This window comes from Aegilops tauschii, chromosome 7 (genome assembly GCF_002575655.3).
Source record: "Aegilops tauschii subsp. strangulata cultivar AL8/78 chromosome 7, Aet v6.0, whole genome shotgun sequence".
NCBI classification, from domain to species: domain Eukaryota; kingdom Viridiplantae; phylum Streptophyta; class Magnoliopsida; order Poales; family Poaceae; genus Aegilops; species Aegilops tauschii.
The window spans coordinates 506,661,263-506,733,351 of NC_053041.3; the positions used below are offsets into that span (position 1 = coordinate 506,661,263).

At 47.9% G+C, this 72,089-nt stretch overlaps 2 protein-coding genes and 2 non-coding genes across 4 annotated transcripts; 2 read left to right on the forward strand and 2 right to left on the reverse strand.

The window, feature by feature from the left end:
- Positions 1–12,599: 12,599 nt before the first annotated feature.
- On the reverse strand, positions 12,600–12,759 carry LOC120970216 (U1 spliceosomal RNA). Its single transcript, XR_005764947.2, has one exon. It is a non-coding gene; the product is annotated as a U1 spliceosomal RNA (small nuclear RNA).
- A 4,137-nt stretch (positions 12,760–16,896) lies between these two features.
- On the forward strand, positions 16,897–18,004 carry LOC141027310 (uncharacterized). The gene is made up of 2 exons (XM_073504305.1): positions 16,897–17,336; positions 17,491–18,004. The coding sequence occupies exons 1-2, from the start codon at positions 16,897–16,899 to the stop codon at positions 18,002–18,004; spliced, it is 954 nt and encodes a 317-aa protein (XP_073360406.1).
- Positions 18,005–19,680: 1,676 nt separating this feature from the next.
- On the forward strand, positions 19,681–20,472 carry LOC120969010 (uncharacterized). Its single transcript, XM_040396060.1, has 2 exons — positions 19,681–20,199; positions 20,350–20,472. The coding sequence occupies exons 1-2, from the start codon at positions 19,681–19,683 to the stop codon at positions 20,470–20,472; spliced, it is 642 nt and encodes a 213-aa protein (XP_040251994.1).
- A 14,638-nt stretch (positions 20,473–35,110) lies between these two features.
- Positions 35,111–35,270, reverse strand: LOC120970215 (U1 spliceosomal RNA). The gene has a single exon (XR_005764946.2). It is a non-coding gene; the product is annotated as a U1 spliceosomal RNA (small nuclear RNA).
- Between the last annotated feature and the right edge of the window lie 36,819 nt (positions 35,271–72,089).

Below are 72,089 nucleotides of genomic sequence, written 5' to 3' on the forward strand. Positions count from 1 at the left end.
TTCGGGTTAGTTCCGATAACGTCGCGTTTGTGAGGATTTGGTTGACTTCGTCCGTTTGTCTTCTTCATGGACTCGTTCTTCTTCCTTGCGGGATCTCAGGCAAGATGACCATACCCTCGAAATCACTTCTATCTTTGCTTGCTAGTTGTTCCCTCTATTGCTATGTCGCGCTACCTACCACTTGCTATATCATGCCTCCCATATTGCCATGTCAAGCCTCTAACCCATCTTTCCTAGCAAACCGTTGTTTGGCTATGTTACCGCTTTTGCTCAGCCCCTCTTATAGCGTTGCTAGTTGCAGGTGAAGATGAAGTTTGTTCCATGTTGGAACATGGATATGTTGGGATATCACAATATTTCTTATTTAATTAATGCATCTATATACTTGGCAAAGGGTGGAAGGCTCGGCCTTATGCCTGGTGTTTTGTTCCACTCTTGCCGCCCTAGTTTCCGTCATACCGGTGTTATGTTCCTTGATTTTGCGTTCCTTACGCGGTTGGGTGATTTATGGGACCCCCTTGACAGTTCGCCTTGAATAAAACTCCTCCAGCAAGGCCCAACTTTGGTTTTAACATTTGCCACCTAAGCCTTTTTCCCTTGGGTTCTGCAGACTCAAGGGTCATCTTTATTTTAGACCCCCGGGCCAGTGCTCCTTCGAGTGTTGGTCCGAACTGAGCTGCCTGCGGGGCCACCTTGGGGAAACTTGAGGGCTGGTTTTACTCGTAGCTAGTCTCGTCCGGTGTTGCCCTGAGAACGAGATATGTGCAGCTCCTATCAGGATTTGTCGGCACATCGGGCGGCTTTGCTGGTCTTGTTTTACCATTGTCGAAATGTCTTGTAAACCGGGATTTCGAGACTGATCGGGTCTTCCCGGGAGAAGGTTTATCCTTCGTTGACCGTGAGAGCTTATAATGGGCTAAGTTGGGACACCCCTGCAGGGTATTATCTTTCGAAAGCCTTGCCCGCGGTTATGTGGCAGATGGGAATTTGTTAATATCCGGTTGTAGAGAACTTGACACTTGACTTAATTAAAATGCATCAACCGCGTGTGTAGCCGTGATGGTCTCTTTTCGGCGGAGTCCGGGAAGTGAACACGGCTTTTGGGTTATGTTTGACGTAAGTAGGAGTTCAGGATCACTTCTTGATCATTGCTAGTTGACGACCGTTCCGTTGCTCCTCTTCTCGCTCTTATTTGCGTATGTTAGCCACCATATATGCTTAGTGCTTGCTGCAGCTCCACCTCTTTACCCCATCCTTCCCATAAGCTTAAATAGTCTTGATCTCGCGGGTGTGAGATTGCTGAGTCCTCGTGAGTCACAGATACTTCCAAAACAGTTGCAGGTGCCGATGATACCAGTGCAAGTGACGCAACCGAGCTCAAGTGGGAGTTCGACGAGGACCTTGGTCGTTACTATGTTTCGTTTCCTGATGATCAGTAGTGGAGCCCAGTTGGGACGATCGGGGATCTAGCATTTGGGGTTATCTTCTTTTCGTTTGGATTTGACCGTAGTCGGTCTATGTGTGTATCTTGAATGATGTATGAATTTATTTATGTATTGTGTGAAGTGGCGATTGTAAGCCAACTCTTTATCCATTCTTGTTCATTACATGGGATTGTGTGAAGATGACCCTTCTTGCGACAAAACCACAATGCGGTTATGCCTCTAAGTCGTGCCTCGACACGTGGGAGATATAGCCGCATCGTGGGTGTTATAAGTTGGTAATCAGAGCCATCCCCGACTTAGGAGCCCCCTGCTTGATCGAATCGCTGGCGTTGTTGAGTCTAGAACAAAAATGTTTTGAGTCTTAGGATTATATATATCGGAGAGTAGGATTCTTTTTACTCCTCAGTCCCTTCGCCGCTCTGGTGAGGCCTCCTGACGTAGAAGTTTTGACTTTTCTCTCCTCAAATTTCACTAAAAAAAATTTAGGATCACGCGGGTATCTTGGAATCGTTTCGATGGTTTTGTGACGAGAACATTGTTCTTGGTGCCTCCTGACATTTAGGGGTTGTGTCGGTGTCCCGGGGAGTTGAGCTCTGAGGTGTTGTCGTCACAATTTTATCGTTGCAGTTCTGGAATACCTGAGTTTCGCCGACATCGAAAATCTCTTTTATGCAGTTGTTGGTGAGATCACCTCGACGCCACCCAGTACTGGGGCGGGAGTTCGGGAGTATTGCCATAACTCGTATAACGGATGCTTTTCGAAGGTTGAGGTACACGATTTCCGAAGGTTTCTTGGTTATGTGTTGACGGATGGATACAGCTGGATCTAGGGATTGTTAATTTGGGTGATATATTTTGTGTCCCCTGTATCCCCAACACCAGATTGCATAAGCAGAAAGTTTCGGGAGTTTATAAGTGGGAATTCAAGTATCTCGTAGGATATCTTTCCAACACACACACGATACGATATGGGATCTATCATATGTTTGTTTCTGGCTTATTCTGCAAGCCAATCCTTTGTTTTGTTTTAAGTTGTGGTATTCGAGTTGCTTCGAAGTCAAGTGTTGATTCCATACCTTATTCTAAGCGGTGTTCTCATATTTCTATGTGCTTGCTAATCCTTCTTGATCATCGAGATTGACATGCAAATTCTTTTCCAACCGACGTGCTCTTTTTCAAGTGGATCCGATCATTTCAACATTCGCGAGATCAATTCTTAGTTCTTTGCAACGGTGTTTGCTTCATCCGTCCCAAGTTGTCTTTGTTTTCCCGCCCTCCCACCCTTTTTCTTCAAGGACTCAGATTTCTTAACCAAGTATCCATTTTATTCATGTGAAGTCTCTTCATTCTTTTCTTTCAATGTTCTTATCCGGTGATTTCCCATGAAGATACTAACGGAGCTTCAAGTTTATTATTCTTCGTTCTTTTTTCTTCTCCGATGGACTCAAGTCAAGCTTTCAGTGCTGATCGTATTCTTTTCCTCGTTTCAAATGATTTCTCATGCTGGTGTACCTCTTAATCATCCACTTCTCGCCATCCATTTGTTCTAGAGTGCCGAAGATATCTCAGAAGATTTGTGTCTCCATTATCAATCCGTTCAAGCTATTTCGAGGTTGTTATCACATTCAAGCCATGTAATTCAACTGGTGCATTCTCTCTTCTAAATCGTTCAACGGTGTTTCTTTTGAGTGGGCCCTAACCCACAGGTCTTTTTCCAGGATCTTACCTGACTCTTCTAATTTATCCGGAGTGATTCTCAAATTCTTTCGAAGTTTGACGTAAGAATGAATTATCATCAGTCAAATGTCTTTCTCCAAGATCTTTCAAATTCTTTTCGTCATTGGTTCAACTTTTCTAATTTTCATTACGGAGTGCCTCAACAATTCATGGTGGTGTTTCTCGTCGTCATTCTCGGATTTTGAAGACCGAAGAAGAGTTTCCCTTAAATCTTGGTCCGTTCTCTTGAAGATTCATGATTCTAACTTGTTGCCATCTTCTCAAATTGTTTCCAATCACGCAATTCTTTTCTTACCCATCCGGAGCATTTCAGAGTTGTTTTCATTTCTTGATCATCCAAAGGCCATCATTTCAAAAGATTTCTTCGTTCTAAGTTTTCAACTTCGTTCTCCAATTATTCTAAATTGATGTCTCTTCGTTCATCTCCATATTCTCCCGGTGCATCGTTCAAGTATCCTCTAGTCAGCTCGTGATCTATTCGTTCTCATGTATCTAAATTCCCTCGAGTATTTTCGCGCGTTCTTTAATTCTCGCGGTGTTTCGTCCTCTTTTCTTCAATTGTTTTCAATTCTCGCGGTGGTTCATTCAAGATTTCTCTTCCTTCGTTATCATATCAATTTATTCGTTGTTTCAATCCTACCGGTGGTTCGATGAAGACCTTCCCAAGGTTGCGCAATATCTATCTTAATCCTTTCTACGAGAATAAGTAGTATGCCAAAATCCGTTGCTTGTCATCAATTTAAATTGGTGAAGGATATGCATAACGTAATTCTTATTATGATTTCATCCAAGTGATCTAGTTTCTTCTTTCCAGAGTTGTTCATCATGTCACATTTCTAGGTTCGAGAGACTTCATCTTTTTCTTTTCCGGAGTTCCAAACTTTCTGCATTATATCGTCCTGAAGCTCCATCTAAATCATTGCAAGGCTTCACCTTGTGTTGTCAACTTCTCTTTCTTTCTATCATCCTTTTGTTTACCGGAGTTCTTCATGGAGGCTCTACATGGTGCTTCCTCAAGGATTCCTTTCATTCTACAATTGTTCGTCAAGATTTCTATCAGAGTTATGATCCTCCAAGCTATACTCTAAAATAAACATGGTGTTCAACACATGTCTTGTTTTGAGGAGTTTAAGCATTCTTCATCTTGCATTCCGAAGTGCAATTCTCTCTATCTTATCTTCTGAGATGGTGTTATGCCATTTTTGACAATTTTCCTTCGTGTTTCAAGGTTCACAAGTTGTTAAGAATGAAATATTAAACCCATCATTCCTTCATTGGAGTTATCTTGGGTTATATATTTCACCTAAAGCCTTCCATTGGGAATGTTGCTCTTTGTGATGATTACCTATGATCCAAGTTTCTTAGCACCTCGGTGGAAGAAGCTTTCTATCTTTTCTAGCTCTCAATCAAATTTTTTTCCGGTGAATGGCAGGTTGTCACCTCATAATTTTGAGATGTCTTCCATAAGCCCACATCAAGCTTACCCTTTCGTTGTTGATAATCCAACAACTCCGTTCTAGCATTTGTTGTAAGCGTGCTCTCTCAAGATCTTGTTTCCCTCCGTTCATTCCATTCCACTCTTTCATTTCTTCCGGAGGCATTGTGATCTTGCTCTCTTCGACCCATCATCTTGTTTTGTCAAGATCATGTTCTTTTATTGCTTATCCGTTTAGCAGGAGTGTTGTGTCCTCTGCTCAAGTTCTTTTCATCTTATCAAGTCTTGTATCTCTTTTGAACTGGAGTGCTGCCCGAATTCTTTTAGTCTTTGTCCATCTAATTTTAACAGGAGTGGCTTCAAACTCTATCTGGGTCCCTAAGCTCTTGGTTCTCATCATATCCTTTGTACCTCTTGCGTAACGGAGTGTTTTCAATTTCGTTCAACTCCGTTGTGTTCTTTCTTTCAACTTTTCAACCACTCAAGGTTCGTGGTTTCACTCGTTCGTCAAAGAAGCAACTTAGTTTTACCTCTTCTCTTCCTCTTCCGCTTTTCTCCGGTGCCATGCTAGATCTCGGGACGAGATCCTCTTGTAGTGGTGGAGTGTTGTGACGCCCCAAGACCGACGCTCCAGACGCCTGCCATGTTTTGCGTGATCGTCGTGTGTTTTATTTGTTTGTTGCATTCATCATCGCATCATCCGCATTGCGTCGGCACTCGTTGCCGTCATTATTTTTAAAAACTTGCACCCGTTGATAGTTGCCGCTTCTTCCTCGTCTCTGTTGACCTTTCTCAAGACCGACCATTCTTTTGATGCCCGACTGTTTGACCCTCTCTACACAATACTCAAACCCCTCGCATGCGTGTCCGAAACTTCTCCGAACCCGACCCGGGCAGTCATGACCGTTGGATTCGGATCATCCCCAAACATCCATAAAACATCTCCGTTTCTTATTTAGACTTTCCTAGCCTATCTATTCTCGACCGTCGAATTTTGATCGGATGATCCAACTCCCCTCCTTTTCCATATATATAGTCTACATCTAGTCCACCCACATGACTATTTGGACAAACCCTAGACCAACTCCCTAAAATTCCTCCTCTGCCGCCGCCACACTCAAATCCCACCTCGGGATCCTCCCAGATCCATCTCCCTCCAACCAGCGCCCGAGGCCGTGCCTCCTCTTCCCTCCTCTGCTCGATCCCGAATGGACCGTGAGCACCGAGCGCCTCCCCGTCGCCTTGCCCGTCCACGCCACCGGCGACAACATCAGCAGCCCCCGCGTCCCCGAGCACCTCTCCTCTCGTTCCCGCAACGCCCCAGCTCCCTGCCTCCCGTGCTCGTCCCCGAGCAAGCAGCTCAGCGCCCCGCCGGACGGCACTGAACCAACAGATGAGCGCCGTCGCTCTCTCCCTTGTTCCTCCTCCCTCCCGTGGCTTCCTCTACCTCTCATCCATCCTCTCTCTTCTCTGTACAGGTGCTCCCCGCGCCATGGAAGCCACCGCAGGCCTCCACGTCGAGCTCCGCCGCCCCTGGATCTCCTCTTCCCGGGGAGCTACTCGAGCCCTGCCCAGACCAGCCAAGCCGCCGGTGAGCTCCTCTGCCGCGCGCACCCCCTTCTCCTCTCCTTCTATTTCTTTTCCTCCCTCTGTATCTTCTCTGAATTTTTCCCCGTCATGGCCTTGCAGTTCCCGCCGCGGCCCTGCTCCGTTCGTCGTTGTCTCCGTCAGATCCGACGAGTCCCTGCACCTCGGCCTCGTCCCTGCCTCCAGGTCACCGCTCCGCCGCCGGAGACCAAGCTGCCGCCACGCCTGGCCCCTGCCTCGACCTTCTGCCAGCGTCGTGCTTCCTCTGCTTCGCCCGAACAGGAGCGCCCACCTCCAGCGCCCTCCTGGCCGCGTCCCGCGGCCGGCCCAACGCAGCCCCCTGCCGGCCTTACCTCTCCACCGACCGGGCCAAGGCCCATGGTGAGGCACCCCCAGCGCCTCTTGTTTTTTTTACTGTTGGGTCTGCTCTAGTTTCAGTTTCGGCCCGTGTAGGTTTTTTTCAGATCTGTGAATTTAGCTATTACCCCCAGGATTTACTATTTTGCAGAAAAACCCTCATGTTCATGCATTTAATATCTCACAAACCATGCATCGGATTAAAACAACTTATTTATGCAAAATGCTTAGAATTCTGTCTAGTTTCATAATATGCAACTTTCACCCATGTTTAAAATGTTTAACATGCTGTTTGTTAAAATTTGTTCAAATGTCATGCAAAAATGATTTATTTCATAACTAAATAACCGTAGCTCCGAATTTAATAAACTTAATATGTAAATGGGGTGGAAAAATGCATAGATTAACATGGTGCACTTTATTTTGCTGTTTAACAACATTAAAATTGTGTTTATGGAAGAACAGTACCTAATCTAAAATATGGACATGAGGATTTTCCGAAATTGTTGTTTGTTGTTCCGGCCTCATTTAAACTTGCCTAAATAGTTAGTTTATTTATGTTTCACCTCTTGCCATGTTAATCAACATTTAATATTGTTGGGTACATAAATGAGAGAGAACTAAATAATTGATGTGGTGTTTTGTCAATATGCAACTCGTTGCATATTGAGCTCCACTTAATTTGTAGTATTGTTTGTGCACTTTGCCATGCCATGCCTCTTTAAACCGGACATGCATCATACTTGATTGTGCATCATGCCATCCTTCTGTGATGGTTGTTTACCATGTTGTTTGCTTCTTTCTGGTGTTGCTTCTTCGGGTTAGTTCCGATAACGTCGCGTTTGTGAGGATTTGGTTGACTTCGTCCGTTTGTCTTCTTCATGGACTCGTTCTTCTTCCTTGCGGGATCTCAGGCAAGATGACCATACCCTCGAAATCACTTCTATCTTTGCTTGCTAGTTGTTCCCTCTATTGCTATGTCGCGCTACCTACCACTTGCTATATCATGCCTCCCATATTGCCATGTCAAGCCTCTAACCCATCTTTCCTAGCAAACCGTTGTTTGGCTATGTTACCGCTTTTGCTCAGCCCCTCTTATAGCGTTGCTAGTTGCAGGTGAAGATGAAGTTTGTTCCATGTTGGAACATGGATATGTTGGGATATCACAATATTTCTTATTTAATTAATGCATCTATATACTTGGCAAAGGGTGGAAGGCTTGGCCTTATGCCTGGTGTTTTGTTCCATTCTTGCCGCCCTAGTTTCCGTCATACCGGTGTTATGTTCCTTGATTTTGCGTTCCTTACGCGGTTGGGTGATTTATGGGACCCCCTTGACAGTTCGCCTTGAATAAAACTCCTTCAGCAAGGCCCAACTTTGGTTTTAACATTTGCCACCTAAGCCTTTTTCCCTTGGGTTCTGCAGACTCAAGGGTCATCTTTATTTTAGACCCCCGGGCCAGTGCTCCTTCGAGTGTTGGTCCGAACTGAGCTGCCTGCGGGGCCACCTTGGGGAAACTTGAGGGCTGGTTTTACTCGTAGCTAGTCTCATCCGGTGTTGCCCTGAGAACGAGATATGTGCAGCTCCTATCAGGATTTGTCGGCACATCGGGCGGCTTTGCTGGTCTTGTTTTACCATTGTCGAAATGTCTTGTAAACCGGGATTTCGAGACTGATCGGGTCTTCCCGGGAGAAGGTTTATCCTTCGTTGACCGTGAGAGTTTATAATGGGCTAAGTTGGGACACCCCTGCAGGGTATTATCTTTCGAAAGCCGTGCCCGCGGTTATGTGGCAGATGGGAATTTGTTAATATCCGGTTGTAGAGAACTTGACACTTGACTTAATTAAAATGCATCAACCGCGTGTGTAGCCGTGATGGTCTCTTTTTGGCGGAGTCCGGGATGTGAACACGGATTTTGGGTTATGTTTGACGTAAGTAGGAGTTCAGGATCACTTCTTTATCATTGCTAGTTGACGACCGTTCCGTTGCTCCTCTTCTCGCTCTTATTTGCGTATGTTAGCCACCATATATGCTTAGTGCTTGCTGCAGCTCCACCTCTTTACCCCATCCTTCCCATAAGCTTAAATAGTCTTGATCTCGCGGGTGTGAGATTGCTGAGTCCTCGTGACTCACAGATACTTCCAAAACAGTTGCAGGTGCCGATGATACCAGTGCAGGTGACGCAACCGAGCTCAAGTGGGAGTTCGACGAGGACCTTGGTCGTTACTATGTTTCGTTTCCTGATGATCAGTAGTGGAGCCCAGTTGGGACGATCGGGGATCTAGCATTTGGGTTATTTTCTTTTCGTTTGGATTTGACCGTAGTCGGTCTATGTGTGTATCTTGAATGATGTATGAATTTATTTATGTATTGTGTGAAGTGGCGATTGTAAGCCAACTATTTATCCATTCTTGTTCATTATATGGGATTGTGTGAAGATGACCCTTCTTGCGACAAAACCACAATGTGGTTATGCCTCTAAGTCGTGCCTCGACACGTGGGAGATATAGCCGCATCGTGGGTGTTATAGAGCATCTCTAGCAGACCCCGCAAAAGCGGTCAAACCTGTAAAAATCCGCGTTTGCAGTTTCGTGGTGTAAAAAAATGTCCTGAATAGACCCCGCAAAAGCGGTCAAACCCGTAAAAAATTTGCAGGCCCCTAAAAATCCATCCCCACGACCCTTAATTTTGGAGATTTGGAGGCAAAATATAAGGGGAACTACAAACCGGTCAACGCTACGCAACAAGGAAATTCCGCCGTGCGCACACATGCTCCAGTTACCTTCCGCCACGGAACTCGCCGGAATCTCGCCGGAAACTCGCGTTTACCGCTGCCGCGGCGTCGGCTTGCGGAGTAGATCGCAGGAGCAATGGCCGAAGACTCGAGCAGCTACCCGGCCACGAACGAGCTAGCTAGCAAGCTCCTGATCCATTCGGCCACGAACGAGCAAGCTAGCTTGCTAGCTCACAAGGTCCTCGATCCATCCGGCCACGAACGTTGAGGGAGTAGCTAGCAAGCTCCTGGATCCAGCCGGCCATGGAATAGCTAGCTAGCTCCCGGATCCATCCGGCAACGGAGGAGCTGCCTCCTGGATTGATTCGGCGACTACCATGGACGACGGGAGCTGACTATGAACACAGGCGAGAGGAAGAAGAATACACGGGAAAGAATATACGCGAATATTCTTTTTTACGGGTCCGTTATGCGGGGTCTGCATCTGCGGCCGTCCGCGCCGACCCGCAAAACCGTTTTTTCGCGAACTGCAAATGCGTTTTGCGGGCTGACGGAATGCGGGGTCTGCTAGAGATGCTCTAACTTAGGGGTGGGCTCCCTATGGCTGACCCGGTAGCCGAGTAGTATTCATTCCCCATCAAAGTAATGTTTGTCATCAGTTCTACTAATTTGCCTAAAAAAATCAGATCTACTAATTATGTATCGCTAAGCATGATCAGATTAAGAAGTTTTTTTTGCGGAAAAGAAGTTTATTGTCGTGTAAGTGTAAAAATAATGTTGTGGAGAACTTTCGACGTCTGTTTGATTCGCATGATTTCTAAAACATATACAGTAAATAAGAAAAATGTATATTAGAATGTTGTGCACCGTTCGCTACTATGGCTTTTTTTTACAAGATTTTGTAAACATATAAATAGAAATGAAGAAAAGAAACATGATTCCAGTGCACAGTCCAATCCTACAAGATTGAATTTCTCCTAAAGTGTATTTGATTGAGAAAAAAAATCCAAGAGGTTTGAGTCAATAGAATTTATTCCACTGAGATGGCCGTTTTGGCTTTGGATAAACCGTAAATTCAAAAAATTTACTAGTAAGTAAGTTTTGATTTTATTTTTTTATTTTATTTTTGTAGATGTTCATGTTAGTGTAACAAATGTGCTTGAAAATTTTGATGCGAAACGAGATAGCAATGCTTCACCGGTGAAAAAACAAAATTAAGTGTAACATTTGGAGTTCAACTTGTTTTTTTTTCACGCATGTCAAAATGCTTAAGCTTTCCAGCTAAAATTTGCAGATAGCATTTGGGTGTGACAATGAAAACATCTAATTTTTTTTCGAAAGACATTTGACAGTTGCAAAAAACATTTTTGACGCCAGCATATGCTCCAAAGAGCCTAATCGGATTTTCTGCATTGAGATGTACTAATGTAGTGCAAACGCGTCCTTGAGAAATATTCCCCAAGGATCCAATCCCACAACTTAAACACTCTACACAGGGAGAATTCCCATGGATTCAAATCTTCCAAAGTTCTATCAAAATTTCTTCACGTTTAATTGGTCAACTTTTTCATTTTGTGTAACTGTTGCCAAGTTTGCCAAAAAAGAAATTACAGATGCTTACAATTGGTCCGGACACCAAGCCACATTCTTTTGTATGTAGCCCTCTTTGTTTGCCACTGCCCCCAAGTACTCCAAAAAGGGTCCGGAAACGATTTTGACTAGTGTTCGTTCACAGTTGGCACCCTCATCAGAGTGAGAGATCAGAAAACAAGTGATGTCAAGCTCTTTAATCTAATCTGACAATCTAATGATAAACCATGTCGATCCAGGCTCCCTTCCTAGTCAGGCGTGATACTAGTAATAACAAACACCTGATTTCGAGGTGACTTGGGTGGTGTTTGGTTCTCTAGTCCTAAGACTTTTTCTAGTCCCAACTAAAAAGTCCCTAGTCCCTAAAAAGTCCCTCCCTGTTTGTTTCCAGAGACTAAAAAGTCCCTAGTCCCTTCCTAGAGGTTATTAAATGACCATGTTGCCCCTAGTATATAGAAAAATAACAATCAAACAACACCATAGGGTGGCGGGCCAATGGGTGCATGGAGGGGCATTATTGAAAAAGTCCCAAAAAGACTCTCCTTGAGAGTCTTCTTCATTTAGTCCCAAATGCCTAGTTTAGTCCCTAAAAAGTCTCTCTCGTTTGGTAAAAAAGTCTCTAAGAGAGATTTTTTCTAGTCCCTACGTAAAAAAGTTCCTGGAAACAAACACCGCCTTGGCTCTCGTGGGAGGCATCAATCGATCAAACACATGAGGTAGCATATGGCCATAGCTTGCTGCCGCTTTTCGATTCTTTACTCGTTGGCAAACCTGTGACGCCTCACCATCATCATTCATGCCCCTTCCGAAATCAAAGCAGCGCGTCCTCCTCTCGGCACACAAGACCAAAGAAAAAGAATTTATGTGACGCCGTCTACTACTAACTGGGATCAATCAACGGCGGGACTCTGTGACGGCACGTCACGCCAGATCTAGAACCTCGCACAGTTGTACCTGCAAGAGTGTATACCACACATAAACAAACGTCATCAGACACTAGATCGCGCCGAGGTCCAATTGTTATTCAAACGAATTTTTCAGGTCAATTGTTCGGCATTTCGTGTCGCCGGGAGGTGGGTGTTGATGGCTGTTCATCAGATTGAGCCAACTTTCCTATTTGCCTCCGCAGGTCAAATGAATGGGGTATCCGAATCTGAATACCAAAGGGGCCAGAAAATGGTTTTGACTATTGTTTTGGTATTGGACATGTTCTGTTTCTTTCCCACTAATGCTCTAATCAGTTGGTTTTACAAATTTTCAACGCCAATTTTTTATTACACCATTCCAATCACCGACAAGAAAGTTTCATCCCCTGTTTCTTCATCATGTTTTTGGCCCTTTCCATTTTAAAAGAGATCCATCCTCTGGCACTTCCGGCGATAAAAATAACTGTTGCCGGCTGATAAGTGTGTTAATCTCTGACCCTTCAGGAATCAAAGAAGCGCCCTGTCAAAATATAAGGGATCAACAACAGCGGTTAGTGACAACACGTCGCGACTCATGCAGGATACAGACAACAAATCGCTTTCTGATTCTGCATCAAGGTGACAAAACCGAAAGTTGCACATTTTCATCCTTGTACTGACTTAACCAAAAGCCTAAGCACCAAACACACATACTCACAAGTGAATAAAAGATGATGATAATTAAACCAAAAAAATCATTTTCACAACTAAAAGAATGAAATGGCTAAAGTTTATTGTCATTGCTTAGGTAGGGGCCGCGCGAACGCGTACCCCCTCTACCATAAATTACGACGTCCATTCTCCCGCTTGGGGAGATGTTAGACCAACACACTCACCAAGTGCAGTGTGAGCCATTGATCTAGGCCACAAGCCTTCTTGATCGCCCGTTAACCCCGTCCAGGTAAGTATTTTTCAACAAAGCACCTAGTCATCGTAATATAGCCAGCTCTCGTGCTCTAATCTTCTTGTGTCATCGATGTGGTACTAAACAAAACCTCAGCGCAGCCTGCAGCAACGGCATGGGCCTGTTTTTTTCGAATTTGTAACTTAGAAGTGGGCTCCTGATGGCTGGCCCGGTAGCTGAATAGTATCCCCACAAATATGTTTATATGTGGCTCTTCTTTTGCCACAAAAAAAACTTTATGTGGCTCTTTTTGTTCGCCTCGGTACTCACCGAGAAGAAAAAAAAAAACAAGTGATGTAGAGTTCTTTAATTTATCTGTTGATAAGCCATGTCGATCCAAGCTTCATCTGATAAACAAACACTTGATGCTGAGGTGACCCGGGCTCTCAACTCTCATGCGAGGCATCAATCAGACACATGACACGAGGAAGGATATGACCGACAATAGCTTGCTGCCGCTTGCCGATTCCTTACTCGTCGGCAACATGCGACTCATCGCCATCGTCATGGATGCCCCTTCCGGAATGAAAGGACAAGAGACTGAAAGCGACATGTTAATAATATCGTTTCCAGATAAGCTGATCGAACTGGAGTATGGCTCTGGCGCTCTCCCCCCGCGCCCCGTCGGCGCCGCGCCGGCTGCGGCTTGCTCGCCTGCGCCGCCGCCACCGCCTCCGCCGCCCTGCGCTGCTCCGGACTGCTCTGCCCCCCCCTCCCCCCCCTCCCGGCGCCCCGCGGACGCTGGCCGCTGGGCCGCTCGCCCCATGCTCCGCCGCCCCCGTCGGGGAGTCCATACCGCTGCGCTGGGCGGACTTGGCGGAGGATGAGGACTCCACCGCTGGCCGTCCCACTGTCCGGCGCACACCTCCGACTCGTCGGACTGTGTTGCACCCGACGCTGGTCGACGGGGAGCCCCCTCCCCACCCAATGCCCGCCGGCCGGTAGCGCCCCCCTCCTCCCGACGCCTGACCAAAGGGCCGACCTTGGGTCGCGTACCGCTCGCCGCCGCCGCGCTCCGGCGTGGGGCGTCGCGGGGCGGTCCGACCTGGGTCGTGCCCGGTCCTCTTGGCGCTCGGCGGCAGCTCCCTCTGCCTCGCGACCTGCCTCCTCCCCGGCGGCGGCATCTCGGCCGGTGGTCACTCGCTCCTCACCGTTTCGGCCGTTCATCGCAGCTTTTGGCACCTCCTTGCTTCGTTTTTCGCTAAGCCACCCCCGTCGTCGGCCCATGGACACTGGAGCCCTTGCACCGGCGCCGGTCACGGCCGCGGCGGCGGTCGCAGCACGAGGGGAAACCCTAGTCACTGTTGCCCCATCTCGCGGGTTGGGACGCCTGGTCGTGGGCCGCACTAGTGTTGGGCCGGGATTTGGGCCATGGGCCTGGGCTGGCAGCTCCGCTTCTGGGCCCAGCCTTAGCTGCCGTCCTGGTGGGCCGGCCTGCCCGGCCATCAGGCCTATCTGGCTGCCTTCGGGCTTTCCTCGCCCCCCATCCCATTCCTCCTCTCGTGCCCTAACCCTCGCTCTCCCGACCCCCGCCGCCAACCCCTCGCTCCCTCCCCCGTCGCCGCCGGCCCCCATGACCCGCGAGTGGCACGACGCGGGGACGCGCCCCAAGCGGCGCGCCGACGACCGCCGCCCTGAATCCTCCCGTGCGGAGGAGAGGCGCGACTCCTTCCGCCCGTCCCCCGATGCGATGCGCCATGAATCCGAGCTCCGCCGGCAGCTGTCCTCCCGCGGCGACCGCCGGTCTCCCGCCTACGACGACCACCGGTCCCCCTCTCGCCGATCTCCCCCTCGTGCGGACCGCCGTGGCCGCTCCCGCTCGCCTCCCCCAGCCGCGGACTGATGCGATGCGCGACGCCGGTCGCCTTCCCCTCCGCGCCGTCGGGATGCCAGCCGCTCCCCGGCCCGGGGCGGCCACGCTCGTTCACCTGGCCGCTCCCATGGGCAGCAGGCCCCTCCTCCCGCTGTCGCCGCGGTCCGTCGCTACCAGCCACCTCGGGGCGAGCCGAGTCTCCCCCCGGTCGGCAATGGGGCGGGACGGGGCCGGCCCGGGGGCAAGTGCAAGAAGAAGCGCGGGCTTTAGCGCGCAACCGGTTCTGCCCCCGCTAACGGCGCCCCCGGGATCTCGCCGCCTCGACTACGACCGCTCTCCTTCCCGATGACCGCTCTTCTGACCTCGTCAAGTGCTTCAACTGCGGCCTCTCCGGCCACTCCCAGGTGGCATGTACTCGCCCTCGGTGTTGCTACCACTGCTCGGACCCAGACCACCCCGCCTTCCTTTGCCCTGACCGCCCGGTGGCGGAGGAGCTGATGATGTACGGGCACGGGATTAAGGGCCTCGGCTACTTCCACATCGAGGTGCCCGACATCCCCGCCCCCTCACCGTCGCTCCTGGCCATTGTTACTGTGAAGGAATGGGTGGCCTCGCCGGAGATGATTGAGGCCGAGCACAACCACCTCTACCTCAGCACCTGGGATTGGCAGGTCACCTTACTCTCTGGAGGTCAGTTCTCGGTCGTCTTCCCGGACGCGGTCAGCCACGGGTACGGCACCCGCAGCGGAGACATCACCCTAGCCCTCAACAAGTTAGTGGTTGACATCTCTGTGCCGGTGCGGGACCCCTTGGCGGTCGCGGTCTTGGACACGGCCTGGATCATCATTGGTGGCCTCCCGGACATCGCCCGCTCCGAGCGGGTCATCCGGAACATGTCTCGCATCCTCGGCAAGGTGGTGGTGGTCGATGAGCTCTCCCTCCGCAAGGAGGAGGAGGTCCGGGTTAAGGTCAAATCTCTCGACTCCTCCAAGCTCCGTGCCACCATCCGAGTGTTCTTTAACGACCAGGGCTTTGACCTCCGCATCTCCTCCGAGCCTCCCAACCACATTGGCCGCCCTCGCATCGACGACAGCTTCCTAGGGGGCGGCCCAGCTAGGGGTGGCGCCGGTGGCCACCGCAGCGACCGCGACCCTCGTCACGGCCACTCCTCTGGCTCGGACGACGACGACTTCGAGGACAGCCCCCACCACGACCAGCCGCCTGTGCCGGCCGCCAGGTGTGGGGGTGGGGCGGGTCGTACCCACGCGGCAGCTCCCCCGACCCCCGATGACGGCCTCGACACTTCTGATGTCAGCCTCCAGGTCTTTCCGGCTTCTTCGCCCCGCTCCCCCGACGACATCTCCCTCGGCATCTTCGCCCCCTCTCCAGCCAGGGCCGACCCGGCGCTGCCCGACCCGACCCCCACCGCGCCCGATCTCCAGTTGGCGCCGCTGGGGGCCTCGGCCCCGGACCTGGCTTCGCTCCTTCCGGTGCCTCCGGAAGTTGCTCCTTGCTCTCCGCTCGGCCGGTCAGTCCGCCCGTGAGGGAGGACGCGCCTGCGGACCCACCTCCCTCCCCTGGCGTTCCCTGCGTGACGACCCATGCTCCTCTCCTGGCGCCTTCGAGCTCTACTTCCGCGGGCCTGGCGGTAGTGGTGACCACTCCGGTGGCCGCCCCCCGCTCCCCCTCGGACTGCGGCCTACTCCAGGAGGGGCCGTTCGACCTCGTCCCCGGTGTCCTCTTCGCGCTGCAGTGCTCGGATTGAGGCGGCCAGGGCGACGGGTGGCCCGGCCCTCCCCATCCCTGAGCTGGCCGCCCTCCGGGCCGCTGCCCGGAACCTCGAGTCAGGTACCATGATCATCCCGGCCACCTCTGCTACGTGCTCCTTTTCTGCTTTGGAGTCGGCTCCGCTTGGCCACCTCGCTAAGGTGGCAGCGGACTCGGCCATAGTGTTCCGCGGGGAGGTTGCCCCCCCGCTAGTCCAGATAGAAGCCATCCGTGCACGGGAGATCCTTGATGGTCGGCTCGCCGAGGCCCGTGCACGCCCCCCCCCCCCCCCCGCCGCTGGAGCGACGCTCGGGACCACCCCGAGCGCCTCTTCCCGCGCGCCAGCCGCCCCGGCTGAGATCCGGGGCCGTACTCGCTCCCGTACCGCCGCCCTCCGCGCCCAGAGCGCGTCACGTGTCTTCGGGTCAAGCAGCCCCCCGATGGATGCGTGATGCGAGCCCTATTCTGGAACATCCGCGATTTCGGCCAAGATGGTCGGCGCCGCCAACTCATTGAGTACATGCATACTGAGCGAATCGACATTGTAGCCATTCAGGAAACGATGCGTACTGAATTCTCCCTGTCGGAGCTTGAGCATCTGAGCTCCGACCTGTTCGGCTGGCACTGGCTCCCTTCTAGTGGGAGTACAGGTCACTCAGGTGGCATCCTCCTAGGTGTGAAGGATGCCACCCTTGAGGTTGGGGGCATGGACCGGGGCGAGTTCTTTGTTAGCATGGAGATCTTCGAAAGGTCCCTAAATTTTAAATGGGTGATCATTGCGGTTTATGGTCCGGCCGACCACCGCAGGTCGGGGACCTTCCTCGCTGAGCTCCGGAGGAAGGTTGCGTCGGCTCAATTTCTGGTAGTAGTGGGCGGCGATTTCAACCTCATCCGGACGGAAGAAGACAAGAGCAATAATCTAGTGAACTTTCCTCGGATGCAGCTTTTCAATGATTGCATCGTTGATATGGGGCTGCGGGAACTTGATCGTGTCGGGGCCAGGTTCACATGGACTAACCGCCAGGTTGATCCGACTCGCTCGGTCCTCGATCGAGTTTTCGCCTCCCCTGAGTGGGACATTCGGTGTCCCCTAGCATCGCTGCGGGCGATCACGCGGATTAATTCCGACCACGTACCCCTTCTCCTCTGTTTGGAGAATGAGTGTCCCCCCGCTGCCGCCACGCTTCCGTTTCGAGACCTTCTGGTTGCGTCAACCAGGCTTCACTGCCGCGGTGGTCGCCAGGTGGCGTGAGGCGAGGGACGCCCCCCATAGGGCACTGTCGGCCGTCGATTCTTGGCATTTCTGCGCCAAGCGGTCGCGGCAATTCATGAAAGGATGGGGTGCTAACGTGGGTCGGGACATTCGTGAGCAGAAGAAGGCTCTCCTTGAGAGCATCCAGGCCCTCGACCTGCGGGCTGACGCCGCTGGTCTTTCGGCAGACGAATGGATGCTCAGGTACGACTTGGAAGATCAGCTCACGGTCATCTACACTGACGAGGAGGCCTACTGGCGCTTGCGAGGTACGCAGAATTGGGTCCTCAAGGGGGACGCTAATACTGCCTACTTCCAGGCTATTGCTAATGGCCGTAGGCGCCACAATTCCATCCCCCTCCTGTGGGATGGTCCGACCCTCCTTCAGCGGCCGGAGGACATCCAGGGCGCATGTTGATGGCCTCTACAGAGACCTATTCTCTGCCTCCCCTCGGGGAGGTCTTGCCCTTGCGCAAGACATTTGGCTTGCCCACTGCTGCGTCTCACCTGCGGATAACGCGGCCCTCACGGCCCCGATCTCGGAGGAGGAGGTTTGGGCGGCTATTAAGGGCATGAACCCCTCCTCGGCCCCAGGCCCGGATGGCCTCCCAGTGAAGTTCTTCCAGACCTTCTGGGAGGTGATCAAACCCGAGGTGATATCCCTATTCGACGAGTTCATGGCTGGGACCATTGACCTCGGCCGGCTGAATTATGGGGTAATCACTCTCATCCCTAAGGTGACGGGTGCCTCGGACATCTGGCAATTTCGGCCGATTACAGTGATTAACGTCATCTTCCGCATCCTAGCCAGGGGGTACGCCATTAGGGTGGCCCCTATAGTTGACCGGATCACTCACCCTGACCAGTCGGCCTTCATTCAGTGCCGCTATATCCTTGATGGAGTCCTAGTGTTCCACGAAGCTCTCCATGAGGTGCACCCCAAGCACCTCAAGGCAGTCTTCCTGAAACTGGACTTCCACAAGGCGTATGACACGGTCAGCTGGACCTTCCTTTGGGAATGTTTGCTTCGGAAAGGCTTCGACGATCGGTGGGTGACCAGAGTAATGCAGATGGTATCCTCAGGCCGCACAGCAGTGAACATTAATGGGGAGATCGGCCCGTTCTTCCCCACGTTCTGTGGGGTCCGCCAGGGTGACCCCTTCTCCCCATTCCTGTTCAACATAGTTGTTGATGCGCTGGCGGCCATTCTCGATAAGGCCAAGGCGGCGGGACACATTAAGGGGATTGTCCCGCACCTTGTTGGAGGCAACGGGGTCTCCCTCCTCCAATATGCAGACGACACCATTATCATGGTGGAGGGTTCTGAGAGTGATATCTCGAACCTCAAGTTCCTCTTATTGTGCTTCCAGCAGATGTCCGGCCTTAGGATCAACTTTGACAAGAGTGAGGTTATGGTCTTGGGCTACGCCCAAGATGAGCGGCAGAGCATAGCGGACCGGCTTAACTGCCAGCTTGGGTGCTTCCCCACGACCTATCTAGGGATACCCATTAGTGAGTCCGGGCTTACGGTGGCCGAGCTGCGCCCCACGGTGGGGAAGCTCCAACACCAGATCGAGCCCTGGCAGGGTCGGTGGCTCTCGAAAGCGGCCCGTTCGATGCTCATTAACTCGTCCCTCTCCAGCCTCCTATTATTCATCATGAGCTTCTACAGCCTTCCGGAGACTCTTCATCATGAGATTGCCACCGTTCAGGGACGCTTTTTCTGGGCCGACGTGGGAGATAAGCAGAAATACCACATGGTCAGGTGGTCTGAGATCTGCAAACCTCGCGACCAGGGCGGCCTCGGGATCATGTCCTCCAAACGCATGAATATTGCCCTTCTGACTCGGTGGCTCTGGAGGATTAGCAACGGAGATGGTGGCCTGTGGCTGCACATTATTCAGCAGAAATACCTCCGAGGCCAGCCTCTCGCCTTCTGTCAGCGATCTGGGGGCTCCCAGTTCTGGCAATCCATCATTCAGCTCCTCCTTGTCCTCCGGATCGGGACCTATCGAGATTGGCTCCGGCACCGCCATGCTGTTCTCGTTCAATCGCTGGACTGGTGACACACCCCTGGCAGCCCGTTTTCCGGACATGTTCTCCATCGCAGTTGCCCCTCAGATCTCCGTGGCGACCGCCCTTATTGACTTAGGGCACCTTGCGTTCCGGAGGCCTTTTGGTCCTGCTGAGAATGCGGACTCGCAGGAGTTGCTTGACTGTATTGCTCTCCATGAGCCGGATCTCATGTCTGACGATGACCGCGCCAGGTGGCGCCTCGAGCCGTCTGGTCAATTCTCCACCAAATCTCTCTATCTGGCCATCGCCCCCTCGCTCGGCCATGAGGCCCTTTCCTCCATTTGGGAGATTCGCCTCCCCCTGAAAATTAGGATCTTCCTATGGCAGTGGATTCGCGGCCGCCTTCCTTCCGACGTTGAGTTTTTGAAGCGCAATGGCCCTGGTGATGGGCGTTGCCCGCTCTGTGGGCCTGAAGAAGATTTGAACCATATCTTCTTCACCTACGTGTCTGCGCAGTTCCTTTGGAGCTGTTTCCGCGAGATTGTGGGTGGAAGCTGGGTTCATACCAACTTCCCCGCTCTCTTTGTCGAACTCCAGGCAATCCCCCCCGCGTTACGCCACATTAGGTGGCTGACCATTGGGGTCCTTGCCTGGACGCTGTGGACTGTTAGGAATAAACTTGTGATTCGGCGTATCCCTCTTTGTCGCGCTACTGACGCTTTGTTCAAATGGTCTGGTTACTTGCAGCTTTGGCGGCCGCTTAGCCGCCCCAGGGAGAGAGACGCCATCACCTCCATCATCACACAGCTTCGCGCGATGGCTCTCCGGATGGCTCCACCGCTCCCACCTCCACCACCTGAGCCAGATTAGATCTTCTTCTGCATCATCGCCGCCGCCGTTTGTTGTCTGTGCGCCCCTTGTTGATTTGTTAGGCTTGTTGTGCTGTGCCCACAGCTGTACCCGTGTTGTGTGTTGTTTTTCGTACGTTTGTGTTGGACCTTCGTGCGGTGGCGTTGGGTGTGTGTGTGTTTCGAATGGTACCTTGTGGACTTTGTGCTCGGTGGTTGCTTTATTTATAAAGCAGGGCGAAAGCCTTTTCAGTAAAGCGACATGTTAGTAGCAGAGTTGTGAGCGATTTTCTAACTGAATTTCTAGCGAACGGCTCAAAATAGTTGCAGGAAACCTCTGATTCAAGTGGGACGTGGCGCTAGATATTTGGCAATCTCAGGTGTCACTCCAACCTAACGAGGAAAGTCATTTCTTTTGGTGGGGGTATGTGTAACTGTGAAGATTGTGAGGGGTTTTCTTTTTTGAAATAAAAGGTAGATCATTCTACCTTATGCATTTCAAAACAGGCCACAACCTGATGACCAAAAAGGTCAATTACATGAAACTTATGTTACGCACCATGGTGCAGAGGCCATAAGTTGCCTAGGAAAAGAAAAGAAAAACAGGGGGTTGAGAAGGGATTACATGGCATCTGTTAAGTATCTATGCTAGGAACTAAGTTGATGCACCCAGAAAGCTATAGACTCCTTGTCCCTTGTGTGCATAGCCCTATTCATCCAAAGGGATAAAAGTTGGACAACATATTGTCTGATGTAGGAAGGTGACCAACGGTTGCGATGAAAAACCCTGTCATTTCTTGCGTGCCATAGTGTGACAGCACAGGCAGCAAAAAGAACATGCACTTTCCGGGCAGAAGGCCAGCAGAGATGTAGTTATTGCACGAACTCCATGATGTCCAGGGAGCGGGAGGCATGACTGGCCATATTCAACTTGCTCCAAACTGCATTAGCCGGTGCACAGTGCAGAATTATATGACTGATAGATTCAGTGGTCGGGCAGATATCGCACCCAGGATGAGAGGCAACAGAAAACCATCCCTTCTTTGTCATATTGTCCCGCGTGTTGAGTCGTCTCCAAAAAGCAAGCCATAGAAAAATCTGATCTTTGAGAGGGATGATAGGATCCCAGATCCAATGCGCGAACGGATAAGACATGCCTCTGAAATTCAGCAACCCATAGATATACGCTGTACTGACCTCTCTGTTGCAGATGGTAGTTCGACGGAGGTCTGGGTGCGCCTGAAGGAAAGATTGATGTTAAATCACATGGCGATGTGAACTAGATTATTGACTCTAGTGCAAGTGGGAGACTGAAGGAAATATGCCCTAGAGGCAATATATTTATTTCCTTATTTCATGATAAATGTTTATTATTCATGCTAGAATTGTATTAACCGGAAACTCCATACATGTGTGAATACATAGACAAAACATAGTGTCACTAGTATGCCTCTACTTGATCAGCTCGTTGATTAAAGATGGTTGAGTTTCCTGGCCATAGACATGAGTTGTCATTTGATTAACGGGGTCACATCATTAGGAGAATGATGTGATTGACTTGACCCATTCCGTTAGCTTAGCACTTGATCGTTTAGTATGTTGCTATTGCTTTCTTCATGACTTATACATGTTCCTATGACTATGAGATTATGCAACTCCCGTTTACCGGAGAAACACTTTGTGTGCTACCAAACGTCACAACATAACTGGGTGATTATAAAGGTGCTCTACAGGTGTCTCCGAAGGTACTTGTTGAGTTGGCATATTTCGAGATTAGGATTTGTCACTCCGATTATCGGAGAGGTATCTGTGGGCCCACTCGGTAATACACATCACTATAAGCATTGCAAGCATTGTAACTAATGAGTTAGTTCGAAATGATGTATTACGGAATGAGTAAAGAGATTGAGATTGACTAGGTATTGAGATACCGACGATCAAATCTCGGGCAAGTAACATATCGATGACAAAGGGAACAACGTATGTTGTTATGCGGTTTGACCGATAAAGATCTTCGTAGAATATGTGGGAGCCAATATGAGCATCCAGGTTCCGCTATTGGTTATTGACCGGAGACGTGTCTCGGTCATGTCTACATAGTTCTCGAACCCGTAGGGTCCGCACGCTTAAAGTTCGGTGACGATCGGTATTATGAGTTTATGTGTTTTGATGTACCGAAGGTAGTTCGGAGTCCCGGATGAGATCGGGGACATGACGAGGAGTCTCTAAATGGCCGAGACGTAAAGATCGATATATTGGACGACTATATTCGGACTTCGGAAAGGTTCCGAGTGATTCAGGTATTTTCTGGAGTACCGGAGAGTTACGGGAATTCGCCGGGGAGTATATGGGCCTTATTGGGCTTTAGGGGAAAGAGAGAGGGGAGGCTGCGCCACCCCCAAGGCTTAGTCCGAATTGGACTAGGGGGAGGGGCGGCGCCCCCTCCTTCCTTCTCTTCTCGTTGCCCTTTCCTTCTCTCCTACTCCTACTACTTGGAAGGGCTCCTAGTTCTACTAGGAAAAGGGGAATCCTACTCCCGATGGGAGTAGGACTCCCCTAGGGCGCGCCATAGAGAGGGTCGGCCCTCCCCCTCCTCCACTCCTTTATATACGGGGAGGGGGCACCCCTTGGCGACACAACAATTGATCTCTTGATCTTTTAGCCGCGTGCGGTGCCCTCCTCCACCATATTTCACCTCGATAATATCGTAGCGGTGCTTAGGCGAAGCCCTGCGTCGGTAGCATCATCATCACCGTCACCACGCCATCGTGCTGACGGAACTCTCCCTGAAAGCTCGGCTGGATCGGAGTTCGAGGGAAGTCATCGAGCTGAACGTGTGCTGAACTCGGAGGTGCCGTACGTTCGGTACTTGGATCGGTCGGATCGTGAAGACGTACGACTACATCAACCGCATTGTGCTAACGCTTCCGCTTTCGGTCTACGAGGGTACGTGGACACACTCTCCCCTCTCGTTGCTATGCATCACCATGATCCTGTGTGTGCGTAGGAATTTTTTTAAATTACTACGTTCCCCAACAGCGCCATAGTGGGCAGCACATTGAGCAGAAGAGAGTTGAGACGATGCAGCTCCTGAACCGCAGTTGTTGAGAGGTTAGGGTGCAACTGAACTGTTGGGTATCGTTGCAGAAATTAAAATTTTTATACGCATCACCAAGAACAATCTATGGAGTCTTCTAGCAACGAGAGGGAGAAGAGTGCATCTACATACCCTTGTAGATCGCGAGCGGAAGCGTTCAAGTGAACGGGGTTGATGGAGTCGTACTCGTCGTGATCCAAATCACCGATGACCGAGCGCCGAACGGACGGCACCTCCGCGTTCAACACACGTACAGTTGGGGAAGACGTCTCCTCCTTCTTGATCCAGCAAGGGGGAGGGAGAGGTTGATGGAGATCCAGCAGCACGACGACGTGGTGGTGGAAGCAGCGGGGATCTCGGCAGGGCTTTGCCAAGCTCAGCGAGAGGGAGAGGTGTCACGGGAGGGAGAGGGAGGCGCCAGGGGCTTGGGTGCGGCTGCCCTCCCTCCCCCTCTTTATATAGGGGTCCAGGGGGGCGCCGGCCCCCAGAGATCCCATCTCAAGGGGGGCGGCGGCCAAGGGGGGGGGGACTTGCCCCCCAAGTCAAGTGGGGCCCCCCCAACCCTAGGGTTTCCAACCCTAGGCGCAGGAGAGGCCCAAGGGGGGCGCACCAGCCCACCAGGGGCTGGTTCCCTTCCCCACTTCAGCCCATGGGGCCCTCCGGGATAGGTGGCCCCACCCGATGGACCCCCGGGACCCTTCCGGTGGTCCCGGTACAATACCGGTGACCCCCGAAACTTTCCCGGTGGCCGAAACTGGACTTCCTATATACAATTCTTCACCTCCGGACCATTCCGGAACTCCTCGTGACGTCCGAGATCTCATTCGGGACTCCGAACAACTTTCGGGTTACCACATACTAATATCTCTACAACCCTAGCATCACCGAACCTTAAGTGTGTAGACCCTACGGGTTCGGGAGACATGCAGACATGACCGAGACGACTCTGCGGTCAATAACCAACAGCGGGATCTGGATACCCATGTTGGCTCCCACATGTTCCACGATGATCTCATCGGATGAACCACGATGTTGAGGATTCAATTAATCCCGTATACAATTCCCTTTGTCAATCGGTACGTTACTTGCCCGAGATTCGATCGCCGGTATCCCAATACCTTGTTCAATCTCGTTACCGGCAAGTCACTTTACTCGTACCGTAATGCATGATCCCGTGACCAAAAACTTGGTCACATTGAGCTCATTATGATGATGCATTACCGAGTGGGCCCAGAGATACCTCTCCGTCATACGGAGTGACAAATCCCAGTCTCGATTCGTGCCAACCCAACAGACACTTTCGGAGATACCCGTAGTGCACCTTTATAGCCACCCAGTTACGTTGTGACGTTTGGCACACCCAAAGCACTCCTATGGTATCCGGGAGTTGCACAATCTCATGGTCTAAGGAAATGATACTTGACATTTGGAAAAGCTCTAGCAAACGAACTACACGATCTTGTGCTATGCTTAGGATTGGGTCTTGTCCATCACATCATTCTCCTAATGATGTGATCCCGTTATCAATGACATCCAATGTCCATAGTCAGGAAACCATGACTATCTGTTGATCAACGAGCTAGTCAACTAGAGGCTCACTAGGGACATGTTGTGGTCTATGTATTCACACATGTATTACGATTTCCGGATAACACAATTATAGCATGAACAATAGACAATTATCATGAACAGGGAAATATAATAATAACCATTTTATTATTGCCTCTAGGGCATATTTCCAACAGTCTCCCACTTGCACTAGAGTCAATAATCTAGTTACATTGTGATGAATCGAACACCCATAGAGTTCTGGTGTTGATCATGTTTTGCTCTAGGGAGAGGTTTAGTCAACGGATCTGCTACATTCAGGTCTGTATGTACTTTACAAATATCTATGTCTCCATTTTGAACACTTTCATGAATGGAGTTGAAGCGACGCTTGATATGCCTGGGCTTCCTGTGAAACCTGGGCCCCTTGGCAAGGGCAATAGCTCCAGTGTTGTCACAGAAGAGAGTCGTCGGGCCCCGCGCATTGGGAATAACTCCTAGGTCGGTAATGAACTCCTTCACCCAGATTGCTTCTTGTGCTGCCTCTGAGGCCGCCATGTATTCCGCTTCACATGTAGATCCCGCCACAACGCTTTGCTTGCAACTGCACCAGCTTACTGCCCCACCATTCAAAATATACACGTATCCGGTTTCTGACTTAGAGTCATCCAGATCTGTGTCGAAGCTTGCATCGACGTAACCCTTTACGACGAGCTCTTCGTCACCTCCATATACGAGAAACATATCCTTAGTCCTCTTCAGGTACTTCAGGCTATTCTTGACCACTGTCCAGTGTTCCATGCCGGGATTACTTTGGTACCTTCATACCAAACTTACAGCAAGGTTTACATCAGGTCTGGTACACAGCATGGCATACATAATAGACCCTATGGCCGAGGCATAGGGGACGACACTCATCTTTTCTCTATCTTCTGCCGTGGTCGGGCATTGAGCCGTGCTCAATTGCACACCTTGCAATACAGGCAAGAACCCCTTCTTGGACTGGTCCATATTGAACTTCTTCAATATCTTGTCAAGGTACGTACTTTGTGAAAGACCAATGAGGCGTCTTGATCTATCTCTATAGATCTTGATGCCTAATATATAAGCAGCTTCTCCAAGGTCCTTCATTGAAAAACACTTGTTCAAGTAGGCCTTTATGCTTCCCAAGAATTCTATATCATTTCCCATCAACAGTATGTCATCCACATATAATATGAGAAATGCTACAGAGCTCCCACTCACTTTCTTGTAAAGACAGGCTTCTCCATAAGTCTGTGTAAACCCAAACGCTTTGATCATCTCATCAAATCGAATGTTCCAACTCCGAGATGCTTGCACCAGCCCATAGATGGAGCGCTGGAGCTTGCATACCTTGTTAGCATTCTTAGGATCGACAAAACCTTCCGGCTGCATCATATACAATTCTTCCTTAAGAAAGCCGTTAAGGAATGCCGTTTTGACGTCCATTTGCCATATCTCATAATCATAGAATGCGGCAATTGCCAACATGATTCGGACGGACTTCAGCTTCGCTACGGGTGAGAAAGTCTCATCGTAGTCAACCCCTTGAACTTGTCGATAACCCTTAGCGACAAGTCGAGCCTTATAGATGGTCACATTACCATCCGCGTCTGTCTTCTTCTTAAAGATCCATTTATTTTCTATGGCTCGCCGATCATCGGGCAAGTCAGTCAAAGTCCATAATTCATTTTCATGCATGGATCCTATCTCAGATTTCATGACTTCTAGCCATTTGTCGGAATCTGGGCCCGCCATTGCTTCTTCATAGTTCGAAGGTTCACCGTTGTCTAACAACATGATTTCCAGGACAGGGTTGCCATACCACTCTGGTGTGCAACGTGTCCTCGTGGACCTACGAAGTTCAGTAGTAACTTGATCCGAAGTACCTTGATCATCATCATTAGCTTCCTCTCTAGTCAGTGCAGGCACCATAGGAACATCTTCCTGAGCTGCGCTACTTTCCGGTTCAAGAGGTAGTACTTCATCAAGTTCCACTTTCCTCCCACTTACTTCTTTCGAGAGAAACTCTTTCTCCAGAAAGGACCCGTTCTTGGCAACAAAGATCTTGCCTTCGGATCTGAGGTAGAAGGTATACCCAATGGTTTCCTTAGGGTATCCTATGAAGACGCATTTTTTCGACTTGGGTTCGAGCTTTTCAGGTTGAAGTTTCTTGACATAAGCATCGCATCCCCAAACTTTTAGAAACGACAGCTTAGGTTTCTTCCCAAACCATAATTCATACGGTGTCATCTCAACGGATTTCGACGGAGCCCTATTTAAAGTGAATGCGGCAGTCTCTAAAGCATAGCCCCAAAATGAGAGCGGTAGATCGGTAAGAGACATCATAGATCGCACCATATCCAATAGAGTGCGATTACGACGTTCGGACACACCATTTCGCTGAGGTGTTCCAGGCGGCGTGAGTTGTGAAACTATTCCACATTTCCTTAAGTGTGCGCCAAATTCGTGACTCAAATATTCCCCTCCACGATCTGATCGTAAGAATTTTATTTTCCTGTCACGTTGATTCTCAACCTCACTCTGAAATTCCTTGAACTTTTCAAAGGTCTCAGACTTGTGTTTCATTAGGTAGACATACCCATATCTACTCAAGTCATCAGTGAGAGCGAGAACATAACGATAGCCACCACGAGCCTCAACACTCATTGGACCGCACACATCAGTATGTATGATTTCCAATAAGTTGGTTGCTCGCTCCATTGTTCCGGAGAATGGAGTCTTGGTCATCTTACCCATGAGGCATGGTTCGCACGTGTCAAATGATTCGTAATCAAGAGACTCTAAAAGTCCATCAGCATGGAGCTTCTTCATGCGCTTGACACCAATGTGACCAAGACGGCAGTGCCACAAGTATGTGGGACTATCATTATCAACCTTACATCTTTTGGTACTCACACTATGAATATGTGTAACACTACGTTCGAGATTCATTAAGAATAAACCATTAACCAGCAGGGCATGACCATAAAACATATCTCTCATATAAATAGAACAACCATTATTCTCGGATTTAAATGAGTAGCCATCTCGAATTAAATGAGATCCTGATACCATGTTCATGCTCAAAGCTGGCACTAAATAACAATTATTGAAGTTTAAAACTAATCCCGTAGGTAAATGTAGAGGTAGCGTGCCGACGGCGATCACATCGACCTTGGAACCATTCCCGACGCGCATCGTCACCTCGTCCTTTGCCAGTCTCCGTTTATTCCGCAGCTCCTGCTTTGAGTTACAAATATGAGCAACCGTACCGGTATCAAATACCCAGGAGCTACTACGAGTGTTGGTAAGGTACACATCAATAACATGTATATCACATATACCTTTGGTGTTGCCGGCCTTCTTGTCCGCTAAGTACTTGGGGCAGTTCCGCTTCCAGTGACCACTTCCCTTGCAATAAAAGCACTCAGTCTCAAGCTTGGGTCCATTCTTTGGCTTCTTCCCGGCAACTGGCTTACCGGGCGCGGCAACTCCCTTGCCGTCCTTCTTGAAGTTCTTCTTACCCTTGCCTTTCTTGAACTTAGTGGTTTTATTCACCATCAACACTTGATGTTCCTTTTTTATCTCCACCTCCGCTGATTTCAGCATTGAATATACCTCAGGAATGGTCTTTTCCATCCCCTGCATATTGAAGTTCATCACAAAGCTCTTGTAGCTCGGTGGAAGCGACTGAAGGATTCTGTCAATGACCGCGTCATCCGGGAGATTAACTCCCAGCTGAGACAAGCGGTTGTGTAACCCATACATTTTGAGTATGTGCTCACTGACAGAACTATTTTCCTCCATCTTACAACTGAAGAACTTGTCGGAGACTTCATATCTCTCGACCCGGGCATGAGCTTGGAAAACCATTTTCAGCTCTTCGAACATCTCATATGCTCCGTGTTGCTCAAAACGCTTTTGGAGCCCCGGTTCTAAGCTGTAAAGCATGCCGCACTGAACAAGGGAGTAATCATCAGCACGCTGCTGCCAAGCGTTCATAACGTCTTGGTTCTCTGGGATGGGTGCGTCACCTAGCGGTGCTTCTAGGACATAATCTTTCTTGGCAGCTATGAGGATGATCCTCAGGTTCCGGACCCAGTCCGTATAGTTGCTGCCATCATCTTTCAGCTTGGTTTTCTCTAGGAACGCGTTGAAGTTGAGGGCAACATTAGCGTGGGCCATTTGATCTACAAGACATATTGTAAAGATTTTAGACTAAGTTCATGATAATTAAGTTCATCTAATCAAATTATTCAATGAACTCCCACTCAGATAGACATCCCTCTAGTCATCTAAGTGAAACATGATCCGAGTCAACTAGGCCGTGTCCGATCATCACGTGAGACGGACTAGTCAACATCGGTGAACATCTTCATGTTGATCGTATCTTCTATACGACTCATGCTCGACCTTTCGGTCTTCCGTGTTCCGAGGCCATGTCTGTACATGCTAGGCTCGTCAAGTCAACCTAAGTGTATTGCGTGTGTAAATCTGGCTTACACCCGTTGTATTCGAACGTTAGAATCTATCACACCCGATCATCACGTGGTGCTTCGAAACAACGAACCTTCGCAACGGTGCACAGTTAGGGGGAACACTTTCTTGAAATTATTGCGAGGGATCATCTTATTTAAGCTACCGTCGTTCTAAGCAAATAAGATGTAAAACATGATAAACATCACATGCAATCAAATAGTGACATGATATGGCCAATATCATTTTGCTCCTTTTGATCTCCATCTTCGGGGCGCCATGATCATCTTCGTCACCGGCATGACACCATGATCTCCATCATCATGATCTCCATCATCGTGTCTTCATGAAGTTGTCACGCCAACGATTACTTCTACTTCTATGGCTAATGTGTTTAGCAATAAAGTAAAGTAATTTACATGGCGTTATTTAATGACACGCAGGTCATACAAAAAATAAAGACAACTCCTATGGCTCCTGCCGGTTGTCATACTCATCGACATGCACGTCATGATTCCTATTACAAGAACATGATCAATCTCATACATCACATATATTTCATTCATCACATCCTTTTGGCCATATCACATCACAAGGCATATGCTGCAAAAACAAGTTAGACGTCCTCTAATTGTTGTTGCATGTTTTTACGTGGCTGCTATAGGTTTCTTAGCAAGAACGTTTCTTACCTACGCCAAAACCACAACGTGATATGCCAATTTCTATTTACCCTTCATAAGGACCCTTTTCATCGAATCCGTTCCGACTAAAGTGGGAGAGACAGACACCCGCTAGCCACCTTATGCAACTAGTGCATGTCAGTCGGTGGAACCTGTCTCACGTAAGCGTACGTGTAAGGTCGGTCCGGGCCGCTTCATCCCACGATGCCGCCGAAACAAGATACGACTAGTAGTGGAAAGAAAATTGACAACATCTACGCCCACAACAAGTTTGTGTTCTACTCGTGCATAGAAACTACGCATAGACCTGGGTCATGATGCCACTGTTGGGTATCGTTGCAGAAATTAAAATTTTTCTACGCATCACCAAGAACAATCTATGGAGTCTTCTAGCAACGAGAGGGAGAAGAATGCATCTACATACCCTTGTAGATCGCGAGCGGAAGCGTTCAAGTGAACGGGGTTGATGGAGTCGTACTCGTCGTGATCCAAATCACCGATGACCGAGCGCCGAACGGACGGCACCTCCGCGTTCAACACACGTACGGTTGGGGAAGACGTCTCCTCCTTCTTGATCTAGCAAGGGGGAGGGAGAGGTTGATGGAGATCCAGCAGCACGATGGCGTGGTGGTCGAAGCAGCGGGGATCTCGGCAGGGCTTTGCCAAGCTCAACGAGAGGGAGAGGTGTCACGGGAGGGAGAGGGAGGCGCCAGGGGCTTGGGTGCGGCTGCCCTCCCTCCCCCCCTCTTTATATAGGGGTCCAGGGGGGCGCCGGCCCCCAGAGATCCCATCTCAAGGGGGGGGGGGCGGCGGCCAAGGGGGGGACTTGCCCCCCAAGTCAAGTGGGGCGCCCCCCCACCCCTAGGGTTTCCGACCCTAGGCGCAAGGGAGGCCCAAGGGGGGCGCACCAGCCCACCAGGGGCTGGTTCCCTTCCCCACTTTAGCCCATGGGGCCCTCCGGGATAGGTGGCCCCACCCGGTGGACCCCCGGGACCCTTCCGGTGGTCCCGGTACAATACCGGTGACCCCCGAAACTTTCCCGGTGGCCGAAAGTGGACTTCCTATATACAATTCTTCACCTCCGGACCATTCCGGAACTCCTCGTGACGTTCGGGATCTCATCCGGGACTCCGAACAACTTTCGGGTTACCGCATACTAATATCTCTACAACCCTAGCGTCACCGAACCTTAAGTGTGTAGACCCTACGGGTTCGGGAGACATGCAGACATGACCGAGACGACTCTCCGGTCAATAACCAACAGCGGGATGTGGATACCCATGTTGGCTCCCACATGTTCCACGATGATCTCATCGGATGAACCACGATGTCGAGGATTCAATCAATCCCGTATACAATTCCCTTTGTCAATCGATACGTTACTTGCCCGGGATTCGATCGTCGGTATCCCAATACCTTGTTCAATCTCGTTTCCGGCAAGTCACTTTACTCGTACCGTAATGCATGATCCCGTGACCAAACACTTGGTCACTTTGAGCTCATTATGATGATGCATTACCGAGTGGGCCCAGAGATACCTCTCCGTCATACGGAGTGACAAATCCCAGTCTCGATTCGTGCCAACCCAACAGACACTTTCGGAGATACCCGTAGTGCACATTTATAGCCACCCAGTTACGTTGTGACGTTTGGCACACCCAAAGCACTCCTATGGTATCCGGGAGTTGCACAATCTCATGGTCTAAGGAAATGATACTTGACATTTGGAAAAGCTCTAGCAAACGAACTACACGATCTTGTGCTATGCTTAGGATTGGGTCTTGTCCATCACATCATTCTCCTAATGATGTGATCCCGTTATCAATGACATCCAATGTCCATAGTCAGGAAACCATGACTATCTGTTGATCAACGAGCTAGTCAACTAGAGGCTCACTAGGGACATGTTGTGGTCTATGTATTCACACATGTATTACGATTTCCGGATAACACAATTATAGCATGAACAATAGACAATTATCATGAACATGGAAATATAATAATAACCATTTTATTATTGCCTCTAGGGCATATTTCCAACATGAACATCCCAGCGGCCATTAGCAAACTGAGAGGCGACAGTACAACTGTTGTCCCTTGCAAAGGAGTATAGAACTGGCAAGACGAAACGAGACGGCCAACCCCTAGCCACTTGTCATGCCAGAACGAGATCATCTGGCCTTCACCAAGGGAGCAAAAAGTCAAGGTTGTGACCAAGGAGATGCAGTCCTTGAAGCCCTTCCAAATAGCGGTGTCTCTGTTGGCTGAGCTATGTGGAATGCGAGTAGAGCAGTATTGATGGGCGAACCACTGATAGCAGGGGACATCGGAGCTCTGTAAAACCCTGGCAGTGAATTTGCATAACAACGCATGATTGTGTGTTGTGAGGTTCCGAACTCCCAGCCCACCAGCGTCTCTAGGCATGGAAACATAATCCCATGCAACCAAACATTGACCACCCCTGACAGAGTTCTTGCCTTGCCAGAAGAAGGCACGGAGCAAACTTTCGAGTTTTGCAATAGACTCCTTGGGCCATGGAAAGCAAGTCATGTAGTAACTTGGGATGCTGGCCAGTACTGAATTGATCAAAGTGAGGCGACCCCCCAGGACAGAAAAGCAGCGAGCCAACCAGATAGTCATCTGTCAACTCTGTGAATGACTGGCAGAAGCAGACCGTGCTTGATTTTGTGAAGAGAAAGTGGAAGCCCAAAATATGAGCATGGAAAGGACGAAACTGGGCATCCAAACAAAGCAGCAATTTCCTTCGTAGTGTCCATGTCAATGCAAATAGGGATGAGTGTACTCTTGTGGTAATTAATATGTAGTCCGGAGAAGGCAGAGAAGGCCACTAGAATCTGCTTGATAATTGTAGCTTGCTGGGTATTTCCTTGGAAGAGAATTAAGGTGTCATCCGCATACTGCAGAACTGAAAACATGCGATCCGCGCCCAGAGGGGTTGTTGTCAGGATAATTGTTATGTAAACAAATTTTCAAGAGATACTAATGGTTGTTCATCAGATTGAGCCACTTTCCTATTTGCATCCGCAGAGTAAATAAATGTATGGGATATCTGAATCTGCAAGGGGCCAGAAAATGGTTTTGACTAGAGTTTGGCATTGGACATGTTCCGTTTTCTTTTCCCGGCAATGCTCTGGCCAGTTGGTTTTACCAAATTCCAACGCCTATTTTCGATTAATCAATTCCAATCATGACAAGTTTCATCCCCTATTTCTTCAGAATGTATTTTCTCGCAACAAAAAAAATGTATTTGGCCCATCCCCTTCAAAACAAATGTTGTCTGGACCTAAGCTCTCCACAGATAAGTAGTACAAAGCTTTAGCTTTGCCGGCTATCCCGCTTTACTTAATGACAATGTGCGTGTCAATCTCTGCCCCTTCAAGAATCAAAGAATCAAATATAAAACAGAAAAGGGTGAAAGAAATATGTGCTAGTAGATCAGCAACCCCGGTCAGTGGCAACACGTCACTACTCATGCTGGATACAAAACCATTAATCTGAAGAGAAAGTATCATGCCTGGTCGCTTTCGCTTTCTGACTCTGCATTAAGGTGACGAAAACTGAAAGTTGCACATTTCCATCCTAGTGCCGAGTACTGACTTAGCCAAATGCTTGTGCACCACCGTAAAACATAGGAGTACTACAAATGAATGAAATGGCCAAGGAAATTTAACACAATAAAATCAAAAGCTCATAAATGAATATTTATTATTATTGTTATTGTTTTTGTCCAGATCGACCATGAACTTTTGTCCAAAAGCGGCATGAAAGCCATTGTTTCTCCTTTGTCGCCTTTGTTTCTCCATAGTCGCAGCCAACCTTCGATGCACGTGGCGTCAGATATTTGGCGACAACATGTGTCATGGAGATCTTCTTTAGCGCTTACCACTTCAATTCTTATGGTTACTCTTTTTTACCGACAGTAAAGTGAATTCTCTGAAACCGTACAATAATGGAATAATGAGATATTGCCAGAATACTTATTTTTGTGAGTACTAATGTTATCAAAATGAACTTTCAGGTTTAAATATTCACCATTTCTTCCTCCCCGTGTCGCCAAGAGTTGCTAATGACTATTAATCAGATTGAGCCATTGCCCCCTACGGCTCCCGGTATCTGAATCTGGCTACCAAAGGGGCCAGAGACCGGCTTTGACTAGTGTTGGGCACTGGACATGTTCTATTTTCCTTCCCAATGATGCTCTAATTAATTGGTTTTTAGAAATTTTCTACACCTGATTTCGATTACACTATTCCAATCACTTACATGAAAGTTTCAGCCCCAGCTTCTTCAGAATGTTTTTGGCCCTTCCCACATTAAAAAAGAGAGGCATTCCTTGTCACTTCTGGCGATAAAAACAGTTGTTGCCAGGACTCAAAGCTACCGTCTAATAACTGATAAGTACGATAAGCTAGCTGCCATGCCTCGTCAATGAAAACAACAGAAATGACATAGCTTTATCTTTGTCGACTACTCTTTTTACTCGACGACAATGCGTGTGACACATCGTTAATCTCTGACCCTTCCAGAATCAAAGATCAAATATCAGCATAAGAAAGATAAAAGAAATGTATGCTCTGTCTGTCTGGATCAACAGCCATGGCCACTGACAAGCGACAACACCTTGCGAATGATGTGCCTTGGTCTTCTTGTCCTGGCCGCTCACTGTTTCTTGTTCTCTTCTCTAAAGTGATGGAAACTGGAAATCGAAGTTTCATCTTCAGAACCTCATGTCAGATAGTGAACAATGCCACAGGTAAAATACAAAACTTAGCATCACAAAAATAAGATGACCAAAATTTTATTTGTTAAATTGGCAGGGGCCGCGTGAACGCGTACTCCCTCTATCACAAATTATGACATCCACTCTCCCACTTGAGGAGATGGTAGACCAACACTCTCACCAAGTGCAATGTGAGCCATTGATCTAGGCCACAAGCCTTCTTGATCGCTCGTTGACCCTGTCCAGGTAAGTATGTTGCAATGAAGCACCTACCCATCATAATATAGCCAGCTATCGTGCTCTAATCTTCCTATGTCATCGATGTGGTACTAAACAAAATCTGAGCGTTCCGCTGCAGCCTGCAGCAACGGCATGGGCCTATTTTTGGTGTTCTGGCATGGGCTGTTTTTTGGACGTGTGACTTACGTGGGCTCCTGATGGATGGCCTGGTAGCCGAATAGTGATTCTAAAAAAAAAGGTAGCCAAATAGTATCCCCCACAAATATGTTTTCTGTCTTGGCGCGTCAGCTGTCACCATTGACGGCCTGGTGGATGCAGCGAGCCTTGAAGCACATGCATGCAGCGAGGCGCTTGCTCTAACGAGAGATCTAAACGTCACACATGCGATGATAGCTTCGGACTGCATGCAAGTGGTGACGGATATAAACGGAGTACACTATCTTCTTACGCTTTGGTTATAGAGGAAATAAAGGAGTCCATGAATGACTTTGTAAAGGTTAGTTTTCGTTATGAGTGTAGGGAAGCAAATTTGGAAGCTCACGCCTTAGCTAAGGCGGCTTCAGCGTTTCCCTCTGGTCGCCGTTTGTGGCTAGGGACCTTGCCAGACATTGCTTGTATTGCTCCGGCTTTGAACTTTGAATAAAATCCCTAGTTACCCTAAAAAAATATGTTTTCTGTCTTCTAAAAAAAATGTTTGTGATTCTTGAAAAAAAACACAAATATGTTTTGTATTTATATGTGGCTTTTTTTGTTTGCCAATCCCCGAAGATGTATCTTTATACTTCAAAAAGGGTCCGGAAACTAACTAGTGCTTGTCATCTGACCTTAGATTTTTTTTCCTTAACAAATAATAATGTTGTAGTCTATTGGATTTAGACATTTTCATAGGCTATATTTATTCCAGCTATCGACGAAAGTTTCAGCCGTCGGCGATGCTTTTGGGCCCCTCTTCCCCTTCAAAGAACAAAGTCATTCCTTCACGGTTGGCACCCTCAGCCAGTGTCAGCCTCTGTACTCACTAAGAAAAGAAAGAACAAGTGATGTCAAGTTCTTTAATTTATCTGTTGATAAGCCATGTGGATCCAGACTTCCTAGTCGAGATCGATAGCAGAACTCGAGAGAGATAAATAAACACCTGATATCCGAGGTGAGCTGGGCTCTCATGCGAGGCATCAATCAGGCATATGACATGAGGAAGGATATGACTGATAATGGCCGCTTGCCGATTCTTTACTCGTCGGCAACGTGTGACTCATCGCCATCATCATTCCTGCCGCTTCCGGAATCAAAGAACCAGATGCTGAAAGCGACATGATGATAGCAGAGTTGTCAGCGATTTTCTAACTTGATTTCCAGCGAACCCCGGTTAGTTGCAGTTAACCTCTGATCAGAGTCTGATGCTCTCTGGTTGACTGCTTACTGGTCATACCACTCTTTTTTTTACGAGTTGTCTATGTTAAACATGATATATGGTTAGGAGAGTAGTTAGGAGATATATTCCCTTTGTATTCTTATCTCTATCTCTCCCTCTCCTCTCCATGTAAATCTCTCACGGATGATCTTGAACAACCGCACCTTGTACTCCAAGCTACAATTAATATATAAACATGTGGGCTCCTATGTATGGGGGTTGAGACGCTTCACACAACTTTAACATGGTATACAGAACCTACCTCTTCCCCTACGTCAAGCCTCCATCCTTCCTGCCGCAACCCTCCTAAGCCATCATCTTCCCTACCGCACCACCATGTCCTCCTCCAGCCAAATCGTCTCCCCCGGCCTCAACTACACAACCTCAGAACCCCTTACCAGAACCAACTATGTTCTCTGGCGAGCCCAAGCTCGCTCCCAGATCATGGGGGCGGGGCTATATGGGTATATCGATCAAACAACCCCCGAGCCTTCCAAAACCATAGTCACAAAAACCTCCGATGGGAAAGATCAGATCGTTTCCAATCCTGCCTACAACCCTTGGCTAGTCCAAGATCAACAAATAGTGGCCGACCTACTCCGAAACCTCTCCAAAGAACTCCTGATTCAGGTTGCCTCCTGCTACCTCTTGATCACTGTGTTGGTTTTCTCTTGAAGAGGAAAAGGTGATGCAGTAAAGTAGCGTAAGTATTTCCCTCAGTTTTTGAGAACCAAGGTATCAATCCAGTAGGAGATCACGCTCGAGTCCCACGCACCTACACAAAAAAATAAGAACCTCGCAACCAACGCGATAAAGGGGTTGTCAATCCCTTCACGGTCACTTACGAGAGTGAGATCTGATAGATATGATAAGATAATATTTTTGGTATTTTTATGATAAAGATGCAAAGTAAAATAAACGGTAAAAGAAATAACTAAGTGTTGGAAGATTAATATGATGGAAAATAGACCCGGGGGCCATAGGTTTCACTAGTGGCTTCTCTCAAGAGCATAAGTATTACGGTGGGTAAACGAATTACTATCGAGCAATTGATAGAATTGAGCATAGTTATGAGAATATCTAGGTATGATCATGTATATAGGCATCACGTCCGTGACAAGTAGACCGAAATGATCACTACTAGGAAAAGGCCTACTAGTGGCGCACCAGTTTTGCCTACTAATGGCGCACTACTGGTGCGCCACTAGTACCACGCCACTAGTATTAAATACTAATGGCGCACCACTGGTGCGCCATTAGTATAGACCAACATGCGCCATTAGTGTGCCTCCCAGGGGACGATATTTACACATGTGCTTTGCCATACTAATGGCGCATTGTGGGGTGATGCGCCATTGCTATTTTTGAATTTTGAATTTGGATCTGGATCGCGATTTTTTGCCCATTTTTTGCTCGTTTTTTTGCTCGTTTTTTTGCACGATATTTTTTCAAATTTTGTTCTCGTTTTTGGATCTTGTACGTTCTTTTGCCATGTTCTTTTGCCGGAGAGGAGTTCGCCGGAGAGGAGGGCCGAGGTCACCGGAGAGGAGGAGGAGGAGGTCACCGGAGAGGCGCTCGCCTACATCGCCGGAGAGGAGGAGGAGGTCGCCGGAGAGGAGTTCACCGGAGCATCGGAGAGGAGGAAGGAGAAACCATGAGGGGAGGGGAGGAGAGGAGAGGAGGAGCTCACCGGAGAGGAGGGAGGAGGAGATCACCGGAGAGGAGGGAGGAGGAGATCACCGGAGAGGAGGGAGGAGAAACCGTGAGGGGAGGGGAGGAGAGGAGGGAGGAGGAGGTCGCCGGAGAGGAGGAGGAGGAGGAGGTCGCCGCAGAGGAGGAGGAGGAGGTCGCCGGAGAGGAGGAGGGGAGTATGGTGGAGGAGAGAAGGGGAGATGGAGTGGAGGAGAGGATGAGATGGAGCGGAGGAGAGGTGGAGTGGAGGAGAACAATGAAGAGGTAAGGAGGAGAGGACCCCGCCCAGCCATATATACGGCATAGTAATGGCGCATCGTGGGCAGGTGCGCCATTACTAACTTTTTTTTATTTTTTTGATTTATTTTGAATTTTGAAGGCGGGAAGATAGTAATGGCGCACCGTGGGCAGGTGCGCCATTACTAACTTTTTTTTTATTTTTTTGATATAGTTTGAATTTTGAAGGCGGGAAGATAGTAATGGCGCACCATGGGCAGGTGCGCCATTACTGAGTTTGTTTTTTTTAATTTTTTTTGCCTCTCCAGATCTTAAAAGCCCTGTAACTTTTTTCTGTTAGGTTTTTGAGGATTCTGAAAATGTTTAACGGGGTTCCCCTAGTTAAATTCGGATGTATCTTTTCGAGTAGATGATTTTTCATATAAAAAACTTTTTAATCCGAGTTCGTATGCAAAAGTTATGCCCATTTTACAAATTCCAGATAGATTTTGCAAATAAAGTCGAAATTCATATTTGTAAATTTTCCCAACAAGTAGACCACATATCACATGGGAAACTTATTTTCTTTTATTTTTTTGACATTTCCATCATTTTCTTTTATTTTTTCTAAAACTGAAAAGGCGGTCCAGGGGGGTGCATTCGGTGGAATTTTTGGGGCAAGTTACTAATGGCGCACCGTGGGAGTGGTGCGCCATTACTAGTTCAACTAGTAATGGTGCACCGCACACGGTGCGCCATTAGTAGTTTTGAAAAAAATTACTAGTGGCGCACCGTGGATGTGGTGCGCCATTACTAGTTTAAATAGTAATGGCGCACTATCCCCTGGTGCGCCATTACTAGTTTTGAAAAAAAATTGTTACTAGTGGCGCACCAACACATGGTGCGCCACTGCTATATAGTAGTTGCGCACCACATGTGTGGTGCGCCATTAGTGTCCATATCATTTATAGCCTTTTCCTAGTAGTGGATTCTGCATCTACTACTATTACTCCACACATCGACCGCTATCAAGCATGCATCTAGAGTATTAAGTTTATAAGAACAGAGTAATGCTTTAAGTAAGATGACATGATGTAGAGGGATAAACTCATGCAATATGATATAAACCCCATCTTTTTATCCTCGATGGCAACAATACAATACGTTCCTTGCTGCCCCTGCTGTCACTGGGAAAGGACACCGCAAGATTGAACCAAATGCTAAGCACTTCTCCCATTGCAAGAAAGATCAATCTAGTAGGCCAAACCAAACTGATAATTCGAAGAGACTTACAAAGATAACCAATCATACATAAAAGAATTCAGAGGAGATTCAAATATTGTTCATAGATAAACTTGATCATAAGCCCACAATTCATCGGATCTCGACAAACACACCGCAAAAGAAGATTACATCGAATAGATCTCCAAGAGAATCGAGGAGAACTTTGTATTAAGATCCAAAGAGAGAGAAGAAGTCATCTAGCTAATAACTATGGACCCGAAGGTCTGAAGTAAACTACTCACACATCATCGGAGAGGCTATGGTGTTGATGTAGAAGCCCTCCGTGATCAATGCCCCCTCCGGCAGAGCGCCGGAAAAGGCCCCAAGATGGGATCTCACGGGTACAGAAGGTTGCGGCGGTGGAAATAGGGTGTTGGCTCCGTCTCTGATGTTTCCAGGGTATATGGGTATATATAGGAGGAAGAAGTACATCGGTGGAGCAACGTGGGCCCCACGAGGGTGGAGGGCGCGCCTGGGGGGTAGGCACCCCCCTGCCTCGTGCTCTCCTCGTTGATTGCTTTACGTAGTCTCCAAGTCCTCTGGATCACGTTTGTTCCGAAAATCACGTTCCCGAAGGTTTCATTCCGTTTGGACTCCGTTTGATGTCCTTTTCCTTTGAAACACTGAAATAGGCAAAAAAAACAGCAATTTGGATTGGGCCTCCGGTTAATAGGTTAGTGCCAAAAATAATATAGAAGTGTATAATAAAGCCCATTAAATATCCAAAACAGAATATAATATAGCATGGAACAATAAAAAATTATAGATACGTTGGAGACGTATCACCTCCCTAGAAACATCACATGCCATATGGTCTGCTCTCGCAAACATGTTCGCTGCACAATCTAGGTCCCGCATCAACAATTGCCGCCTTGCTCTTTCCAATGCCCAAAAGGGAACCCAGTCTGCCGCTACCTTCTTTGGCCACATGCGATCTCTCTCAGATGAGTTAGCAGCCGCTGGCAAACCCATATGTGAGGATGTGCTCGTCACTCACATCATAGCCGGGCTTGATATGGACTATCAGCCCATCATCTCTGCCCTCGACGTCTGAACTGACACAGTTTCTGTCGACGATCTCTTCACGATGGTGTCCAACTTCGATCAGCGCGTGGAGATGTTCCACGGCACCGGGGCCGGCGCTTTCAAATCCTCTGCAAACGCGGCCTCTCGGGGTCGTGGCGGTGGTGGTCGCTATTCTCCCAAGAACGGCGGCGGTAGCGGATCTCGCACTGGTGTAAATCAAGGAGGCGGCGGTGGTGGTCGCGGCCACTACAACAACAGCGGCGGTGGCGGCGGCGATCACTACAAAAACTCTGGAGGTGGTGCGGTGGCTACCAGAACTCCGGCGGCAACAACAATTCCAGGCAGCGCCCCTTCTACAACAACAACAGAGGGCGTCCAGCTTTTCAGGGATATGATGGCTATGAAAATAAATGTCAGATATGCAAAAAAACTAACCATATTGCCAAGGACTGTGACTGGCGCTACGCGAAAGACAACTCTCACAAGAAGGTTGCAGCAGCCGCCGTGGACAACTCCTATGGGGTCGATACCAATTGGTATGCTGACTCTGGTGCCACCAACCACATCACCCATGAACTCGAGAAGGTGACGATGCACGAGAAATATGGTGGCAGTTATCAAATTCATAATGCAAATGGTGAAGGTATGAACATAGATCATGTTGGTCATCCAATTATCAAAACCCCACATCGTGATATTCATCTTAGAAATATCTTGCATGTTCCAGAAACCTCAAAAAAATCTTCTTTCTGTCCATCGTATTGCTCTTGATAATCATGTGTTTTTGGAATTTCATCCTTATTTCTTTTTGATCAAGGATCAGGTCACGAAGCAAGTTCTCTACCGAGGTAGATGTGTGCATGGGCTATATCCGTTGATTCCTCAGTTCCGAAGATTCAATAAACAAGTTTGCAGTGTCATCAAATTCTCCCCGGAACGGTGGCATGCACGCTTAGGACATCCATCTTTTTTTATTGTTCAACAAGTGCTTAGAAATAATCATCTCCCATGTGTCGGTGAGCATAGTTCTGAAACTATTTGTGATTCTTGTCAACAAGCAAAATCCCATCAGTTGCCATATCCCGTGTCCACTAGTGTTTCTACCAAAGCCTTGCAGCTTATTTTTTTCTGATGTATGGGGTCTGGCCCCCTCCTCTGTTGGTAGACACACGTATTACGTTAGTTTCATTGATGATTACAGTAAATTCACCTGGATTTACCTTCTTAAAAAATGCTCCGATGTGTTTCAAGTTTTTTAGAATTTTCAAGCACTTGTTGAACGTCAATTTGATACCAAGATTCTTGCCGTCCAGTCAGACTGGGGCGGTGAATATGAGAAATTAGACTCGTTTTCTCAAACGCTTGGTATTTCTCATCATGTTTCATGCCCACATGCACACCAGCAGAACGGCTCAGCCGAACGTAAACATAGGCATATTGTTGAATTAGGCATTGCCCTACTTGTTGGTGCCTCCATGCCCCTCAAGTTTTGGGATGAGGCATTCCTCACTGCTGTCCATCTCATCAATATCCTTCCCAGTCGTGTCATCAATGATGAAACACCCATGCAACGACTATTTCAAACCCAACCAGATTATAACTCCCTTCGTGTTTTTGGTTGTGCTTGTTGGCCTAATCTTCGGCCCTACAACCCTCGTAAACTTATGTTCCGCTCCAAACAATGCGTTTTTCTTGGTTATAGCGCACAACATAAGGGTGTCAAGTGTCTGGATGTTTCCACTGGTCGCGTCTACATATACCGTGATGTTGTCTTCGATGAAACAATTTTTCCCTTTGCTCATCTTCATCCTAATGCCGGTTCCCTTCTCCGAAAACAGATTCATCTCCTTCCCTCACACTTATCCGGTATTCATCACGGGGATGATATTTTGAATGATCACTTGACTAACCCTTCTGACCATACATTTGAGACTCCTGTTACAGGACATGATGGTGAAGCAGCAGAAAAAACTTGGCTGAAAATGGTCCAGCAGTTTCCTCCAACAGGCCATATTTTATGTGTTCCCCGAGTGGAAGCAACCCTGCTCCCGTATCTGCATCGGGATCGGGGGTGCCAGACCTGGCACGACCCTCCTCGGGATCCTCGCCTTGCCAGGAGGGCAGGGGCAGAGAATATGCGCCCGTTGTGTCGCGCCAGCCCACGCCTGCCACGCGATCGCGGTCGGACCCAGCGACCCACGCGCGCGCGGCCTCGGGCGAACCACCGCGTCCACCAAGCCAATCGCAGCCTGTGGACCAGTTGCTTGTGCGGTTTCCCCCTGAGCCGCGGGTGTACGTCCGGCGGGCCCCGCCTCAGCCCGTGGCTACGGGATTTGTTGAGGCTCCTGCTGGCTCGCCCGCCTCTGCTGTGGCGTGTACCACGCCTCCGTCAGCCACAGCCGATCTGGTGAGTCATGCGAGCGACAGGGCACCTTCGAGATCGCCGGGATTTGCCTCCTCTGAGCAGGGTCTTGGATCTTTTGTGCCTGCGTCTTCTGCAGCGATCCAGCAGCCTTCTCCACCACGCACACGTCTTCGCGCAGGGGTAATTGATCCAGTAAATTATAAAGTCAAGTATGGCCTAACTTGCTCAACGGGAGAACCAAGCACTTTTCGTGAAGCATGTACAGACCCAAAGTGGAGAAAGGCCATGGAAGAAGAGTTTCAGGCACTTCAGAGAAATAAAACTTGGCACTTGGTTCCTGCACATCCAGGTAAAAACCTAATTGATTGCAAGTGGGTATTCAGAATAAAGAAAAAGTCAGATGGTACAATTGACCGTTATAAAGCCAGACTTGTTGCAAAGGGGTTCAAGCAAAGGTATGGCATATATTATGAGGACACATTTAGTCCTGTTGTCAAAGCTGCCACTATTCATCTCGTTCTATCCATTTTTGTTTCTAGAGGATGGTGCCTTAGACAGTTAGACGTAAAGAATGCGTTTCTTCACGGTGTTCTGGAAGAGGAAGTGTATATGAAACAACCTCCTGGATTTGAGGATAAGCATAAACCGTTTCATGTGTGCAGGCTGGATAAATATTTGTATGGACTAAAGCAGGCCCCTAGAGCGTGGTACTCTCGTTTGAGTTCAAAACTACAAACACTTGGCTTTATTCCATATAGATATGATACATCATTGTTCATTTATAATAAGTCAAATACTGTCATATTTGTTCTTATATATGTTGATGATATTATTGTCACCAGCTCATCCAATGATGCAGTCACAGCCTTACTGAAAGATCTTAACTCAGAGTTTGCTCTCAAGGATCTAGGAGATATGCATTTCTTCCTTGGTATTGAGGTTAAGAAAACTCAAGAATGTGGTCTCCATCTCTCTCAAGAAAAATATGCAATTGATCTCTTGAATAGGGTAGGTTTGCAAGTTTGTAAACCGTCACCTACGCCATTATCCAGCATAGAAAAGTTGTCTCTTGCAGAAGGTGAAATCATGAATCAGGAAGATGGCACAAAATACAGGAGTCTGGTAGGCGCACTCCAATATTTAACATTAACCAGGCCTGATATTTCTTTTGCTGTGAATAAAGTTTGTCAGTTTCTTCATGCTCCCACTTCATCACATTGGACTGCCGCAATGCGTATATTGAGATATGTGAAAAATAATTTGAGTGTTGGTCTCACTTTTAATAAGTCTTCATCCACACTTGTTAGTGCTTTCTCTGATTCTGACTGGGCAGGATGTTTGGATGATAGACGATCCACAGGTGGCTTTGCAGTTTTCTTTGGGCCAAACTTAATATCATGGTGTGCAAGGAAACATGCCACAGTTTCCAGATCGAGTAGAGAATCAGAATATAAGGCGTTAGCAAATGCCACAGCAGAAATTATCTGGGTCAAGTCTATGTTGAAAGAACTTGGGCTGACTCATATACAGACTCCATGTCTGTGGTGTGATAATCTTGGTGCCACATACTTGTCAGTTAATCCTATTTTTCATGCTCGCACAAAGCATATTGAGATTAATTATCACTTTTTCAGAGAAAGAGTTGCCAACAAGGAATTGGAAATTCGATTTGTGCATTCCAGGGACCAAGTTGCCGATGGATTTACAAAAGCACTTGCTACCGAACCGTTTGAGGAGTTTAAACGTAATCTTAACTTGGTCAAGTTATGATTATGGGAGGGTGTTAAACATGATATATGGTTAGGAGAGTAGTTAGGAGATATATTCCCTTTCTATTCTTATCTCTATCTCTCCCTATCCTCTCCATGTAAATCTCTCACGGTTGATCTTGAACAACCGCACCTTGTACTCCAAGCTACAATCAATATATAAACATGCGGGCTCCTATGTATGGGGGTTGAGACGCTTCACATAACTTTGACAGGCTATATACCACTCTAACATAACAAGGAGATGCACTTTGTTTCGGTCGGGGATAGATTGTATCTGCGAAACAGCAATCATGAGGCGTTGTCAGGATAATTGTTATGTAAACAAATTTTCAGGATTATTTATTTCGCCAAGAGGTCTAATAATTGTTCATCAGATTGAGCCACTCTCCTATTTGCCTCCGCAGAGTAAATGTATGGATTATCTGAATTTCCAAGGGGCCAGAAAATGGTTTTGACCCGTGTTTCGCATTGAACATGTTCCAGTTTCTTTCCCAGTAATACTCTAATCAGTTGGCTTCAGAAAATTCCAACACCTATTTTCGATTACTCAATTCCAATTAATGGCAAGTTGCATCCTCTATTTCTTCATACTGCTTTTGGGCCTTCCCACTTTGACGAAAAAGGGTTCCCCCGCTTTATATTATAAAGCAACAGCACCAAGCATCCAACAAGTCAAGATCGGTTCAAGTAGAAGTAGGTCTCAAATAAACGCTGGGGGCACAGAAAAACAAGCCCCAAACAAAAAGAAAACATGATCTAATCCGGCTCGGGAAGGGGTGGCGGTGGTGGTGGAGCTAACGCCGAGGCCGAAGAGCGGAGACCCGAGATGATGTTGGCGATTGATGGGGAACGTAGTAATTTCAAAAAAAATTCCTATGCACACGCAAGATCATGGTGATGCATAGCAACGAGAGGGGAGAGTGTTGTCCACGTACCCTCGTAGACCGACAGCGGAAGCGTTATCACAACGCGGTTGATGTAGTCCTACGTCTTCATGATCCGACCGATCAAGTACCGAACGCACGCCACCTCCGAGTTCTACACACGTTCAGCTCGATGACGTCCCTCGAACTCCGATCTAGCCGAGTGTTGAGGGAGAGTTTCGTCAGCACGACGGCGTGGTGACGATGATGATGTTCCACCGACGCAGGGCTTCGCCTAAGCTCCGCAACGGTATTATCGAGGTGTAATATGGTAGAGGGGGGCACCGCACACGGCTAAAATATCGTATATCAAGTGTGTATAGAGGTGCCCCCCTGCCCCCGTATATAAAGGAGCAAGGGGGAGGCCGGCTGCCCTAGGCGCGCCAAGGAGAGAGGGGGGAGTCCTCCTCCTAGTAGGAGTAGGACTCCCCTTTCCTAGTCCTACTAGGAAAAGAGGGGGGGAGGAAAGAGAGGGAGAGGGAGAGGGAAAGGGGGCTGCGCCCCCCTCTCCTAGTCCAACTAGGATTCCTCCTGGGAGGGGGCGCACCACCTCCTGGCTGCTGCCCTCTCTCTCCCCTCAAGGCCCACTAAGGCCCAATACTTCCCCGGGGGGTTCCGGTAACCCTCCGGCACTCCGGTTTAATCCGAAACTTCTCCGGAACACTTCCGGTGTCCGAATATAGTCGTCCAATATATCAATCTTTATGTCTAGACCATTTCGAGACTCCTCGTCATGTCCGTGATCACATCCGGGACTCCGAACAACATTCGGTACATCAAAACATATAAACTCATAATATAACTGTCATCGTAACTTTAAGCGTGCGGACCCTTCGGGTTCGAGAACTATGTAGACATGATCGAGACACCTCTCCGGTCAAGAACCAATAGCGGGACCTAGATGCCCATATTGGCTCCCACATATTCTACGAATATCTTTATCGGTCAGACCGCATAACAACATACGTTGTTCCCTTTGTCATCGGTATGTTACTTGCCCGAGATTCGATCGTCGGTATCTCGATACCTAGTTCAATCTCGTTACCGGCAAGTCTCTTTACTCGTTCCGTAATACATCATCCCACAACTAACTCATTAGTCACAATGCTTGCAAGGCTTATAGTGATGTGCATTACCGAGTGGGCCCAGAGATACCTCTCCGACAATCGGAGTGACAAATCCTAATCTCGAAATATGCCAACCCAACAAGTACCTTTGGAGACACCTGTAGAGCACCTTTATAATCACCCATTTACGTTGTGACGTTTGGTAGCACACAAAGTGTTCCTCCGGTAAACGGGAGTTGCATAATCTCATAGTCATAGGAACATGTATAAGTCATGAAGAAAGCAATAGCAACATACTAAATGATCGGGTGCTAAGCTAACGGAATGGGTCATGTCAATCACGTCATTCTCCTAATGAGGTGATCCCGTTAATCAAATGACAACTCATGTCTATGGCTAGGAAACATAACCATCTTTGATTAATGAGCTAGTCAAGTAGAGGCATACTAGTGACACTCTGTTTGTCTATGTATTCACACATGTATTATGTTTCCGGTTAATACAATTCTAGCATGAATAATAAACATTTATCATGATATAAGGAAATATATAATACTTTATTATTGCCTCTAGGGCATATTTCCTTCAGTCTCCCACTTGCACTAGAGTCAATAATCTAGATTACATAGTAATGACTCTTACACCCATGGAATCTTGGTGTTGATCATGTTTTGTTCGTGGAAGAGGCTTAGTCAACGGGTCTGCAACATTCAGATCCGTATGTATCTTGCAAATTTCTATGTCTCCCACCTGGACTAAATCCCGGATGGAATTGAAGCGTCTTCAGATGTGCTTGGTTCTCTTGTGAAATCTGGATTCCTTTGCTAAGGCAATTGCACCAGTATTGTCACAAAAGATTTTCATTGGTCCCAATGTACTAGGTATGACACCTAGATCGGATATGAACTCCTTCATCCAGACTCTTTCATTTGCTGCTTCCGAAGCAGCTATGTATTCCGCTTCACACGTAGATCCCGCCATGACACTTTGCTTAGAACTGCACCAACTGACAGCTCCACCGTTCAATGTAAATACGTATCCGGTTTGCGATTTGGAATCGTCCGGATCAGTGTCAAAGCTTGCATCAACGTAACCACTTACGATGAGCTCTTTGTCACCTCCATAAACGAGAAACATATCCTTAGTCCTTTTCAGGTATTTCAGGATGTTCTTGACCGCTGTCCAGTGATCCACTCCTGGATTACTTTGGTACCTTCCTGCTAAACTTATAGCAAGGGACACATCAGGTCTGGTACACAGCATTGCATACATGATAGAGCCTATGGCTGAAGCATAGGGAACATCTTTCATCTTCTCTCTATCTTCTGCAATGGCCGGGCATTGAGTCTTACTCAATCTCACACCTTGTAGTACAGGCAAGAACCCTTTCTTTGCTTGATCCATTTTGAACTTCTTCAAAACTTTGTCAAGGTATGTGCTTTGTGAAAGTCAATTAAGCGTCTTGATCTATCTCTATAGATCTTAATGCCTAATATATATGCAGCTTCACCGAGGTCTTTCATTGAAAAACTCTTATTCAAGTATCCCTTTATGCTATCCAGAAATTCTATATCATTTCCAATCAGTAATATGTCATCCACATATAATATCAGAAATGCTATCGAGCTCCCACTCACTTTCTTGTAAATACAGGCTTCTCCAAAAGTCTGTATAAAACCAAATGCTTTGATCACACTATCAAAGCGTTTATTCCAACTCCGAGAGGCTTGCACCAGTCCATAAATGGATCGCTGGAGCTTGCACACTTTGTTAGCTCCCTTTGGATCGACAAAACCTTCCGGTTGCATCATATACAACTCTTCTTCCATAAATCCATTCAGGAATGCAGTTTTGACATCCATTTGCCAAATTTCATAATCATAAAATGCGGCAATTGCTAACATGATTCGGACAGACTTAAGAATCGCTACGGGTGAGAAGGTCTCATCGTAATCAATCCCTTGAACTTGTCAAAAACCTTTCGCAACAAGTCGAGCTTTATAGACAGTAACATTACCATTAGCGTCAGTCTTCTTCTTGAAGATCCATTTATTTTCAATGGCTTGCCGACCATCGGGCAAGTCAACCAAAGTCCATACTTTGTTCTCATACATGGATCCCATCTCGGATTTCATGGCTTCAAGCCATTTTGCGGAATCTGGGCTCACCATCGCTTCTTCATAGTTCGTAGGTTCGTCATGGTCTAGTAACATGACCTCCAGAACAGGATTGCCGTACCACTCTGGTGCGGATCTTGATCTAGTTGACCTACGAGGTTCAGTAATAACTTGATCTGAAGTTTCATGATCATTATCATTAACTTCCTCACTAATTGGTGTAGGTGTCGCAGAAACTGATTTCTGCGATGATCTACTTTCCAATAAGGGAGCAGGTACAGTTACCTCATCAAGTTATACTTTCCTCCCACTCACATCTTTCGAGAGAAACTCCTTCTCTAGAAAGGATCCATTCTTAGCAACGAATATCTTGCCTTCGGATCTGTGATAGAAGGTGTACCCAACAGTCTCCTTTGGGTATCCTATGAAGACACATTTCTCCGATTTAGGTTCGAGCTTATCAGGTTGAAGTTTCTTCACATAAGCATCGCAACCCCAAACTTTAAGATACGACAACTTTGGTTTCTTGCCAAACCATAGTTCATAAGGCGTCGTCTCAACGGATTTCGATGGTGTCCTATTTAGAGTGAATGCAGCCGTCTCTAAAGCATAACCCCAAAACGATAGCGGTAAATCAGTAAGAGACATCATAGATCGCACCATATCTAATAAAGTACGATTACGACGTTCGGACACACCATTACGCTGTGGTGTTCCGGGTGGCGTGAGTTACGAAACTATTCCGCATTGTTTCAAATGTAGGCCAAACTCGTAACTCAAATATTCTCCTCCACGATCAGATCGTTGGAATTTTATTTTCTTGTTACGATGATTTTCAACTTCACTTTGAAATTCTTTGAACTTTTCAAATGTTTCAGACTTATGTTTCATTAAGTAGATATACCCATATCTGCTCAAATCATCTGTGAAGGTGAGAAAATAACGATATCTGCCACGAGCCTCAATATTCATCGGACCACATACATCTGTATGTATGATTTCCAACAAATCTGTTGCTCTCTCCATAGTTCCGGAGAACGGTGTTTTGGTCATCTTGCCCATGAGGCACGGTTCGCAAGTACCAAGTGATTCAAAATCAAGTGATTCCAAAATTCCATCAGTATGGAGTTTCTTCATGCGCTTTACACCGATATGACCCAAACGGCAGTGCCACAAATAAGTTGCACCATCATTATCAACTCTGCATCTTTTGGCTTCGACATTATGAATATGTGTATCACTACTATCGAGATTCATTAAAAATAGACCACTCTTCAAGGGTGCATGACCATAAAAGATATTATTCATATAAATAGAACAACCATTATTCTCTGATTTAAATGAATAACCATCTCGCATTAAACAAGATCCAGATATAATGTTCATGCTCAACGCTGGCACCAAATAACAATTATTTAGGTCAAAACTAATCCCGAAGGTAGATGTAGAGGTAGCGTGCCGACGGCGATCACATCGACTTTGGAACCATTTCCCACGCGCATCGTCATCTCATCCTTAGCCAATCTTCGCTTAATCTGTAGCCCCTGTTTCGAGTTGCAAATATTAGCAACAGAACCAGTATCAAATACCCAGGTGCTACTGCGAGTATTAGTAAGGTACACATCAATAACATGTATATCACATATACCTTTGTTAACCTTGCCATCCTTCTTATCCGCCAAATACTTGGGGCAGTTCCGCTTCCAGTGACCAGTCTGCTTACAGTAGAAGCACTCAGTTTCAGGCTTAGGTCCAGACTTGGATTTCTTCTCCTGAACAGCAACTTGCTTGCTGTTCTTCTTGAAGTTCCCTTTCTTCTTCCCTTTGCCCTTTTTCTTGAAACTAGTGGTTTTACTGACCATCAACACTTGATGCTCCTTTTTGATTTCTACCTCCGGTGCCTTTAGCATTGCGAAGAGTTCGGGAATTGTCTTATCCATCCCTTGCATGTTATAGTTCATCACGAAGCTCTTGTAGCTTGGTGGCAGTGATTGAAGAATTCTGTCAATGACGCAATCATCCGGAAGTTGATCTCCCAGTTGAATCAAGTGATTATTATACCCAGACATTCTGAGTATATGCTCACTGACAGAACTATTCTCTTCCATCTTGCAGCTATAGAACTTATTGGAGACTTCATATCTCTCAATCCGGGCATTTGCTTGAAATATTAACTTCAACTACTGGAACATCTCATATGCTCCATGACGTTCAAAACATCGTTGAAGACCCGGTTCTAAGCCGTAAAGCATGGCACACTGAGCTATTGAGTAGTCATCAGCTTTGCTCTGCCAGACGTTCATAACTTCTGGCGTAGCTCTTGCAGGAGGCCTGGCACCTAGCGGTTCTTCCAGGACGTAATTCTTCTGTGCAGCAATGAGGATAATCCTCAAGTTACGGACCCAGTCTGTGTAATTGCTACCATCATCTTTCAACTTAGCTTTCTCAAGGAATGCATTAAAATTCAACGGAACAACAGCACGGGCCATTTATCTACAATTAACATAGACAAGCAAGATACTATCAGGTACTAAGTTCATGATAAATTTAAGTTCAATTAATCATATTACTTAAGAACTCCCACTTAGATAGATATCCCTCTAATCATCTAAGTGATTACGTGATTCAAATCAACTAAACCATGTCCGATCATCACGTGAGATGGAGTAGTTTCAATGGTGAACATCACTATGTTGATCATATCTACTATATGATTCACGCTCGACCTTTCGGTCTCCGTGTTCCGAGGCCATATCTGCATATGCTAGGCTCGTCAAGTTTAACCTGAGTATTCCGCGTGTGCAACTGTTTTGCACCCGTTGTATTTGAACGTAGAGCCTATCACACCCGATCATCACGTGGTGTCTCAGCATGAAGAACTTTCGCAACGGTGCATACTCAGGGAGAACACTTTTATCTTGAAATTTTAGTGAGAGATCATCTTATAATGCTACCGTCAATCAAAGCAAGATAAGATGCATAAAGGATTAACATCACATGCAATCAATATAAGTGATATGATATGGCCATCATCATCTTGTGCTTGTGATCTCCATCTCCGAAGCACCGTGTTCGTGATCTCCATCTCCGAAGCACCGTCATGATCACCATCGTCACCGGCACGACACCTTGATCTCCATCGTAGTATCGTTGTCGTCTCGCCAACTAATTGCTTTTACGACTATCGCTACCGCTTAGTGAGAAAGTAAAACTATTACATGGTGATTGCATCTCATACAATAAAGCGACAACTATATGGCTCCTGCCAGTTGCCGATAACTCGGTTACAAAACATGATCATCTCATACAACAAATTATATCACATCATGTCTTGACCATATCACATCACAACATGCCCTGAAAAAACAAGTTAGACGTCCTCTACTTTGTTGTTGCAAGTTTTACGTGGCTGCTACGGGCTTAGCAAGAACCGTTCTTACCTACGCATCAAAACCACAACGATAGTTTGTCAAGTTGGTGCTGTTTTAACCTTTGCAAGGACCGGGTGTAGCCACACTCGGTTCAACTAAAGTGAGAGAGACAGACACCCGCCGGTCACCTTTAAGCAAGGAGTGCTCGCAACGGTGAAACCAGTCTCGCGTAAGCGTACGCGTAATGTCGGTCCGGGCCGCTTCATCTCACAATACCGCTGAACCAAAGTATGACATGCTAGTGAGCAGTATGACTTATATCGCCCACAACTCACTTGTGTTCTACTCGTGCATAGCATCACCGCATAAAACCAGGCTCGGATGCCACTGATGGGGAACGTAGTAATTTCAAAAAATTTCCTACGCACACGCAAGATCATGGTGATGCATAGCAACGAGAGGGGAGAGTGTTGTCCACGTACCCTCGTAGACCGACAGCGGAAGCGTTATCACAACGCGGTTGATGTAGTCGTACGTCTTCACGATCCGACCGATCAAGTACCGAACGCACGCCACCTCCGAGTTCTACACACGTTCAGCTCGATGACGTCCCTTGAACTCTGATCCAGCCGAGTGTTGAGGGAGAGTTTCGTCAGCACGACGGCGTGGTGACGATGATGATGTTCCACCGACGCAGGGCTTCGCCTAAGCTCCGCAACGGTATTATCGAGGTGTAATATGGTGTAGGGGGGCACCGCACACGGCTAAAATATCGTATATCAAGTGTGTATAGAGGTGCCCCCTTGCCCCCGTATATAAAGGAGCAAGGGGGAGGCCGGCTGCCCTAGGCGCGCCAAGGAGAGAGGGGGGAGTCCTCCTCCTAGTAGGAGTAGGACTCCCCTTTCCTAGTCCTACTAGGAAAAGAGGGGGGGGGGGGAGGAAAGAGAGGGAGAGGGAGAGGGAAAGGGGGCTGCGCCCCCCTCTCCTAGTCCAACTAGGATTCCTCCTGTGAGGGGGCGCACCACCTCCTGGCTGCTGCCCTCTCTCTCCCCTCAAGGCCCACTAAGACCCAATACTTCCCCGGGGGGTTCCGGTAACCCTCCGGCACTCCGGTTTAATCCGAAACTTCTCCGGAACACTTCCGGTGTCCGAATATAGTCGTCCAATATATCAATCTTTATGTCTCGACCATTTCGAGACTCCTCGTCATGTCCGTGATCACATCCGGGACTCCGAACAACCTTCGGTACATCAAAACATATAAACTCATAATATAACTGTCATCGTAACTTTAAGCGTGCGGACCCTTCGGGTTCGAGAAATATGTAGACATGATCGAGACACCTCTCCGGTCAATAACCAATAGCGGGACCTGGATGCCCATATTGGGATCACGTGTTCGATGACTAATTTATTGCGGATGCACCAAAGCGTCCATGCAAGGGTACCCATAGCCACCCAGATGGGGGCACGTCTAGAGTTGGGGAGCCTAAGGATCTCCTCAAACAAGTCCGGAAGGTTGTCATGGTACCAAACGCCACCAACAACCTCCCGGAAGCAGCTCCATAGGAACTGCACCGTAGGACACCGAAAGAAAATGTGGTTGCAGTCTTTCGATACAATGCAAATGGGACAGAGGCCGTCCCCGGGGCCATTATGCTTACGCACTTCCGTGCCCGAAGGAAGACATCCATGGACCCATTGCCAATGGAATATGCGGATTTTGAAGGGAAGCTTGATCTCCCATATCACTAAGAGCTCAATAGGCCCGGGAGTGGGCACAATCGCCTGATACAGGGATCTTAGAGAACCTGCCATTGGACTCAAGGCGCCAGGTCAGGGAATCGGGCTCTAGGGAGGGGGGGTGTTGGGCAATACACTCGAGCAACTGCTCCCATTGTGCGTGTTCCACCGCCCCAAAGGTACGTCAGAAGGCAACAGAGCCCATGTCAGCCAAAGCCACGCCCACCATAAGTTGTGGGTGGGCGCATATAGAGAATAAAGCGTAGAACCGCTCCACAAAAGGTCTAGTTCTGGACCATCTAGCCAGCCATAATAGGGTGCCGGAGCCAGTACCCACCTTAATGGAGGTCCCAATATGTAGGACCGGCATCAGTTGGATCACCGATCGCCAAAATTGGGACCCTCCAGATCTAGAGGCAAATGCCAGATGTTGCCCTCGCAGGTACTTTGCGCGGATAATCTCCAGCCACAGTCCACCTTTGCCGGTCTGAATGCGCCAAAGCCATTTGGAGAGGAGGGCAATATTCATCCGCTTAGACGAGATGACCCCGAGGCCGCCCTGATCCTTAGGCTTGCAAATCTCAGACCACTTAACCATGTGGTATTTCTGTTTATTGCCCTCTCTAGCCCAGAAGAATCTGGAGAGGAGTTTGGTGACCTCATGATGAAGGGATTCATGTAAACTATAGAATCCCATAACGTACATCAAGAGGCTAATAAGGGAGGAGTTCATCAGAACCACTCGAGCGGCCTTGGAAAGCCACCTCCCTTGCCAAGGCTCCATCCGAGGTTGGAGCTTGGAGATAATTGGGCGGAAGTCTTTCTCCTGTAGAAGGGTGTCACTAATCGGCATGCCCAGGAAAGTTGTGGGGAAGGATCCCAGCTGACAGTTCAAGCGATTGACAATTCGTTGGGCCTCCTCCTCAGAGTACCCAAGAACCATCATCTCCCTTTTGGCGAAGTTAATCATGAGACCCGACATCTCCTGAAAGCAGAGGAGGAGAAACCTGAGGTGCCAAATATCCTCGTCCGAGCCTTCCACCATCATGATGGTGTCGTCCGCATACTGGAGGTGGGTCAAACCTCCATCGGCCATGAGATGGGGGCAAATCCCCCTATTGGGGCCAGCTCGTTTGGCCAACTCTAGGATCGTTGCTGGAGCATCGACCACAAGATTGAAGAGAAATGGGGAGAGGGGGTCTCCTTGCCGTACCCCCTGGCCAGTCAAGAAGTACGGGCCGACCTCCCCATTTATGTTGACAGCCGTGCGCCCACTCATAGCAAGCTGCATAACCCGAGAAATCCAGTGGGGGTCGAAGCCACGCTTCATCATCCCCTCCCGAAGGAAGGACCAATGTACAGTGTCGTATGCCTTATGGAAATCAATTTTGAGGAACACCACGCGGAGGCGTCTGCTCTTGACTTCATGAATGACCTCATGGAGAACGAGGATCCCATCCAAAATATACCGGCCTTTCGTGAAGGCCGTCTGGTTCGGATGGTGGATCCATGGGGCGACCAGGGCCACCCTAGTGGCATACCCTTTGGCTAGAATCCGAAAAAGCACGCTGAGAACCGTGATTGGTCGGAACTGCCGAATGTCAGTCGCGCCCGGTACCTTCGGGATCAAGGAGATGATCCCGTAATTGAGGCGGGAGACGTCCAATGTTCCCCGAGAGAGCTCGAGGAACAAGGCGAGGATGACATCCTTGACCATCGGCCAGAATGCCTGGAAGAAGCGGACCGACAGACCATCGGGCCCCGAGGCTGAGGCCAGGTTCATTGCTTTCACAAAAGTCTCAACCTCAGTGGCATCAAAGGGAGCGAGGCGAGCAGCATTCTCCGCAGGGGAGATTTGTTGGCAAGGCGTCCAAATTTGGTCCACTAGAGAGACACCACCCCTAGGTCGCCCGGCAAATATCGAGTTATAGAATCCGTCCACATGAGCCCGGATCGCTGGGGGGTCCTGAAATAGCTGGCCTCCTTCCCATAAAAGGGGAATGGAGCAGCGTCTACGACGGCCATTAGCAATGGCCTGGAAGTAGGAAGTGTTGGCATCGCCAAACAGCACCTAGTTCATAGAGCCCCGCTGGCGCCAGTATTCCTCTTCTTTAGGGTAGATGTCCATGAGAGAATCTTCGAGGTTGTATCTATGAGCCCATTCTTCTGCAGAGATGCCCGATGTGTCCAAACGAAGGTCGCGGGAGCGAATCTCCTCAAGAAGGAACGCCTTCTGGACCCGAAGGTCCCACCCTACGTTGGCTCCCCAACCCTTCATGAATTTCCTGGAGCGCCTGGACAGGTGATGCCACTCGTCCAGGATAGACATATGCCTATGAGGTTCGTTCTGCGCCGAAGTCCAATGCGCCTGGACGGCCGCAACGAAGCCAGGCTGTCAAAGCCAGAAAGCCTCGAACTGGAAATGAGGGGGGGCGAGGTCTCTCATCCCTGGAGGACAAGAGGAGAGGCACATGGTCGGAACCGATGCGCGTAATAGCCTGAAGAGAGGCCAAAGGGAACCGAAGTTCCCAGTCAGGGGTAACGAATAGAACACTAAGGGTAGGGGTAACCTTTCTATTAGTCCAGGTAAATCTAGCCCCGACCCTGTCAAGCTCCCAAAGGCCTAAGTCCGCAACCCAGTCGTTAAACCGCCGGATCTCAGCAAGATCGACCCGTGAGTTACTCTTTTCCGCGGCGGAGCGGAGGAGGTTGAAATCCCCTCCCACCACTACCGGGAGGTTAGCGGACGCGATCTTGGAGTGGAGCTCAGCCAAGAAAGCGGTCGAGCGACTATGGTCAGCCGGACCGTAGACCACGATGACCTCCCACTTGAAGTTCATATCGCGCTCCCAGACTTCCATGCTGACAAAGTGGGATCCACGATCCATGGATCCCACTTCAAAGGTGGCGTCCTTCACGCCTAGAAGGATGCTACCGGAGTGAGCTGCCACTCCACTAGATGGCATCCAATGCCAAGCAAACAAGTTTCTACTAAGACGCTCGAGCTCTACTAGGGAGAACTCAGTACGCATTGTTTCCCGAATCGCTACCACATCTACGGACTCATCGTGCATGTACTCAATGAGTTGCCTGTGGCGGCCATCGTGGTCGACGCCCCGCAGGTTCCAGAAAAGGGCGTGCATGACTATTCTTCCAACGGGTCCTCCCTGGACCCTATGGTAATGGAAGCACTAAGAGCCCGACGCAACTGGGCAGTGCGGGATCGCGTCCGACCATGGATCTCGTCGGGGTCGGTCTCAAAGAGACTCCGACCTCCAACCGGGTGGGGGTAGGTGGTGGGACCTCCGCGGCTGCTGCCGCCTCGCGTGCACGGGTGGCCGCAAGGCGGCCCTCCAGAACTTCCTTGGCCTGGAGGGATGCAAGCTGCTCTAAGACCGGGCCCTTCTCGCCACGGAAAACTATAGCCGAATCGACAGCCACCTTGGCCAGGTGGCCAAGCGGAACACCAACTAGTGCACAAAAAGAGTCGTCGCAGATGTCATCAGAATCAATAGAGGAAGCCTTCTCCACTGCGTTCGGCGAGGCCCCCTCCAACCGGGGGGCCGCCCCAAGCCGAGCGCTCTTCCAAGCCGACAAGACCGGAATGGAAGCAGGGCGGGGGCGGCTCCTGGACTTGGGCGGCCGCGAGAACGTAGGCGGGGAGGCATCCACGGGTCCGAGATCCGCGGGGGCTGGCGCAGAAGAACCCTCTTGCACGCGCATCGAGGACATGAGCCGTGGGGAGGATGGGGGGCGCACATCCAGGCTCACCTGGTTGTCCCCACTTCCCTCCTTGTCAGATGACGACAGCTGAGCAGGGAGGAAGGGAGGAGGTAGGGTGGCGCCGGGAGGGATGGTAGCGGCCTCGTCAAGCATGGTCGTGATGGCCTCGATGTTCTCAGACTCCTCCGCGGCACTGGCCTCATGGGATCCGAGCCCCGAACAGTGGGAAGACGAGGGGCGGGAGGAAACGGCCGGAGGAGGAGCATCACCAGGGTCCGTAGAATCGTCATCGGAGGCCTCAGAGAGGGGAGAACAACTGCGGGAGCGTCGGGGGGTGCCACGAGGAGCAACGCCCCCACCCTGACAATAGGGGCCCAGCTCAGGGTCGGCACCACCCCCATCCTCAGGGCTGAGGGGATTAGTGGGAGTCCCACCCTCAACGGAGATGCGGAGATCGTTGCTGACGTCATTGAAGAACATCTGAATCATCGTCTTGAGCTTGGAAGGGTCCGGAGACTTGATCTGCACCCGCACGGCCGGGCCCTTGACCAGGGAGGGGGCGTCGACAGCAACAAACTTGCCCAACAGACGTGACATGCCACGGATGACACCCTCCTCCCTGGCATTGGACGGGAGCCCGCGAATCTGCACCCACACCGTGGAGAGGGTGGCCACCGCGAGGGGGTCAACCGAAGGAACCGAGATGCAGACGGAGAGCTGGTTGAGGGCCAGAGTTAGCCTAGCGCTGTGTGTGAAGGAAATATGCCCTAGAGGCAATAATAAAGTTGTTATTTATATTTTCTTATATCATGATAAATGTTTATTATTCATGCTAGAATTATATTAACCAGAAACATAGTACATGTGTGAATACATAGACAAACAGAGTGTCCCTAGTATGCCTCTACTTGACTAGCTTGTTAATCAAAGATGGTCAAGTTTCCTGACCATAGACATGTGTTGTCATGTGATAAACAGGATCACATCATTAGAGAATGATGTGATGGACAAGACCCATCCGTTAGCTTAGCATAATGATCGTTTAGTTTTATTGCTATCGCTTTCTTCATGACTTATACATATTCCTCTGACTATGAGATTATGCAACTCCCGAATACCGGAGGAACACCTTGTGTGCTATCAAACGTCACAACGTAACTGGGTGATTATAAAGATGATCTACATGTGTATCCGATGGTGTTTGTTGAGTTGGCATAGATCAAGATTAGGATTTGTCACTCCGTGTATCGGAGAGGTATCTTTGTGCCCTCTCGGTAATGCACATCACTATGAGCCTTGCAAGCAATGTGACTCATAATTTAGTTACGGGATGATGCATTATGGAACGAGTAAAGAGACTTGCCAGTAACGAGATTGAACTAGGTATGATGATACCGATGATTGAATCTCGGGCAAGTAACATACGATGACGAAGGGAATAACGTATGTTGTTATGCGGTTCGACCGATAAAGATCTTCGTAGAATATGTAGGAACCAATATGAGCATCCAGGTTCCGCTATTGGTTATTGACCAGAGATGTGTCTCGGTCATGTCTACATAGTTCTCGAACCTGTAGGGTCCGCACGCTTAACGTTCAATGACGATTTGTATTATGAGTTATGTGATTTGATGATCGAAGTTTGTTCGGAGTACCGGATGAGATCACGGACATGACGAGGAGTCTCAAAATAGTCGACAGGTAAAGATTCATATATTGGAAGGTTGCATTTGGACATCGGAATGGTTCTGTATGGTTCGAGCATTTTTCCAGAGTACCGGGAGGTTACCGGAACCCCCCGGGAGAAGTATTGGGCCTATTCGGCCTTATTGGACGATAGGAGAAAGGCCACGTGAGAGGGCCCCCCTTGCCCAAACTGAATTGGACTAGGGGAGGGGGCCGGCCCCCCTCTTTCCTTCTCCCTCTCTCTCCCTTCCCCTTTTCCCTCTCCGGTGGAAGGAAGGAGGGGGCCGAATCGTACTTGGACTAGGAGTCCAAGTAGGACTCCCCCCTTGGCTCCCCCTGACGGTGTTCTGGACTAGGGTATACTCACCACGTCGTCTCCCGATCAGTTGGATTGGGCCGAGGACCCCCATGGCCGTTTACTCATGGGCCAGTTCAGACAGCCGATGTATACACGAGGAAGATTCCAAAAGACTTGGTGATCAAGACAAGGACTCCTCTCCACCAGCGTATTCGACTAGGACTCTTGTTATCCTAGGCCTCTGGTACATTATATAAACGGAGGCCAAGCTAGTCGCTAGATTTTTTATGACATTAATCATCATACCCCTAGGGTTTAGACCACAACATATGATCTCGGGGTAGATAAACTCTTGTAATCTCTATATTCATCAAGATCAATCAAGCAGGAAGTAGGGTATTACCTCCATAGAGAGGGCCTGAACCTGGGTAAACATTGTGTCCCCGTCTCCTGTTACCATCGATCCTAGATGCACAGTTCGGGGCCCCCTACCCGACATCTGCCGGTTTTGACACCGACAATGATGCTTTCATTGAGAGTTCCGATGTGTGGTCGGCAAAAGGATCAATGGCTCGCCTGCAGATCAACTGCGACGTCGGTATCTTCGTCGCCGCCTCGATTGGTCACCTTGGCTTGACCGAGGACTGTGCCCTACCTCCAATCATCATGTTCGGACGAGGGCCTTCATCAACATCAATTCCGATCTCTATCAAGATCATGGAGGAATCATCCATGGAGCTCCGGGGCTCAACAGCAACATTGCCCTCGGGCGACCGTGCTGTTTTTCTGGACACCGAACTTGTATCTGCCGCCACCGCCTCCTCGAGTGTCGTTTTAACGATTGCCTCAGTGGAATTGTGCGGAATTAAGTCTACAACAACCACGCAAAATTTCATCAAGTTCCGATGGAGGAATCTCCGGCAATCTACGATATACCGGAGCCCTGTCAAATCTGGACGGGAATCTGGACGAGTTTAGGGCGTGGTCTCCAGCACGTAGCTCGGACATCTTTTGGAAGATCCAACCGTTGATCGGCTGCGGAATTCCTATGTCTACCACCCCTCACTATTTCAGCTCGATCCGACCGTCCAAACTCCGGGAACCTTCTGATTAGTGCATCACTTTTCGGATCTGTTTTCTGCACGAATACAGATCCGACCAGAATTCATGTTTATTTATGAACGTGATATTGGATGACCTTCTTAAAGGAATTTTCTTCTAGGGTATTGTGCGTTGTTCTTAACACGTGCCCATAAAATTTTAAGCCTTCGCTGAGGCACTCTTCACCATCGTGCTGGTGTCAAACCAGTCCGGTAACATCGCTCCACGTCTGCCGACCTGCGCTAGACAGATCGTCGCTTCATCGAACCAAGCCTAACCTTATCGGATCATCAGCTCGGCAAGCCGAATAAGAGTTCGGCATCGCGAAGGATAAATCATCACTAACACCATCGCCCCACAGATTGCACGGGTCAGGCGCGCTGACATCGCCGCTCGGTCACTTCATCAATCTGGCATTGACCGCGTCACAAGTTATGACCACCGTCGGCATGGCCGCACTGTTGCTTCTTCAAGCCGATGTCCATCACGCCAAAATGCTTCAACACCTCTGCTGACAAGGCAGCTGCAACGTCTCCTTACCGACCCGCTCCGTCACCTCGGCTGGACCGGGGGCTTTGCTATTTCTTCATCAACATACTCCGGTGACTTCGGCGTCACCAGCCGACCAGCTTCGTCATGTTAGCTGGACCGGGGGCTTTGCCTCGGCGAGCCCACCTTTGCCAGCATCGCCATACCGTCGCTTTATCGTCCATCAGGCAATGGGTGTGCGGATCGAGTCCCAATTTTGGGAGTAACCTTTCTTCAGATTGCTACAACAGATAAACCAGGTGCTATTAATCCTAGTATTTTTTCTTGCTTGGGTTTATTTTTCCAAGGAATTATTACTCTGGTTTGTTTCATCATCTATACATAGGTCTATCAAATGGTGTCCGTATTAACGACGGTCGCGTGGTGGTTCGTTCAGTTTCCGTATACAGTTCGGCGAATGCCGCATCCGGAACTCGGACCGGCCTTTGAATTCAAGCTTTGCCACGCCTTCACCGCGTCACGCTGACGCCCTGCATCGCCATTGACTTCGGCGCCAGGCCACTTCTCTTTAAATAAATTATTTTTGCAAAAAGCAATTATCCTTTTTGGACCGCACTATTTTATGTGTGTAGGTGTTCGACTTCGACTGCGTCACGCGGTCACTTCGGCAAGCCGACGTCGTTGTCCCAATCGGCATAAATCAGCAAGCGTGATCATCTTGTTGGTCGAATCGCCATACCGGCATGTTCGGTTACCTCGGGGACTTTGGCATCACTGAGAGAGCTCTACCTTATCGAGTGTTCGGCACATGGGCCATATTTCTTCTATTACTCACTTTGCATAAATTATTAATTATGCAATAAAAAAATTTAATTCATTATTATTCCTATTATCTCCGGCTTGCACTATTTTCTTTGCACAGGTAAAGGATCCGGGTCGGGCAGCTGTCACCTCAGCGTACCGACGTACCACGTCACCTCGGCTAGATCGAGGGCTTCGTCATCACTCCATTAACCCACGCCAGGGACTTCGGCGTCACACTGCTGGCCTGCATTGGCCGTGCTATGTCACCACTTCGGAGTGCCGAGCTCTTCGCTCCACTACCTCGGGACCGTCTTGGGGGCTGGGACCTTGTCCCGCCGTAAGCTCGGGTCGTGCATCGACACTGAGCACATTAACCAGCTAAGTCGCTTATATGCTCAGAATTTTCAATTTTAAATTTTGTTCGGTTCAACCAAAGCATTATACTTTTTTGGCAAAAAGTTGTATGTGAAAAACTTCCTTGTCAAAACTTTGTTTGTGACACACAAATTCAAATACCCCATTTACTTGGGGGCTTCCTTTATGAAGCCTTTTCTCTTGCATATGATTATACTTGTACGGCTTCGTTCCCTGTTCGTGTATTACGCCATAATATGCATCATGTTGACTTAAGTGTTCCGCAAGCTGGGTTGCCTTGCTCCTGTGTTTACCCCTACATTCCCGATTGTTCGGCTAGGGAGTAAAGGGAGCACCTCTGCGATTGTCATGATCGGGTCATCCGAGCTCGGACCTCAGACTGGGTGAAGCCGAAAGCTAGCGCTCTTATTGTTTTCAATCATGGTCGGTGTCGTGGATATGTCACAGCAGATGTCCTAGTGTGAGGACTTAGTCGTGAGGCCAACGCATCTATGTGGTAGCTTGAGAGGGGTTGAGCGGAATCGAGAGACGCAACACAAGACAAGGATTTACACAGCTTCGGGCCCTGGGAAACATCATCCGGCAACAACCCTACATGCTGTTTGTGGCTAGGTCTCATTATCATCATGAGGGAGTCGCCGTAAACCGGCCCTCCTAGTTATGTCTAGCCCTAAGCTTATCCTCCCTCCCTCTTGGGGTGCCCTGCCCCTCCTTATATAAGTTGAAGGGGCGGGTTACATGTAGAGTCCAACTCGGATTACGACTTAAACTATTTCTGACTTCTCTTCATGGGCTTCTTAACGTCTTGGGCTTCATAACGTCTCGGGCTCCATAACATCCCGGGCTTACTAACCCCAGGGGAGACACCTGCCGGATAATGATTGTCTATCGGGTTATGACTGTCTGTCGGGTTATGACTGTCTGCCGGTTTATGATGGTCTGCCGGGTTATGATTGTCTGCCGGTTTATGACTTCCTGCCGGTTTATGATTGTCTGCCGGTTTATGACTTAACACCTGCCGGGTTATCATCTAACTTAACACCTGTCGGGTTATCATCTAACTTAACACCTGCTGGGTTATCATCCGACTTAACACCTGTCGGGTTATCATCTGACTTAACACCTGTGAGTTTACCAAGTCCCAGCCGGGTTATAACTCCGGCCGGGTCATACCGCGGGGTATATCCCCGACATTAGCCCCCAGTTTAATTTGGATTTATCCATGTTAAACTGATCCTGAGCATCCTTAAATCCTTGTCATTTCCTTCTAGAAAATCCGGGTCAATAGGCCAGCTTCATAACCAATTTGCTGACATTGGTTTGTCACAGAAAAATATTATGAAGAATAATTCATTTGACTCAGCTCCCAATGCTTAACAGAAATATTGGTCCTTGAAATACTCATCTGATCTTTAGTCGGTTTAAGGATGTAGAACTCGCCGGTTTATCATTGCCAAAGTTGCCGGTTTATAAATATTGATGGCACCGGGTCATAATTGTAGTTAACATCAAGCTTGAAAATATACCTCTTATATGCCTATCACTTGTAGCCCCCAAGTCTTAAGAAGGTAACATAGTAACAGCTTAAGAATTGCTTCAATATGAATGTCACAAGCTTGAAGAAATCTAGGTTGTTCATCTCAATCACTAGTTAGAACTGAGTATTCCCCAAGGGCCGGGTCAATATGCAAATAATGAGCAGGGACTTTGAAAATATGATCACGTAGACTTTAACAACAACGTGTAGCCTCCAAGGGCCGGCTCAGTAAGATAATACTGAGCTGGGACTTTATATGTACTTCATTGAAAATAACATCATATGATGTAACTCCCATCATGGGGCTTGAACCCACGTCCACAAGGTTAAGAGCTTTGTGCTTTACCAATTGAGGAGTGGACCCTTCAATATAATGGATTAAGACTTGTGTACCTTGAATTGTTGACAGGAGCAATTGGTAGCCCCCAAGGGTCGGCTCATTACAATGTGATGAGTCGGGTCTTCAATAAGGTGATGAAAAAATGACTTTGCATTAGCCCCCAAGTGCCATGGTGCATGCTGGCAGTGACATGGGACTTTGCATATTTGATGTAATCTCAATTTCAATAATGTAGCCCCCAAGTGCTGGGTCGTAAGCCTGCAGCGACTCGGGACTATCCCTTCCATTGTAGAATAAATCATATCCATTGATAAAATAATATTTATTGCGCTAAAGCGACTTTGAAAACCTCAATCATAATACTGGTTATTGATAACCATAATAAAAATCCAGCCATGTTGGCTATTAAAGATTTGAATAATATACCAAATGATTTATAAGCGCATGATTCCAATGGCGCAATCCAAATATATACTGGCGACTTATAGTCGAAAGCCAGGCCGCGTTAATAAGTACCGGATGTTATCTTATCTCATACTGGCGACTTATAGTCAAAAACCGGGCCGGGTTAATAAACATGGGATAAATTATACTCATAAAGCATTATAAACCTAAAAAGGCAAGAAGGATTTAAATAGTCATAATTGTGGTATTGCACCGATCAAGAGGGTTTAAGCTTTGGTTCGAATACGACCAAAGCCCCCAAGTGATTTCCCTGGTGGCCTTATGCCTATCAAGAGGTGTAGCTATCGTTCGAATACGACCAAGCCCCCAAGTGATTTCCCTGGTAGCCTTATACCTATCAAGAGGTGTAGCTATGGTTCGAATACGACCAAGCTCCCAAGTGATTATTGTGAGCTGTGCTCAAGGGGCACCTATGTTTGAGCTGAGCTTTTGCAACAGACTCTCTTTGGTCCCTTTAATTTTTCCTGAGAACTCGAACTTGCGAGAGATTATTCTTTTGAGCCAGAAATTCTTAAACCGGATATTCAGAGCTTCAAAGCTTTGTGGGAGACAGTTTTCCCTTGAGCCGGATTTTAAACCGGAATCCTTCTTTTTAAGCCAGAAATTTTCTGACGGCCTTTAAATTTGCACCAATATGGCGGTTTAAGGTCCTGCATTAAATAACTTTGCAAGCCGAAGCAATTGCTCTTTTAAAGAAAGCAATATGTAATACAAAAAATATATTGGATAGACTTCACCTGATATGTTAAGCCAGAATTTATCTGCCATGGAGCTTAATGATTACTTCAGAGAAGCTGAGATCAATCTCGGGTGAGTCGTCCGCGGTGTTTTAAACCGGTGCGGACAGGTGAGTGAATCACAGTCACTGTCCCAGCGAGTTGATGTAGCTGCACTGGCGGCGGTTTGCGCACACTTGTTCAATGGCAAGCCGGTGTGGTCACCGGTGCATGATGATGCTAACGCATACTTCATAAGCACAGCATGGCACCACTTTTATAATAAATCATTGTCCTGCACATAAAAATATACAGACCAAAGTAATTCTTCTTTGATAAAAACAATATGTGCCAATAAAATAGACTTAGATAGACATCACCTGAATTTGTCCGGACAACGGATGATCCGTAAGTAATACCAGTTTAACCCCAGAGAACATTGCCTGTGAGTCAATTAGCCTAATCACCTCCTGATACCGCGGCAGTTCAGCGGGCGAAGAGGTGGAAGCACGCCGGTTCTGGCGCAGCTGCAGCAGCTCGGAGGTGGCGAGGCGATCCCGTGGTGTTGAGGCGGAGGCCGCGGACTCATTTTTACTTTGCTGTGGTCAGCAGGTTTACAGGATTGCCCATGCATGTGCTTTGTCATCCGTACACGCATGAACAAGCTGACTACTGCCCTTTCCTTGGCAGTACTTTGTCATAGTTTTTTTTGGGCAAGACAAGGCTGCCCAGCAAGGGCGTGTCGGCCCAGCGGGTCAACAGAAGCGGGCGCAAGAGGCCATTGGGCGGCTCAGGCGCGGTAGTAGGTCAACGTGGCTCTGGGAGGGTCAACGGGACTCCGGCGGAAGCAGAGTTGTAGTCGCAACAACTTGGCGGTTTACAGCGTTGGGCGGTTTGGAGCGAGACCAGGTGTGGCTTGGCGTTGACTCGTCATGGAAGAATCGCCCCATTGATAAGCCAGTCTTTGCGGACATGGCGCTCGAAGTCAGTGGCAGAGGCAACAACCGGGGCTTGGCGAGTCAAAAGTGGGCGGCTTGAGCGGCGCTGTGGTAGGGGCGGAGAGGCCTGAGATGTGGCCGGCTCGAAGAGGTTCTGGCTTGTCGGTCACCACCGCGATTCGATGGCGGTGGCAGTTTATTGGCGGCCAACGGAGGCGGGTTAAGTGGCCGAACGGCTCGACTGGCGGCTCAGCAGAGGGGCAAGGCGCCTGGCGGTTCACCAGGGCGGTTCAGGGCCAGCGGCGATTTGGCCGGGCTAATCCGGAGCAGCAACTGGCTCAGCGGCAGTACGGCGGTGGAGACATCGGCTTGCAGCGGACGGCAAGGCCTCTCGAGGTGCAGGCCCGTGGCAGAGGCAGCAACGAGGGCTTGTTTAGCGACTTGAAACAGAAGCAACAGGAGGCCGACACACCAGTGACCCAGGCGATGGTGACTTGCGGCCATACAATGAAGACGTGGCGTGGCCCAGCTATGGAGGCGCGGCGGTTTGAGGAAGCTCAGCGCCCGGAGACCTGGCGCGGAGATGGGCGCGCAATACAATGCGATGGCGCAACGGCGGCTCGCGCAGCTATGGTTTAAGAGGCGGCCGGGCAGCTTGAAGGCGCTCCGGACGCGGTTTGCTCGAGGCGACTCAAAGGTAGCAACGATTTCAGCCGGAAGCAGGGACGGCACGACGGGCTGGCTGATAATCCGCAAGTGCAGGGAATCATCGTAGCAATTCCCAAAGGTGGAAGTGATAAGTATGGAGTGTCGAACCCACAAGGAGCTAAAGGTAAGATCAATATTCTCTCAAGTCCTATCTGCCACTGATACGACTCTACGTACACCGAACGTTTGCTTCCAACTAGAAACGAGAAATAAAACTACGTTGTGGGTATGAAGAGGATAACTTTGCATGATATCGGATAGCTAAAATATAAAAGTAGGTGTTGTTATCATAAAGTTAGAATATATTACTAAATATTATAAATAGCGAGTGTGGAATAATGATGGATCGGTGTGCGGAATTATCCTAGGCAATTGTTAACAAGACCGGTAGTTGTCATTGCAATTTCATATGAGGGAGAGGCATAAGCTAACATACTTTCTCTACTTGGATCATATGCACTTATGATTGGAACTCTAGCAAGCATCCGCAACTACTAAAGATCATTAAGGTAAAACCCAACCATAGCATTAAAGCATCAAGTCCTCTTTATTCCCATACGCAACAACCCCCTTACCCGGGTTTGTGTTTCAGTCACTCACCAACCCACTATAAGAGAATCATGAACGTATTGCAACACCCTACAGCAGGAATCCCTCACGCTTGCGCGGCACGGAGGGCACCATAGGACAGCACCAAAATAAAACATACAACTCATACCAATCTAGATCATCAATCAACCCAAAGACAAAGGATATCTACTCAAAACATCATAGGACGGCAACACATCATTGGATCATAATATGTGGCATAAAGCACCATGTTCAAGTAGGGATTACAGCGGGGTGCGGGAGAGTGGACCGCGTAAAAGAGATGAGGATGGTGATGATGATGGTGATGTTGACGAATACGATCACCGCGGCGATGATTCCCCTCCCGATGGCACTCCGGCGCCACCGAGAGAGAGGAGGAGAGGTTCTCCCCCTTGTGCTTCCTCCTCCATGGCCTCCACCCTAGATGGGGAGAGGTTCTCCCTCTGGTCCTTGGCCTTCATGGCGATGATGGCCCCTCCGGGATCCTCCTCCATGGCCTCCGGTGATGATGGGCCTCTCCGGTAGGGTGCCAGAGAGGGCCTAGATTGATTTCTCGTGGCTACAGAGGCTTGCGGCAGCGGAACTTCCGATCTAGGTTATTTTCTAGGGGTTTCTGTATTTATAGGAATTCTTGCTGTTGGTTTCATGTCAGGGGGTCTCCGAGTCGTCCACAAGGAAGGGGCCCACGCCCAGGGGGGTGGGCGCGCCCCCACCCTCGTGGACAGCCCGGGACTCTTCTGGCCCAACTCTTTTACTCCGGGGGCTTCTTCTGGTCCATAAAAAATCATGAAAAATTGGCACGTCAATTGGACTCCGTTTGGTATTCCTTTTCTGCGATACTCAAAAACAAGGAAAAAACAGAAACTGACACTGGGCTCTAGGTTAATAGGTTAGTCCCAAAAATCATATAAAATATCATATAAATGCATATAAAACATCTAAGATGGATAATATAATAGCATGAATACTTCATAAATTATGGATACGTTGGAGACGTATCAGCATCCCCAAGCTTAATTCCTGCTCGTCCTCGAGTAGGTAAATGATAAAAGAAATAATTTATGAAGTGTGAATGCTAGCAGGTGCACAAGTTTGATCAATGATAATTTCAATCACCTTTTCTAGCATCATTATATGTCATAACAGTAGCTCATCTCATAAAACTTTTCATGATCAAGTAACAAGCTATTCACATGTTAAAGTATAAATCATAAAATTTCTTGAAAACTAACAAACAGTGCCCTTAGTCATCAAACAATTGCAATTCATCTTATTTTCGGGAAGGGTCTATGTAAGAGCTTTGATTCAGCGAACTCCACATACTCAACTATCATTTAATCTTTCACAATTGCTAACACTCATGTGATATTTATGGGTTCAAAGTTTTAATCGGACACAGAGAAAGATAGGGGCTTATAGTTTCGCCTCCCAACCTTTTACCTCAAGGGTAATGTCAACAATAATAATTTATGAAAACCTACATCCAAGTGGATATATATATCCGGATCGCTCCAACACAAAGTGCTTGCGAAAGGAAAAAAGTGTAAAAAGGAAAGGTGATGATCACCATGACTCTTGTATAAGGGTAGAAGATAAAAGTAAAAGATAGGCCCTTCACAGAGGGAAGCAGAGGTTGTCATGCGCTTTTATGGTTGAATGCACAAAATCTTAATGCAAAAGAATGTCACTTTATATTGCCGCTTGTGATAAAGACCTTTATTATGCAGTCCGTCGCTTTTATTTCTTCCCTATCACAAGTTCGTATAAAGCTTATTTTCTTCGCACTAATAGATCATACATATTTAGAGAGCAATTTTTATTGCATGCACCGATGACAACTTACTTGAAGGATCTTACTCAATCCTTAGGTAGGTATGGTGGACTCTCATGGCAAAACTGGTTTAAGGGATGTTAGGAAGCACAAGTAGTATTTCTACTTGGTGCAAAGAATTTGGCTAGCATGAGAGGGAAAGGCAAGCCCAACATGTTGGATGATCAAAGACAATATAACGTTTCGGATATAGGAAAACATAACCCATTAAGTTGTCTTCCTTGTCCAACATCAACCTTTTAGCATGCCATATTTTAATGAGTGCTCACAATTACAAAAGATGTCCAAGATAGTATATTTATATGTGAAATCTCTCTTCCTTCAATATTCTTTCATGAATTGTTCAAATGACCAATACAATGTTTGCCAACCTTCAATAAATTTACCACCTCTACTTCTTATATGTGAAGTCATTACTCCCATGGGATAAGCATATGAAACATATATAATTTCAGATTTATGATATTCAATACATTCAACCATTTACTCATAGGATATATGTGAAGCACATGAGTAAATGACAAACTACTCCAAAAAGATATAAGTGAAGAACACTGAGTAGTCAAATAATTAACTAGCCATGGGAGGATTCTTTTTCATTCAAGATTTCAGATCCAATGTTTTTATTCAAACAACAAGTAAAATTGAAAATACGCTCCAAGCAAAACACATATCATGTGACGAATAAAAATATAGCTCCGAGTAATGTATACCGATAGTATTGAAGACGAAAGAGGGGATGTCTTCCGGGGCATCCCCAAGCTTAGGCGCTTGAATCTTCCTTGAATATTACCTTGGGGTGCCTTGGGCATCCCCAAGCTCAGGGTCTTTCCACTCCTTATTCTCGTCATATCGATATCTCACCCAAAGCTTGAAAACTTCAATCACACAAAACTTAACGGAACTTCATGAGATAGGTTAGTATGATAAAGAGTAAACCATTCACTTTGGTACTGTTAATGACAAGGTTCATAATTTTTCTCACACAATGCCTACTATACCATATCATTTCTACAATTTATATTGAGAAATATAAGCCATAGAAACTAGAAAACAAGCAAACAATACAATGAAAATAGAATCTGTCAGAAACCGAACAGTCTGTAATGATCTGAATAGCAACCATACTTCTGCTACTCCAAAAATTATGAAATAAATTGGTGGACGTGATTAATTTTTCTATTAATCTTCTGCAAAAAGAATCAACTCAAAAGCACTCTTCTGTAAAAATGACAGCTAATCTCCTGAGTGCAAAGTTTCTGTTTTTTACAGCAAGATCACATTAACTTTCACCCAAGTCTTCCCAAAGGTGTTACTTGGCACTTTATTGAAACAAAAGCTATAAAACATGATTACTACAGTAGCTTAATCATGTAAACACACAAAAACAGTAAGGGTAAATATTGGGTTGTCTCCCAACAAGCGCTTTTCTTTAATGCCTTTTAGCTAGGCATGATGATTTCAATGATGCTCACATAAAAGATAAGAATTGAAACATAAAGAGAGCATCATGAAGAATATGACTAGCACATTTGAATCTAACCATCTTCCTATGCCTAGGGATTTTGTGAACACATAATTTATAGGAACAAGAATCAACTAGCATAGGAAGGCAAAACGAGTATAACTTCAAAACTTCGAGCACATAGAGAGGAAAATTGATATTATTGCAACTCCTACAAGCATATATTCCTCCCTCATAATAATTTTCAGTAGCATCATGAATGAATTCAACAATATAACCATCACATAAATCATTCTCTTCATGATCTACAAGCATAGAAATTTTTCTACTCTCTACATAAGCAAAACTCTTCTCATTCGGAATAGCGGGGTCACTAGTTCCTAAAGTTGACACACTTCCAAACCCGCTTTAGATGATAGTATTATTCATACTCCAAAAGATATAAGTGGAGTATTATGCAATTAATATAGACTAACCAATATCCAAGCTCAAAATATATAAGTGAAGCACACGAAGCATTCTATAAAACCATACTCAAATGATTTAAGTGAAGCACAAAGAGCAATTCTATACGATCATACTTAAAAGATATAAGTGAAGCACATGAAGTATTCTATAAATCAATGAAGGGATATCTCATACTAGCTTGGTTCTTAAAGGAAAAACAAAAACACAAAGGACACAAATCATGTGAACAAAACAAAAACCAAGGTATACCGATATTTGTTGAAGAAGAAAGATGGGATGCCAATGTGACGGCCCCGATTCAATCGTACACT

What these genes read in the sequence shown, in the direction of transcription:
- LOC141027310 (XM_073504305.1), top strand. Translation starts at nt 16,897, where the DNA reads ATGCGTACTGAATTCTCCCTGTCGGAGCTTGAGCATCTGAGCTCCGAC. An exon ending in CTTGATCGTGTCGGGGCCAG is followed by an intron (nt 17,337 to 17,490) that starts GTTCACATGGAC and finishes CTCTGTTTGGAG; the next exon opens with AATGAGTGTCCCCCCGCTGC.
- LOC120969010 (XM_040396060.1), top strand. Translation starts at nt 19,681, where the DNA reads ATGTTCTCCATCGCAGTTGCCCCTCAGATCTCCGTGGCGACCGCCCTT. An exon ending in CTCTCTTTGTCGAACTCCAG is followed by an intron (nt 20,200 to 20,349) that starts GCAATCCCCCCC and finishes GGTTACTTGCAG; the next exon opens with CTTTGGCGGCCGCTTAGCCG.